This window comes from Euleptes europaea, chromosome 2, assembly GCF_029931775.1.
Source record: "Euleptes europaea isolate rEulEur1 chromosome 2, rEulEur1.hap1, whole genome shotgun sequence".
Taxonomy (NCBI): domain Eukaryota; kingdom Metazoa; phylum Chordata; class Lepidosauria; order Squamata; family Sphaerodactylidae; genus Euleptes; species Euleptes europaea.
In genome coordinates, this window is record NC_079313.1 from 30,395,219 (window position 1) to 30,467,307 (window position 72,089).

Consider the following 72,089-nt stretch of genomic DNA (forward strand, 5'->3'; position numbering starts at 1 on the left):
TTCATCGTTCCTCAAAGAAATAGCACCACTCATTTATACTCCAATAGTTTACAGTAAATAAACCTCAATGAATCCTGAGAGAATGAATAAAATTGCCCACTGGTTTAAGTTGAATACTCTTTCTCTGGCCCTTTATCATTTCCACATAGAAACAGGACTCATGAGTTATGGGCCTCTCTCACACACATGAGAGAAACATTACCCTCATCCTTCATAGGTGAGAGACTTTGTACTCCTGCATTTCTCCAGCTCTTGCTCACCATAAAAGTGAAGACTTGCCTTTCTAATAGGCAAACCTGTGAGACACTGATGAATGTTACTGATAACATGCCACATAGACTTATAAAGCACCATGGGATGAAGAATTTTAAAGTGCAATGCATTCTTTTGGATAATGTAAAGCACTGGGATTTTTTTTTTTTAAGGACTGGTAGAAGAACAAACAAAAGTCTACATTGCAGAAACTACATTAGTTGTATTTTTGGATGTCAGCCACAGCGCAATCCTATGCAGTGTCACACTTTTCTATGCCCATTTATTTCAGTGGGCTGAGAAGGGTGCAACTTTGCTGATATTACATTGTCCAGATCTTAAATATCACCTGATCCTAAACACATTTACTCAGAAGTTCAGTAAGATCGTGAGATCATGGAGCTGCCTTGGTCCATCAAAGTCAGTATTTACTCAGACTGGCAGCTGCTCTCCAAGATCTTAGGCAGAGGCCTTTCACATCACCTACTGCCTGGTTCCTTTAACTGGAGATGCCAGGGATTGAACCTTGGACCTTCTGCATGCCAAGCAGAGGCTCTTCCTCTGAGCTATGGCCCCCTCCCTTTGACTTCAGTGAAACTTACTTCCTCATAAATATCCTCAAATTCTCACCAAATCTGAACAAAAATGAAATTGATTTATTTTTACCTACTTATTTAATTCCTTTATACGCCGCCTTTCTCCCTCATGGGGACCCAAAGTAGCTTACACCGTTCTCCTCTCCTCCTTTTCCCTGCTTAGGCAAAATGCCTGAGAAATTTCAAGAGAAGCAATGTTTTCATAAGACCACCAAATGCGGGGGGGGGGGGAGATGAGGATTCTACACATTTCTAGCTTTGCTGCTTTGTGATGAGTTTCTCCATTAGATCTAGACTCCCGAAATGACATCCAAAGGAAGGCAGCAGCAATGGAGCACATTGACTAATAAGCTGCATTGATATTTTCTTTGGGCCCTGGCTAGGGATATGTGGAACCAAATTTTCCTAGCCTCAACAATATTCTTCTGGCATCCAATGACAATCTTCAGTTAATTTGCAGGAGCCTCAGCATTTGCTTCAAAACTTTAAATAACGTGAAATTTGGTGCCTCTTGTAATGTTTATGTTTCCCTGAAGCAGGCCTGGGTCTTCTTTTTCAAATGTTGTTTTTAATATTTCTTAGTGGTTTCTGTGGGGTTTAACACATGGCCAATTTGTCTCGCCTTTGTGCCTTAAAAATAGTGAATTCCCGTGGTCTAAACGCATGACCGTCCAAGGGCTGCGCATAGGACCCACCTTAGGCGCGAATTAAGCACAAAAAAACCAGGTTAAGCAATCCCTGTTTTCTAGCAATCTTTTCAGTGCTAAACCGCTACTTTTTAAAAATTTCGCTACATTACCGGAATGCCGGCGTGCGTGTAATCACATGACTAGCCCACAACTAACCTCCTTTCATTCAAGCTCCCAGCCCCGACAAACAGCTGAGCTGCGGGTGAGCAAGGGCGGGGCAGGTGCAAGCTGCGCTGCTGGCTAGGAAGGGAAGTGACGTGTCAGGGAAGGAGAGCTCCTTTTATCGACTTCCGGGGGGAGGGCAGAGGGTGAAGGGGCAGAGCTTCTCTGGCCTGAAGAGTATAAAAGGCCAGAGGAGAGCTGTAGCCAGGTAGGAAGTAGGCTGTGACCCAGGCTGGCTAAGCATAGAGCCACCCAGGTAGCCTTTGAGGGAGAGGAAAGCTCAGACTCTCCCTCGGACTGGTCTGAGGCTGAAGAAGCACCTCAAGCCCCAACCCTCTCCAGGCCAGACAGACACACCCCCTGACCAGCCCTGTAGGGGGGGTACTTAACACCATCACGATAGTATACCGGAACGCTGGTGTCCCAAGAAAAAAAAGGGGGAGAATAGGCTTTTGATTGGATAACCCCTCAGCCAATCCTTGGGCAATGACACGGCGGTCACTCCCCTACTATCCCACATTATATGGGTGGCTCAAACGCAGCTACTTGCTTCAGACTTATAGTGGGATGGACTAGCGTCATGCATTTGAGTATCCAGTCTTGGATTAAAATATTGTGAGATAAGGGAGGAGCGAACCAAGAACATTCTGCCCATGCGATTGTTGACAAGATATGAGTGGGAGAGGGGAGAGAATACAGTAAAATAGTTAATACATTTCTATATATCCAAATAACACTTGCAAACATCTTATAAAAGATTAACAGAAAGTAGTGGTTTTGCAATTGTAATGATTTTGCAAAGCATTGTATTCTTGAAGCTGAATGGCTGACAACATGTCAAAGCCCAGTGATATTAAATTGCAAGAGGAAACCATTTGGGTGGAGCCAACATCATCATGATTCATTCCAAAGTGAACCATCAAATGGCCAGGAAGGTGTTAAATATTTGCGTGGGAAGAAACCACTTCATCAGTTCTACCAACATGGTTCCTTGATGCATGGATTTCTGGCTCAACATGAGAAGCCACAGCCAGTGTGAACCGGCTCAGAGAGTATGCTTTAAATGAGTAAATCTATAATTCCTCACTATTATTATCATCAGCCAACACCAATTAATTCTGACTGCCTAGTGTGTTTACTAATAAACTAATCTTCCTCACAATCAACATAAAAGTATCATGCTGAGCAAAATTATTAAAAAACCAACGTGTCATTTCATTAAACAGTGTCATGACGCTTATTTGCCCATGATGATTTGGGGCTTACTTGGAACTTGGAAACCAGACAGAGGCCTTCAGCCTCAGAAACAGATAGAATTTGTATTCTAAGGATATAGTTTAATTTTTAAAAAAATAAATTTTGGATTTTCATTCATTTTGTTTAAAAAAACAAATATTCTGTTCCTTTATTATAGTTCTTACATATATTCATTTTCTTTGTTTTTGTTTCATTTTTTTTGGCTATAGCTACCATTTCCATTCAATTGGAGTACAATTCTAAGGGAACATATCCTTCACCTGTGGACGGGGATGCCCTTGGCAACCAAAGACAGCATCTGGGCACAAATATAATGCCTATTTAGACAAAATAAGAGGGTCATCGTGTATGATTCTAAACAAAAATAGTGTGCAGGTGAGGTGAGTTAAACCCTGCTCTCTTCCCTGCCTTATCTCACTGTGCTTTGTTGGTGCTTGATCTTATTTTGTTCCACCCAGCTCAGATATAGGAGGGAGAAGAACAGTTGGTTTTTATACACTGATTTTCTCAACCTTTAAGGAATCTCAAACCAGTTTACATTCACCTTCCCTTCCTCTCCCCACAACAGACACCTTGTGAGGTAGGTGGGGCTGAGAGAGTTAAGAGAGAACTGTGACTAGCCCAAGGTCACCAAGCAGGATTCATGTATAGGAGTGGGGAAACAAACCCAGTTCTCCAGATTAGAGTCCTCCACTCTTAACCACTACACCACACTGACTCTCATGCTGGGAGTGAGCCAGGCTGGGAGAAAAAATGGTTTGATCTCCAGAGTAAGTTAAGGACTGCGAGGTGCTGGGTTTCAGTCCCATCATCCAGGTGCTCCATTTTGTTTTTAAATAGACCCTCTCCACATGCACTTTCTTTACATGGACCTAATAACAGTCTGGAGGGATGTCTGAATGTTTTGGTTAGTTAATGTCTCAGTTAATGTCTTGTCACTTGTTAGGCCAAGGTTTAATAATTTCTTGGCATATCTAAGGATACCATATTAGGTATGGGGAAAAGTGAATCTATATTAACCATCAAGAATTAGGGCTGTTGAAAAAAAAATCGGCAAAATTCAGATTCGGCAAAATTCGGCCCGTTTTAATTTGGGAAATGCCAAAGTCCAAACTCCCCCGATTTGGATCCGTGGAATTCGGCACCCAGTTCCGAGTTCGGGGGGAAATTTGGCCGAATAAAGACATTAAAAACACATTCGTGCCTTTCTGTAGCTCCGGGGGGCATTTTTGGGGGTAGAGGTCTGAAACTTTCAGGGTAGCTTGAGGGGACCCTTCTTGCAAGAACCCCCAGGTTTTGTTAAGATTGGATCAGAGGTCTCGAGATATGGGGCCCAGAAGGGGTCACCCCCCCAAAATCGCCCACAGGAATAAAGCCACTTAAAGCACATTGGCGGCATTCTGTGGCTCCGGGGGGGCATTTCTGGAGGTAGACATCCCAAACATTCAGGGTAGCTTGAGGGGACCCTTCTTGCAAGAACCCCTAAGTTTTGTTAAGATTGGATCTGAGGGTCCCAAGATATGAGGCCCGGAAGGAGTCGCCCCCCCCCCAATTCGCCCACAGGAATAAAGCCATTAAAAACACATTCGTGTTTTCGTGTTGGACCCTCTGATCCAATCTTAACAAAACTTCGGGGTTCTTGCAAGAAGCGTCCCCTCAAGCTACCCTGAATGTTTGGGATGTCTACCTCCAAAAATGCCCCCCTGGAGCCGCAGAAAGCCGTGAATGTGCACACCCCCACCACAACGATCTCTCTCACACAGAGACGCTCTCTCTTTCTCTCCCCGGGCCACACAGCAGCTGGGCTCACGCACTCAACCGCGACTGATTGGCCAGAAGAAGACCCAGCTTGGCCACTGATTGGCTGCTGGAGAATGCTGCTAGTTGCTTACTAACTGACGGTTATGCTGCTGATTCGGAGCCCCCGAATTTGCTGAATTTATTCAGTGATTGCCCCAAACTCACAGAATTCAGCTCTTCGTTTTTCTGCCTTTTTTGAATTCGGTTCCATCCGAACTGAAAACCCCTGAATCGGGGAAAATTCGGCTGTTTTTTCAGTTCAGATGAACTGAATCGACAGCCCTATCAAGAATGATATAAAAAACTGAGTATGCTCTACCCAATTCTTGGGTATCCTTCCATCTTTGTGAATTCCAGCTTATTTTCACACCGTAATAGTCCCCTGTTACATTAGAGCATTTAGAAGTCAAAGCCTATTGACTTCAGTGGACCTAGAAAAATATACCTCTGTTTAGGATGGCACTGTTTTCTCCTACCCATCTGGAAAAAATGCCTCATTCTCAGAAAATGTTGGTCCTTGCATTTAGACATTTAACATGAAAAGCTCTTTGTGCATTTCTCAGGTTTGCAGTGGATGTAAAGCCTACATTATTTAGAATATGCATTCACCTTTAAATAAACACAGATATTACTTGCTTTCTACCTTGCATGAATAATATTTCCACATGTGAGAGAAGGTCAAATGCAATTTTAGCACTATGGATTAAAATGTAGAAACTTGGTTGGAGACTTATTTATACTAGAATTTCCTCACAACAGCAGCAGGTCACCCACTTGTTCTTACCTGAAATACGAACATCAACAACCATGGATAAGTGAGACTTGGGCTGTATCTATGCCTCATTAGATATTTTGCTATCATTATTCTATAGCTATCATTTGCAATTGGATTTTACTATATGGACAAGATGATCTGTGAGATGAATGATATAGCACAACGGCACAATATCTGATGATATGTAAATGGAGCCTTACACTGTATATATAACGACAGCAGAATGAAGTAGTAGAGTGCACCACACTATTTCATACAATCATTGTAGAGATCATAGAATCATAGAGTTGGAAGGGACCACCAGGTTCATCTAGTCCAACCCCCTGCACAATTCAGGAATATCACAACTACCTCCCCCTACACCCCCAGTGACCCCTACTCCATGACCAGAAGATGGCAAAACAACAACAACAACAATGCCCCAGGATCCCTGGCCAATCTTGCCTGGAGGAAAATTGCTTCCTGACCCCAAAGTGGTGATAGGCACTATCCTGGGCATACAAGAAAGGTCCACAAGAGCCAAACACTGATGCAAACCTCCCTGCCATCCCTTTCATGATCTTCCTAATATCATAAAATCTGCATTTCTGACAGATGGCCATAAAGCCTCGGCTTAAAAACCCCCAAGGAAGGAGAGCTCACCACCTCCTGAGGAAGCCTGTTCCACTGAGGAACCACTCTAACTGTTAGGAAGTTCTTCCTAATGTTTATCTGGAAACTCTTTTGATTTAATTTCAGCCTCTTGCTTCTGGTTTGACCTTCTGGGGCAACAGAAAACAAGTCAGCACTATCCTCTATATGACAGCCCTTCAAGATGCAAGTTTTGAATGTTCCTCTCCTATAGAATGCTCCCTAGCCCTTCAGACACAATGGGCTTAGCCCATTCTTCTGGAACATTTTACTTACAGGTTTTGTTTTATTTATGTAGGGAAGTGAACAGAAAAATGAACATTTCTTGAAAGTTTGAAAGTGTACAAATTATATACACATGAAAATAACTGTTTCAGGTTGTTATCATGAACAATAATTAAAAATCCAGGATTCTTATGTATTGCAAAGAACATACTCAAAAAAAAAATCTGTGTTGTTTTTCATGCTTGGGTGTTTATGGTCAGCAGCGGAGGAAATTTTCTTATTTTTCTTTGATTTTCTTGATTTTCCAGCAATGGCATTTCTCCCTTCCATCTGGATCTTTGAAAGGGATCAGGAGAGCACTCCCAGCCATTCACCATTGCAGATAAGCCCCAGAGAAGGAATTTTTAAGACCCTTAGCCGCTGCTGTGAGCTGGATGGCGTTTTCACAGGAATGAGAGACCTCACCCACCAGGAACTCCTTAAATAGTGGTAGTAATTAAGGTAGTACTACAGTACATGCCCGCATGGAGACTATGGCAAACCACCTCCAATAGTCTCTTGCCTTGAAATCCCTATGGAGTTGCCATAAGTTAGCTGTGTCATGACGACACACAAATACACAAACACTAGATGCCGGTTATAGCAATTGGATGGTTCAGGGGTCGGCAAACTCATTAGTCAAAAGAGCCAAATATCAACAGTACAATGATTGAGATTTCTTTTGAGAGCCAAATTTCTTAAACTTAAACTATATAGGTAGGTACACTGTTTATTAACTTAATAAACTTTAATTAAAGTTTTAAGTCTTAATTAAACTATAGGTACACTGAATAAAACTTGATATCATACTTAATAGTGATCTTATTTATTGATAAAATTAAATTTTAGGTCCCTGCCATTTCCTCCTCCCCATCTGGAGTCCTCGTCTGGAGGCCTGGTCTATCACCATAAAAGCCTATTGGTAGACCTGGCCTCCGGCTGAGTCCCATTGGGAGGCCAGGTCTACCCATTGGCTTTCTTGGCAATAGACCTGGCCTCCGGAGGCCCATAGAAGCCAATTGTTAGACCTGGCCTCTGAAGGGGGATTTTTTCCCCTCCTTGGAGTCGAGGTCTACCGCCAAGAAAGCCAGTGGGTAGACACGGCCTCCCAATGGGACTCAGACGGAGGCCAGGTCTACCAAAGGAAGCCCGCCCCACCCAACAGCTGATAGGTGGGCGGGGGGGGCAGGAACCACCGAGCCGCCCGCCCAGCAATCGAGCGGCTAGAGGGGAGGGGAGGCTTTAGCCTCCCAACCATTGAGGGCAAGGGAAAGGGGAACCTGGCCATTCTCTATGGTGGGGGGGGAGAGACAGCGCGCCCGCTCGCCCGCTCGCCTGCTCTCTCTCTCTCTCTCTCTCTCTCTCTCTCTCTCAGGCGCGCGGCTCTGCAGCCCGGCTGCTGGCGCGAGCGGGCGCGAGAGCAGGGGCTCTGAACCAAGTTCGGAGAGCCGCACTCAACGGGCCAAAGAGCCGCATACGGCTCAGGAGCCGCAGTTTGCAGACCCCTGGGATGGTTGATTCATCACATGCAATCACACACACACACATGTTCTGTTCGGCAGGGGCTGGACTTTTTTCACATATTGCAGTGTTGGGGCAGGGAAGAAGTAGTAGTAGTAGAAGAAGAAGAAGAAGAAGAAGAAGAGTTGGTTTTTAGATGCTTACTTTCTCTACCACTTTAGGAAGAATCAAACCAACTTACAAACACCTTCCCCTCCCCTCCCCACAACCAACACCCTGTAAGGTAGGTGGGGCTGAGAGAACTGTGACTAGCCCAAGGTCACCCAAGACGCTTCATGTGTAGAGTGGGAAAACAAATCCAGTGCACCAGTTTAGCCTCCGCCACTCATGTGGAAGAGTGGGGAATCAAACCCGGTTCTCCAGATAAGAGTCCACCACTCCAAACCATCACTCTTAACCTCTACACCATGCTGGCTCTCAGTCTTAACCACTATGCCATGCTGGCTCTCACCATGCTGGAAGCTTTCCTTACTTTGTGAGAGGAGACAAAAGACCACAATAAAGAAAGATGGCAAATGCTAAATTTTCAGCAGAAAAGTTTAAAAAAATGTCAGTCACTGTAACAGTACACAAATTAACCAGATGCAGTCAGGTTTTTTTTAATGATGGTGCTCTCCTGCTGGGCCGATATCCCCCAGTGGAGAGAAGTGTGCAAGGGGCATCTACTTCAGGGGTCTGTAAAATTGAACCCATTTCTCCATTCTGCTTGAAACCTTGGGTTTTTTTAGATTAGAGGTAGGACAATGTTATGTGCAAAATCAGTACTATTATCTTTAAAAACAACTACACCAGACCCTTGAATTGGTTCCCTCGCTGAAAATAATGGCCCTGAAATTCAGAAAGTTAAAAAACCTACAGATTTAAATCCAGAACCAGTACTGTCCTGCCAAAAAATCAGAAATAGACAGTAAAGCTTTTCTCCCCAAATTCTGCATCTGAAATTATAAATATTTCTTTTCAGAGTGCACCCCTAACAGCTGCTTTATTATGCTGCATGTGTACATCTAGCCTAAATTCTTAGACCTTGATGCAGCAAAGTTTAATCCTAAATCTCGTTGAAAGCAAAGCTAACAGGGCGTCCTAAACAGAGTTACATCTTTCTAAACCTAGTTATATTAAAAAAGGGAGATTACTTCATAGGTGTCAATCCAGCCTGAACAAGTCTTTCAAATGTTCCTTCTTGATTTTGTTAAACAATTGGGATTGAGAATGAAAATTCTTCAAACCTCACACACAATAGCGGGGGCTTCCATGAAGCAAAATGCCTGTAAATGACCACTGGCTCATTTTGTTTTTATTACTTACTGTAGCAGGGATAAACTCTGATCGAGTGCTATATAACCCATTATTACAGGTGAGAAATTTTGAGTCATGACTGTTGAATTTACCATGGCAAAGCTGCGGAGCGGAAAATATTTGGCAATAAAAAATGTGATTTCTTTAAAGATGAAAAGTGAGAATCGTATATTGGGAAGCTCGGATGAAGTAGAGCAAATTTATGAGAAACCTTTAAAAATGACGTGAGTTTAAGAACTTCTTGGAAGCCTTAAATGAAGGGCAGGAGAGCCATCCACATTTAGCTTTGCTTGAGACAAGAATAGAAAAGACAGAAGATGCCTATAAACGATGTGAATAGTTTTCTGTTCTTTGGCTTTGTAGCTATGGAGAAGTTAGCACTGTCATAAACCTCCCTCTCTGGCTTCACTGGCTTCCCCAGTTGGGATTGACCGAGAGAGTCTGGTTTATGCTGGTTTGAAGAAACCCCTTAAACCTAAAAAAAAAACCTTTTCTCCAGCCCTTCTGGTCTTGGATGTTAATCTTTTGGTAGAAGCTGCCACCACAAAAAGAAAGCATCCTGCCTTTCTGTTCATCTCCTGGCACTCTTGAGCCTCACAAGGATGGTGTGTGTGTGTGTGTGTGTGTGTGTGTGTGTGTGTGTGTGTGTGTGTGTGTGTGTGTGTGAGAGAGAGAGAGAGAGAGAGAGAGAGAGAGAGAGAGAGAGAGAGAGAGAGAGAGAGAGAGAGAGAGAAACGCCCAATTAATATCCTGCTTTCCTTTGTTGCTTAGTAGGCACTGTCCCTTCAGTACCTGGCTGAATCCTATTTGTGTGGGAAAATAGCAGGGCTGCATGTGCGAGCTTATAAGCAGTCAATTCATTTTCAAGATCATTTAGAGAACAGATCTTTAATCACCTCTGTATTACTCCTCTTGGAATGGGTGCAGGATGAAGCAATCTGATACTGCTTGCCTTGGATATCAGCATCCAGACCCAGGACTCCAGCCCAGGCTGCCAGTTTTATCACTTCTCCTGAAGCCTAGTGGCATTTTTCATAGCCTAAATCAAATCTGGAATGGGCAGGGTCAAAGTTACCCTTCAATCCTGCTCTTGGCCTATCACCTCAAAAATTGGGATGAAGATTTTTAGGGCACCAGGATAGGAAATGAAAACACATCCATCTTGGGTGACAGCAAAAATATGAGCCTATGAGTCTATTCTGTTCCATGCCCATTTGTCACTCTGTATACGTCCCCCCAAAAAAGGAAGGACTTAACCCTAAAAAACAGAATTAAGTACCCAAAAGGTCAAGAAAGAAGCAAGAAACATACAAGGCCAAAAGTTATACAATTAAAAGTTGAACAATTAAAAGGTTATTTAAGTGCACAACATCTGTATACATTTATTACAGGTTAAAATCTAATCACACATAACTCATATACAAAAAGCCTGAAAAAACCTAACAAATAAATATACTCATATAACACAATTAGACAATCTGACAATCAAATTCAGCCCATATGCATTTCGGCCATGCTGCCTTCTTCAGTGATCTTAACAATCACCACTCCAGACTACAAAATATACATCAAATTACTAAAACTCTTAGTGACTATATGTGCATTGTGTTTGCAGGATCACAATTAATATTTTAAACTGCAAAACATCTTCCTTTGTTTAAGGCTTCCTTACAAATTTTACAGCCCGAAATAAAATGTCACTATTACAGCCCTAAATAAAGTGTCACTACTGAGTACTGGATAACTACTCCAGACTTTAAGACTACTTTGCGACTGTGAGATAATGACATTTTATTTATGGCTGTAATTTTCATTTGTAAGGAAGCCTTAAATAGAGGAAGTAGTTTGCAGTTTAAAAAGTTAAGTGTGATCCTGCAAACACAATGAACATATAGTCACTAAGATTTTTAGTAATTTGACGTATATTTTGTAGTCTGGAATGGTGATTGTTAAGACCACTAAAGAAGGCAGTATGGCTGAAATGCATATGGACTGAATTTGATTGTATGGTTCTATGTCTGTGTTATATGAGTATATTTATTTGCTAGACCTTTGCAGGAGCAGGCTGCCCATGCTATTGCCCTTTGGGGAAAGCTTAGTCCATCATGGCTTGTGCCCATGTGAAGAACTGCCCAAAATGAAAGACAGTGTCCAGAGTTTATATAACACCCCACACACACTTGGGATTGCCTTCCTGTCCCAAAGGAAGAGTTTTCCTTTTATCACTTTGCCCGGCTTTATGGCTCTAGATGTGACTTATTAGCAGGGGGAGGGATAGTATTAGCATAACTAAGCTTAATTGCTCTGTACTGTGAGCTTAAGAGATAACAATTCCACATCCTTTCGCTGAGCTGTCATTTGGCAGCAGGGTGCCTGTCCATGGTCATAATAACTGAAACATTGGGGTGAATTCTTGGGTGGAGAGTGTCCTCCAAAATATCCTTTGTGCAGATTTTTGTGAGTTTTTTTTTCATTCTGCTTTATTATCAGGTGTTCCTGATTCATTTGTTTCAGCCCCCCCCCCATGCTATTGTTATATGATATTGTTATATCATATGGCCATTTACATTCAATTTACATGCAATTGATACAGACATAATGTCAAAACGGGATCCACTTTTGTGAAGAAAGGTAGTGGGTCAATATTTTAACACAATGGGATTAATAAATTGTGTCAATGGCAAACATTTGGCATAAGTATACAGGGAAAGGCACACAAAAAGATTCTTAGGTTCAATTTGCACTAGGGGAGAAGCAAAACTGAAATGTGGGTGTTTGATGTTATCAAGCAGGGATGACAAATTTGATGGTATCCACATTGTGGGGGCCTCTGGCATGTAATGTGGCTTGGTGACATTCTTGTGTATTACCACATGACACACAGAAGGCATTGGTTAATATAAATTTCAGTTTCCTTCTCAACTATTGCAGCTTCCTCTGCTGAATATGCAGCATTGAAGTGCTGCAGTGCAGTTTATTAATTCAGACACACCATCTCAACAAAATCTCCGACTGCTACAAATCCTCAATAAACACGAGGACACAAATGTAGAAAGCCTGCCGCACAAAGGAGCTGATTGCTTTCTGCAGCACTTCCTCCTAAGGAGCTGTGGCCTTCTGAAGATGCTCAACATTCGTAAACAGCTTACATCACATCTCGTCTAATGAATTTATTTCGACATGAATAAACATGGAAATACTTGGCTGCTGTCAAGAAAACCTCTGGAAATAGTTCTGGTCCCTGAGGCATTCCCCACACAAATAGCAGGAAACGGTATTTCTGCTAGGGTCAATAGAAATTTCAGCATGAAGTCCCCTTGAAATATTAAACCTTCTATCAAATCACTAAAGTTCAAAACACTTTCCACAGCTCTCCACCTGCTGAAGCAGCATAGGTGTTTTTTTTTTAACTTACCGGTACTTTCTGATGACCCAAATTATGCCACTACGTGTTGAGGGACAAAAACATTCAGTTTGAAGACAAAGTTCCTTTTCCTGTAAGGAGAAGGTAAAAATCTGTGTAAGGAGAGAAGATAAACTAATGATGAACGTAGTTGTATTTAAAGGAATCTGAAGCTGACATTCACCACTAACTCTATGCTATTGGTTGTGGTTTACAACATCTGTATATTCTGGAGCTATGCCATGAGTCAGGTTGTGGTCTGGGAGCTAGATACGTATTTTGCACCATAAGTGTACACTCTCATAGTTGTGTGGTCTGGCTTCAGAATAAGCAAACAGCCTTCTCCTTTTGGTACCCATCCTTAGGAGTCTCCATATGGCAACAGTTAGGTCATGGGCTTTTTCTGTGGGGGACCAACTAGAGTTAGGGTGGCCAACTACCTGGAGAAAAATGTCATTTTAATAGAAGCTTAATGGAATGTTATCTAACAGGTGATATTATTTACCTCTTACGCTATGAAAAGCTTCAGCTGGTCATTTCCATATGCTGAGTATCTATGAAAGGGACAGAACATTTTTCTCCAGATCTGTTGGCCACCCTAAGCAGAGTGCGTGTGGAGGGTGCCTTCACACATGTGTAAGGGCCAAATGACAGGTTGCAAATTACCCAACTTCAACTCAGGGACTTGCAGCCATACCGCAGATGCATATTTCTGGTAGCAATTCCATTTAGAAGCACCACAGGGGCCCAGTTCTGATTGGGACTCTGGTGTGGGGGAAAGAGGGGCTCCTATCTCCCCCAAACATGATGTTTTCCCAAACTGAAACAGTGCCAGGGAGGGCATTATTTGCCCCTTTGATGGGATACACATGCACACTTTCAACCATAACCCCCTAAGTTTGCCAATAGCTAGAATTCTACAGTTCAACCGGACTGTATATGAATCTCCTCTAAAACCTTCATAGGGTATTCAGATTAAGAGCTCAGTTAGACAAGCACCTACACTTGCTACTAGTTTAACAAATAACATTAAATTATCATTATCGGTTTGCAATTGCCAGTATCTGTATTTTACCTTGGCCTGTATCCAACTGCACACCTTGAAAATTTAGGGGAACTTAAGCTTTCTTTAGAGGGGGTGACATTTTCTGCCAATTCCTCCCTCTTGTTGAAGACCCCTCATTTTGCCCCCCATTTTGTTACTGAAGGTCCACTGACCCCTAGGAACAAAATTATGGACTGCTGCAGGGGAAGAAATTAGTGGATATCACTATCGCCCCCCCCCCCCTAAAATTTAAGTCTTCAGAGCTGGATACAGGCCATTTTCTGAATACCACAGTCTAATGCAGTAGCTAAAAAGGCAAATGCAATCTTGGGCTCCATCAACAGAAGTATAGTGTCCAGATCATGAGAAGTGATGGTATCGCTTTACTCTGCTCTGGTTAGACCCCTCACCTAAGAGTACTGTGTTCAGTTTTGGGAACCACAATTTAAGAAAGATGTAGACAAGCTGGAACATGTCCAGAGGAGGGCAACAAAGATGGTGAGGGGTCTGGAGACCAAGTCCTATGAGGAAAGGTTGAAGGAGCTGGGTATGTTTAGCCTGAAGAGGAGAAGACTGAGAGGGGATATGATAACCATCTTCAAGTACTTGAAGGGCTGTCATATAGAGGATGGTGCCAAGTTGTTTTCTGTTGCCCCAGAAGGTCGGACCAGAACCAACGGGTTGAAATTAAATCAAAAGAGTTTCCATCTAGTCATTAGGAAGAATTTTCAAACAGTTAGAGGGGTTCCTCAGTGGAACTGGCTTCCTCGGGAGGTGGTAAGTGCTCCTTCCCTTGAGGTTTTAAAGCAGAGGCTAGATGGCCATCTGTCAGCAATGCTGATTCTATGACCTTAGCAGTTCATGAGAGGGTGGGCATCTTGGCCATCTTCTGGGCATGGAGTAGGGGTCGCTGGGTGTGTGTGTGGGGGGGAGGTAGTTGTGAAATTCCTGCATTGTGCAGGAGGTTGGACTAGATGTCCCTGGTGGTCCCTTCCAACTCTATGATTAGTCACCATGTGAACTAATCAACCTTTGATTGTAAATATCTAGATTTATACTGTCTTTCAAGCAACTATATCTTCTTCCAGAAGTTGGAGTCAGCAGATTCCCTATGAGGAAACCTGAAGAAATTAGACCTTGTTCTGCTCACAACCCAGATTTAATTCACCAATTTTTAACAAAAGTGGAAAGTGGGTGACTCAGTCCACAAAGCTATCAATTACTCAAAATTCACCTCACATTTTAGTGTACATAGGCCTGAAACCTATTTTATTTTATATTCTTATTATGAAGTAACTGTGATCACACCTTGATCAATGAAGATGAATCACCTAGCCTTATCTTAAATAATTTATAAATTTGTAAAATTTATTGTAACATTTTCTCTGAATTAATCCATTTTGACATGCTTGTACAATTCCCAAGGGGCATCTTCCTGGTCACACTTGGAGAACAAGCACTCGACTGGATGGATTTGTGGTCTGATACAGCAAGTCAATTTATACATTCTTTGAAAATGCCCTGGGATTGTACTATACTTCAGCACTGTACTACCATTACAGGGAGAACACCAATTTAAATATAAACAGCATATTCCAAACAAATATAAATTACTTGGTATATTTCATTTAATGTTTAACCTATATTTTACACAACCAGGGTGGCATCAAACAAGTTAAGCTGCAATTACCTGTGGTGTATATAGAAACCATTCCTCAAAATTTACTTAAAAAAAAACACTTTTGTTGTATGCTTGCTTAGTGCCTCTGATGCCCTAAATGATTGTTATGATAATTCCATTTGTTCCTGCGTAGGTCTTCTTTCTCTTCCCTGCATTTCTCACACAGGTGTCCATAGCTAATCAGCGATGGAAAAATAATGGGATATTGGCACAGTACTGCATAGCCAATCAGATCTGGCTACATACTAACATTGCTGGTGACAAATTCAGTTAAGAGTGAAGGCAACAATTTAGTCGCATGGGTGATCCTAGTCGATCAGGTATCACATAATGGATGTGGTGTTACAATGCTATGTATCCAATCAAATCTGTTGATGTGTTGCCACCACTGAAGGCAACCTAAATCAATTCAGTTAGGATGACACTTCTTGAATAGGCTGATCATTCTGAATAAACTACCAATCCATTGTTAGAGGGCACTTTTCAATGTTGTCAAGAATGTTTAAAAAGTGAGTACTTTTAGTTGAGCCTTACAAATAGCTTTGAAGACTGCAAAGCAGCATGCTGGTGTACACATAATGCCCATCTGAAACTGTATAGAAGTACAAGAGAAATGTGAACTTAGCAGAGAGACAAGAAGCAGGTAAGTTTTTTGTCCTACTTTTTCTTGGGTTGAAATTTATCCTAGTAACTAACAAAAAGAAAAGTTTTTGTTAAGGAAGCAGGCTTCAGGAACAAGTTTCCCAGGGGCTCTTTGAAGGACCAGAAGGTTGAAAAATAAATGGGAGAGGGAAAAGAACTTGACAGTGCCCTCTTAAACAAGTAGCAAGTGGTGTAATTGGATGCTATTTTCCCAATCACATTATCATACTTTATCGGGAGGAGAAATTAATTTGCTGTCAGCTCTCTCTCTGTGTTATTTTTAAAGATATTGAAAAGTGCACAAAAATTCTAATAGCACAGAGATCTATAAATACTCCATTCTTTGTACCATTTGACCTTTTCAATATTCTGTGTTTAGACCAGTGGACCATCCTGTGTCTCCATTAATTACCATCTTTCTAGGTGGTGGAAAAAGAGGAAAGACTGATTAACCTTCTGAATTTCTAGTTGTGATTTTCTTTTAATGGTGGATTTAGAAGGACCATCCAAAGCTCATCTCATAATGCTCTGAAAAGGAGGAGGAAGAGGAGGAGGAGTTGGAGTTGGTTTTTATATGTCAACTTCTCTACCTTTAAGGAGTCTCAAACTGGCTTTCAATCACCATCTCCTCTCCCCACAAGAGACACCTTGTGAGGTAGGTGAGGCTGAGAGAGTTCAGAGAGAACTGTGACTAGCTCAAGGTCACCCAGCAGGCTTCATGTGTAGGAGTGGGGAATCAAACCCAGTTCTCCAGTGGGGAATCAAACCCTGTTCTCCAGTCAGCTGCCAATCATCTAGCTATTGGTGATTGTAGCACAGGAGGTACTTCTCTCCCCAAATTGCCACCACAGGGCTACTTATGAACAATTTTGCCCCTAGAGGAGAGACTACTTCACCCCTGTACCCTCTTGGGTGTGTTGAAAAGTGATAGGGTTGCTAACTCCAGGTTGGGAAATTCTTGGGATTTGAGGGGTAGAGAGGCATCTCAGTCGAGTATAATGCCAGAGAGTCCACCCTCTAAAGCTGCAATTTTCTCCAAGTGAACTGATCTCTGTTATATGGAGATCAGTTATAATATCAGGAGATCTCCATACCCCACCTGAAGTTTGGCAAACCTAATTAGGGGGAGGAGAGAGAGAGAGCAGTAATTTAGGGGATTTTGGTCAGGCTATAGGAATTTTGAGGGAAATAAAAGTGTTTTGTTAAGACTAATGCAATTCTGAAATACCATCTCACACATCAGGGCAGTTCTAATCATCAGAAACTACCATGTTTTTTCCCTCAAAAAATAAAGTAAAAATAAAATCACACTTTTACCATCCCTAACCAGGCATTCCCCCAACATTCTTTGAAACCAGGATGTGCAATTACAGAGCATTTGAGTTGAGAGATTGCCTGAACTCTGCTTATCTATCAGTCTTGTCAGCCTGAGCTAAATCTTCTCAATTTCTGACATTTCAGAAAGTGTAATATCCACAACTGGCTGTGCACATGAATCCAAAACAAAGACCCAAAAGATATAAAAATTCCGGGCTTATGGCTCTGCAGGGGATCTTTTCAGTATCTATCGCTTAGATTACTACTGCAGAAAATAGCTCTTTATCTCTCTCCTGTGCAGGTTGTGTCTGATTATTTTTTACACCTTGAAGTGTGGATGCACTTTAAATAAGTGCTTTAAGCAGCATGATGGAGAGTCATGTAGCTGTCTCCCTTTCAGAAAAACCAGCAGGAACTTGGACCAAAATACACTTGGCTTCAAATCTTCAGTCAGCCCTAAAGCATGAGTGGGCAAGTCATTCTCTCTTGGCCTGAGGATACACCATGGAGTCCACCCTCCAAAACTGCCATTCCCTTCAGTGGAATGGTAGTCTGGAGGTCAGCTGTAATTCTGGGAGGACCAGGCTCCACCTTGAGGATGATAATAGCCCTCCATATGTACTAATACCTTGAACTTACTGGATGTGTTTTAGCTGCTACATGGCTGCTTTGTGATAACTGTACAGCTCATGTTATACTGTTTCAGCAGACCGACACAGGTTGGTTTTAGTTTTATTCTAATTCAGCTAAGGCCTGGTCTACACATGCAGTAGCATGAGGCAGTCAAATAAGCGGTACCATTTCAAATTGCAGATAGGAAAGTTCATATTGCGCCCATGCAAAAAACTTTCAGCAAATAAAATCTTAACACATCTAAGAGAAAGGCTGTAGAATAGCTCTTTGTGTGCTGTGGTTCACCTTACTGCTAACTGTTTAGAACTGGGAATCCCCCCCCCCAAAAAAAAGCATTGATACATCATAATTTGATCCAAGAAGTATCAGCAATACCAGTGGAAAAGATGATAGGTCAAAAGAAATATCTTCTCAGTCTCCAGGAAGAACTGCAAAAGATTAACATATGGAGAGGTCTTTCAGAGAGAATCCTGCCCTGTCATGCAATATCTTCAGCTAGCGTGTTCATGTATCACACACCTCCAGCTGTTTCACAGATGTACGGTATAGTCTATTCTAAAATGTAAGCACATATAGGAATATATTTCTTCTTCCCACACTCACTCAGGTAGTTCCTTATCATGCCTTTCAATCATTGATCAAGAAATGTTGCTGCATGGTATCTAACTTTGGCAAGCGTTATGCATAGCTGCTTGCTTTTTTGTTAGCTGCTCAAGCAGCATGTTCCCAAAGGCAGGAGGAATGTGACCAAGCCTCTGTCAAAAGATGCTCTTTTCTCCTGAATGTAATCAGTTATCGCATGGATTTCTGGAAGAATCTTCTCAGGAGTGGCATCGCTGTGGCTCAAAAGACCTACACACTCATCTAATGAGTGCAGTAAATTGTTGGTGTCACGCATTAAAATTCATTGAAATGGCAAACATGGAACTCGCTTTCTACTTGCATTGTGTCTACAGCATGTGCAGAGTGTTGTTCTTACACATGCTGACCTCTTGATATATGCTGAGGAAGGCCTCTCCTCACCTAAATTGTTCTCAGGGTCTCCTGGTCGCTGCTAGATTAGCAGAACTGACTAGGAACTGCCAGAAACCCTATTCCTAGAGTTTTATGTGTAATCTTCACAACTCTACTCACAAGTGTTGTGGCCAGCTAGGTTTTCCAATCCCCCAGTGGAGGCAGGGAATTCCCCAACCCTAGCACTTGTTTCCCACTGCTTGAAAGAAATATATGCTTCTGTTCCTTCTGCAGGTCCCCTTTGGCTTTTGTTCCACATTGGGGAGAAAAGCAGGATATAAATATCTAAATCGATCAGTCAATCCACCCAACACCCTCCAAGGAGTAGACATTCGGAATGCAAAGGGAATCTCCAAATCCCAAAAAGGAACTGCACTCAAGATTAGGGATGGCATGAATTACTAACTACTATACTATCTGGTAGCCTAAAGTATTCAGATGCATTGGGAGGCCCTACACTCGAGTAGGGATTTGAACACAGTCTAAGATTTTAATCTTAACCATATTACTTACAACCCTGCATGTGTCCTCCCCACCCAATGAGGGCTTTGCTGGCTGATCTGTAGGCAGACCAATGGTACCAAGTAGGCTTTTCCTACCAAGTCACCTCAAATTGACTTGGTCATTGTTGAGCTATAGCTACAAATGGTTTCCTGATCACACATCATTGTAAACCAGATTTCACAGATCATTGTGCCCTTCGTGTGTTTTCCTTCCCCCACACTCCAAAACATAACAAATGAGACTTGGTGTGAGAATATGTATGTGTGTGTGTTAAGTGCTCTCAAGTCACTTCCAACTCATGGCAACCCTATGAATCAATGTCCTCCAGAACATCCTATCATAACAGTCTTTTCAGGTCTTGCAAACTGAGGGCTGTGGCTTCCTTTAGACAGTCAATCTATTTCACGTTGGGTCTTCCTCTTTTCCTTCTGCCTTCAACTTTCCTAGCATGATCATCTTTTCCGGTGAGTCTTGTCTTCTCATAATGTGACCAAAGTATGATAGCCTCAGTTTATAGTCATTTTAGCTTCTAGGGACTGTTCAGGCCTGATTTGAACCCACTTATTTGTCTTTTTGGCGGTACGCGGTATCCATAAAACTCTCCTCCAATACTGCATTTCAAAGGACTCTACTGAATATAAATAGATGCATATATTTCTGTAATCACCACAAAGGTCCACAGTTTCCTTTTTCCATGCAGATCTTCCATTAAAGTTAAGTCTTGGGTTCAAGAGAAAAATGAGGTAAAAGGAATTAAGAGAATTTCTCCTAATTGTACTTCAGAAAGAATAAAAGGAAAAAACATTTTGCCTTGTAGACTTTCCTTAATAGCCTTCTAAACTCTATATTTGAGTGACAAGAATCCTTCTTGAGAACTCTTATTTCAGCTTTGTCTATAGTCCACACATTCAGCAAATTATATAATATTTCAGACTTCTGTGTATACTCCAGTACATTAGTCACAGAACAAGTTGAGTACCCAGAAATAGAATTCACAACACATAATCATGGGCTACTTTTGAAGTTTTTTTTTTTTTTAAGTTATGGCTGACAGATTTTGGTGTCTTAGGGGGAAATGTCACATTTCCAGGCATTAAAAGGAAAAGATTAAATCGTTATCTAGAAGCGACATTTTTAAATAAGTTTTTATTATTAGAAGCGACATATTTTAGATATGAGAAAATATAATGATTGTGATTTATAGTACTGAAAATTATTTCCTAAGTCACCCTCTTTATAGTGAAGAATTTGGCACAAGTAGGACCACTTCTTTAAAATCAGAGTGCCTGCAAGCAGTGTTATGAATATCCTAAGATTACTGGAGGCTTTTCTACCGTCTGAAGTATGTCAACATTGTCTTGGATGCAGTGATTTACAAACTTGCTTCCTACAAGCAACCCTTTCCACACTGTCAAGTTGGCAGAGGAACGCCGCATGTCTGCATGGGGATGCTTGAACACCCACCAGTGCAGCACATGTCCCATTTGCTGGTTGCAAAGAGATCTGATTTTTCTATGATCTGTTTGATAATTCATTGATCTCTGTGTGTTCATCAGGTTGTTCTACTGTATTCTTTACTAACCATGCAGTACAGTGCAACGGGGTTCAAGGGCACGCACATTATCACACTACCTGATTGAATTCTACCTCCGCCATCCTCATTGCATAACTGCTCTGCTCAGCAGGCAATTGTTTAAACAGACAGATCGTGCCCAAATCATTTAAATCAATCATCAATAAATGCTGTGTTTTAACAAAATCATACTCTGCTGTGTTTGTCTAAGTCACCCGTAGTGATGCAAACGGCCACTATTCAGTTTGAATCAGTGACATCTTTACACATGGGCAGTTTTGGGAAAGCAGAATGCAAACCAGTCTGGCAGGCTTTTGTGGATGCTTGGCATTGGCTCACATTTGATTATCGCCTTTGAATATGGTAAGTTGAACAGTTGAACATGTTTGTGATGTAATGTGCAGCATCCGTAGTCTGCCAGGGAATGTCAGCACGTTGTTAGGGGAGGGGCTGTGGCTCAGTGGTAGAGCATCTGCTTGGCATGCAGGAGGTCCCAGGTTCAATCCCCTGCATCTCCAGTTAAAGGGACTAGGCAAGTAAGTGATGTGAAACACCTGCCTGAGACCCTGGAGAGCCACTGCCGGTCTGAGTAGACAATACTGACTTTGATGGACCAAGGGTCTGATTCAGTATAAGGCAGCTTCTTGCATTCATGAGGAAGCATATTTGTGGTTGCTGACTGTGTTCGCCTTTTATTCTTGCCAATGATGTTATATGGTTGTTTTATTATTGTTTTATGGATTTTGAAATGTCTGGTATATTTCTTGTTGAATATTTATGCTTTTTTATCTTGCTTAACTTTTAATTTTTTACCGGTTTGCAAACCACCTTGAGATCCTAGGCTGCACATCCCTAGTAAAACTTTGCTAGGTTGCAAATGCCTAGTAAAATATTTTAAATAATTGGTTAATAAATGCTTTAAATGATAAATATTGTAGGATCCCACTTTACAGTTCATGCTTCAAAAAAAAACACAACCTACAGGAAGGTGATCTCAGCTGTAGACACATATGCTCTGAACTAATTGAAACATGTTAGTAGCGTTGTAGATGTCTGATGCATTTTTGTACGCCTTTGCTGATCTGAGCCATTTTGAAGTCAACCAAAAGGCAAAGGATTCAATCTAAAGGTGCTGTTCTGCTGAAAGAACCTCAGTTACACTGGTGGAACAACACTTTTGTCAGTAAAGGAGAGGAGGGTGAGTTCTGCTAACATCTCCATCCCCTATTTAGGGTTGCCAACCTCGAGGTAGTTAAGGGAACAAACAGCACCACAGCTCAGTTCATAAGAAGCTATTATGTAATAATCATAACATGGGAAAAGAACTCAAAGCATACACGCAGGTATGAAGACAGTCCGGAACCCCAAATATAATAGAACAGGGGTGTGTCCACAGGTAAGTTCCGTTTGGAAACACAGTAGGTGAGAAGACCAGCTGTCTCACTGTCGGGTATCCTCCCGAAACTCCAAAGTAAATAAACACAGGTTACTTCACCGTATTCCAAATAATGACAAATTATGGATAATGTTTCCAAGATATTCAAAATAAATGTTCAAATTGAAATGAAACGATCTTTCCGGATAATGGAATCGTTTCGCAGTCAGTCGCTTCTTCAGTCAAAGTCTTTGTATTTTTTCGGGTACAGAGTCCTCTGCAATGAATAATACAACCCCACAATAATCTCTAATAATACAAAAAATTCAAAAAATATTCAAATATCTACCAATATGCGTATATATCTTACCCAGAGGTGACCAGCGACCCATAGGGCTTCTTATTATCTCTGATGGCTGGTACCAAGTCACGCCTGAATCCTCATTATAACCAAAATAGTCTACCTGCACAGCTGAAACGGATTGAAGCCTTAAAGGAAGCTTGTCAAGTCGAACTCACTATTGAGTCCTAAAGGTGCTAAAGATTTAAATAAGTGGATGTACCTCATCTCCTGTTGGTGTAAAATCTTCATAACGTCTTGATGTTGATATGGGCGAGGTCTATACTGCCAAAGGGCAAAAAACAGGATTCTTTTCCCATGTTATGATTATTACATAATAGCTTCTTATGAACTGAGCTGTGGTGCTGTTTGTTCCCTTAACCTCCAGGTAGTAGCTGGAGATCTCCTGCTATTACAACTGATCTCCAACCGATAGAGATCCGTTCACCTGGAGAAAATGGCCGCTTTGGCAATTGGACTCTATGGCATAGAAGTCACTCCCCTCCCCAAACCACGCTCTCCTCAGACTCCGCCCCAAAAACCTCCCACTGGTGGCAACCTTAATCCTATTGCAGACCCCCGCTTTGCCCCACATTGTTGCTGAAGGTCCCTTGGATTCCCCCACCCCCAGGTCAGAGTGCTCAGTGGCTCACAGTAGAAGTGAGGAAGCAGGGAAGTCCTGTTCAGCCAGCTTCACTCTGCAGGCAGTAGTTTGGATTTAGTCAAAGATAATCAGAATATAGATGCCCTACCCTATCCATTCACCCTTATCTAGCAGCCATTATTAGCACCACTGCGTGTGCCTGTAGATCAAAATCATGTCAGCTTGAGTGGTAACCTCAGCCAGAAATGAAATGTTAATTGAGGTTAATACATCAGTAAAACCCATCTTCTTTTATTATGTCTTGTTTTTTCTGTCCTGACTGACAGACTGGTTAGAGCACAAAATCATTGCTTGTTAAAGGCTGCAATTTTTTCTCCCTTTTATTCAGGATGAATCATTCATATTAAAGGCACAGAAGATTTGTCAACATTTCTACACAGTTACTTTAATATAGCACAGCAATAACCCATGCATGCAGTGCATTAGTGCTTAAAGGACATGTGCAAACCCTCTGTAGGAAAACCAAATATCTTCTCTCTGGGAAATTTCCACTGCCAGCTGTACAAATTCCACCCATTGATGGAACTCTCCAGGACAGAAATTTCTGGTGTTCATTCTACACTGTTTCCATGATTACACCTAACCAGATCAAGGGATATTGGAAGGGTGGGGGCAGACTGTCAGTTGTACCGGATGTAGTTTGGGTTTATTTCATTGCGCTCAACATCAGATAACACAGACCTTTATAAAGAGTAGAATTAGAATTGAATGTGAATAGGACCCCCAACTGGGATGGTGGGCATGCAAGCCCAATCATCCTCCAAATGGATCCAGTCCAATGCCAAAAATGCCTCCAAGTTGTGACAATAGATCAAAGAACTAAACATAAACAAGTCCATATGCATAAACAAGGAAAAATATGTACAAAGCAAAATGAGAGAGGGTTGGGTGGGAAAGGCAGCTGAAGGCAAATGTGGCCAGGCACACTTGAGCTGGATATATGCCAGTCAGGCAGACCAGAATGAAGACTGGCTCTCTAAGGTCCATCTGCCTGGCCCACTCTTGAGCAATCTTGGCCAGCCCTCTGATTAACTGAATGGCAAGGAGAGCTATGGGGCCCATACAAGCCACATGGAACCCTGAGAAGACATCGGTGCAACAGAAGAAGGTTGCATCCAGCCCAGCATACTGCCCACCTCACAGGGTACAAATGCCCCCCCCCCAGTAAGTCAGAGACCCGTGCTTATGGTGAGAATAGGAACACATGTGAATGTCCCTATGTTTATCTGTTAAATGTTGGAAATTAGAATTAATTAATAGATTTTTCAGGAGAGTTTTGACTTTTTGTTCTAGTGCTATTTGTAATAAGACTGGAAAGCAGGGTAGTGTGACTCAGTCTCTGCCCTCATAGAATGAACATAAAGGAGCTGTAAAACCAACGACTGCCACTAGGCAGAGTTACATCCTTTTAATTTTATTGACTTTGGTGGATTTAGAAGGGTATGTCTCTGATTAGGATTGCACTGTTGGGCTGTAAAGACATCTGCTCTTAGCTTCACAGGACTCCAATCAGCCAACTGAGTAGAATCTTCCGCACACACTTAAATAGGCCCTTTTTAAAGCATTTTGACAACCCCTGGAATAATGTTTAAAGCAGGAGTGGTTTGCTTCCATGACCATTCAAGGTACTGGTTTTGACCAGCAGAATGCTAAAGTGCCTGGGAACGTAGCATGTTGAATACTGCCTATTCTATAAACCTGCTAGTGCTTCTTCTTCTTCTTCTTCTTCTTCTTCTTCTTCTTCTTCTTCTTCTTCTTCTTCTTCTTCTTCCTCCTCCTCCTCCTCCTCCTCCTTTGGAATCTGTCTTTTCTTTGAGTTTTGATATAATTGTAATTCTTGTTTTGATATGGTTTTTAATCTTTCTTTTTTCTATTTTTTATAGCTTTAAAAATGAAATCTTTTAAAAAATGAATCTGTCTCAAGTAGAAAATGGCATATAAATATTTTGAATAAATAATATTAGCAAGACTAAGAATAAATAATATTAGCAAGACAATTCAATGGCAGAAGATGCGCTTGTATATGTAAAATCCCAAGATTTATCCCTCTCTCTCATTGTGAACCAGATATCTGGGCTGGGAGAAAGTTCTGCTTATGACCTTGGAGAACTAGTGCCAGTCACAGTTAGGGTTGCAAGCCATAACTGGAAACCTGGTGGGAGCAGTTTGAGGGTGGGGACAATTTTATCAGCATTGCCTTATGTGTGATGTTACTTCCATCACAAAACCAGAAGTGACATCACTTCCACACAACCATCACAACCAGAAGTTGCATCAGGGCAACGTGACACTGTTTCTTTCATTTTTATTTTTAGAAGGGACATTGCACATCAGCACGAGGCTGAAGAGCCACCCCGCATTTTCCCCCAGCAACCAGTGAAGTGGTTGAGGTGGGGAACAGGGAGTCTGGGTCAGGAGGTCTCTCTCACTATAGACATTAGTGGGCTATCAGGCCTGATTCAGTAGAAGGCTGCTTTTAGTATTCACTGCAACATTCTCCAAAGAATAATTAATGGAATTATGGAAGCACATAGAATATTTACCCCTCAAAAAAGATGACATGTGAATAAACACGGACAATATCGCAGAGAAGTTTATGGGGAAAGTATGGGGAATTTATTAGAAAACAAATTTAGGAGGAGTTCATTAACTTCTCAGAAAACAGATGTTTGGACATATGTCCAAGAGTGTGTGATATGCTGGTAATGAGACTCTCCATCTGGGTAAACTGCTTTATTAGCATATAGTGCACATTCTTTAGAAGGTTACGTTATGGGTTTGATGTAAGAATGGGAAATGTTATGATTTGGGTAGTTATAACTAATTTGTTCATATACCCTAAAGACCTCTATACTGACACATGGATGGCTGATATTTGGCACAAAAGTACATCTGTTACACAAACACAGTAGGATTTCTCTATCTTTTGCATTCTGTGTGGTATTCCTGCCAAATATTGTGTGCATTGGTCCTTTATCATGTCGAAAGACCCTTCTGCCTCCTGTGCTATCACTAGTTAACAGTAGTTTATTTCCACTGCTGAGTAATTTACCATCAAAACCCCCACGTTTATAAGAAGTCCTACATTTAAATAATTTAAATAATCCCATTTTGCTTCTTTCCACTACTGTAAAAATTGAAACTATCAGTCAATTGATGTGAACAGTAAAGCCCCTTGATTTATAGATTTTCACTAGGGCTATCGATTAGGTTCTCCCCGAACCGAAAAACAGCCAAATTTTGCCCGATTCGGCGGTTTTCAGTTTGGATGGAACAGAATTAAAAAAAAAAAGGCGGGAAAACGATGAGCCGAATTCAGCAAGTTCAGGGCGATTGCCAAATAAATTCAGCAAATTCGGGGGCTCCGAATCAGCAGCATAACCGTCAGTTAGTAAGCAGCATTCTCCTGCAGCCAATCGGTGGCCAAGCTGGGTCTTCTTCTGGCCAATCAGTCGCGGTTGAGTGCATGAGCCCAGCTGCTGTGCGGCCCGGGGAGAGAAAGAGAGAGTGTCTGTTTGTATGAGAGAGAGATCCCCGTGTGTGTGTGTGTGTGTGTGCACATTCGTGGCTTTCCATGGCTCCCGGGGGGCATTTTGGGAGGTAGAGGTCCCAAAATTTCAGTGTAGCTTCAGGGGACCCTTCTTGCAAGAACCCCCAGGTTTTGTGAAGATTGGGTAAGGGGGTCCAATGTTATGGGGCCTGGAAGGGGTCCCCCCCCAAAAAAAATTGCCCATTGGAATAAAGCGAATAAGAACACATTCGCCCCTTTCTGCGGCTCCGGGGGGGGGGGTAAAAAGTTTAAATACTTAGGTATAGTATTACAAAAGAATATTAATAGAATATCAGAGGTCAATTATAATAACGTATGGAGAAAGATAGAGAAGGATATGAAAAGATGGAGAAATAAAACTTTAGGAATCTCCTCTAGAATCAGAAGTACTAAAATGTTCTGGGTGCCTAAGTTAACGTATTTATTTCAGACAATACCATTAGGAATTAGTACATAAAAAATAGAACACTGGAATAGAATGATAAGAGGGTGGATATTCGATAGCAAAAAACGTAGAATTCAAAAAAGGTTGGTATATAGCCTCAGATCAGAATTGGGTTGGGGTGTCCCGGATTTGAATAGCTATTACGCCACATTTCAATTAAAGTCATTATTAGAGATAGGAGAAGAAAGTGACCAGAAATGGGTTAGATTTGAAAATAAGATTAACAGTGACATAGGAAGATTTGGCATTTTCTCAAAGGTCATAAGTAAACATTTAAAATTAACCATAGGGCCCAGACGCACAGCACTAGAGGTATGGAATAAATGACAACCTTTATGGTTAGGAAGGACCTCAAGATGGGCACCGCTAGAGACTATGAACACCGAAATGAAGGAGTGTAAATGGTGGGAAACCCTAAGGTCAAAAGGATGCTATAGACTGGGTGATATGTACAGAGGAGGAACCCTAAAACCTCTACAGGAGATAGTAGAAGAGATAGGCAAGCAACATTGGTTAAAAACAATAGGCCTTTACAGAAGGGTTAAAATGATTAATGAAAAAGGGGAAATATGGTCAGAGGAACCAATGGAAGAAATATATAAAGAAATGCAAAAATCAAAACAAGAATTGGCAGGAAAAATCTACAGGAAAATGATATCAAATAAAGATAAGTCAATCTCATATTTACAAAAAACTTGGAGTAAGGAAGGTCAGATATCAGAAAACACAGCAGATAAAATTATGAAAGGATTACAGGAAATTAAAGTGATTAAATTTAATGAATTAGAACACAAATTTTTCACAAAATGGTACAAAACACCAGCTCAATTAGCGAATATATTTCCAGGACTAAGCCCCATGTGCTGGCATGATACAATACAGGCATGATACACTGCCACTTCTTAACCCAAGGACTGTCCTATCATCTCTTGGAAGGAAGGATTGGCCTTGGAGTTTGCCCACTCTGCAATATTCACCCCTATAGTTCAATTGCCCACACAGCCCTTTAGCCCAAAAGGTAACTTTCTGCCACCTCAAATTATACATGGATATGTACCTAAAGTTTCATAAATGTATTTATTTATTATTTCTATTTGTTACCCTGCTCTTCCTGGCCAAAGCCAGGCTCAGAGCGGCTTTGAATTGAAGAACTGTAGTGAGAAACTCGGGTCTTCTTCAGTGAACTGGTATAAGTCAAGAATGGTACAAGAAGATTGTATCACGTAAGTCAAAACAGAAACTATACTTTTATATAGGACAACGAAAGATAGATCATTATCTAATTCAATCAATTATGTCTTGTATTAAAAGAAAAGCAATTAGACACTGCAGGGGTGCAGTTACCAAGATGTAATCAAGCCCCAGGGGTTTTGCTAGGCATCTGATATAGTCAAATCCTTTTAATTCCTAGAGTGATTATCTCATGATAGCCAAATCCCTGGAGTTTCCTTACTGCATTTGCAGGATGCCATAAAAGGGAAGTCAGCATGTTTCACATTCAGAGGAAATATAAATTAATGTTTTGAAGAATGATTTGTTTGTATAATTCATGTTTTGAATCTGATATATGCAGTGCCCCAACAGAACATTAAATACCTACCATCATAGCTGGATTTGCCAGATGGAACTGATGAGCATAATCTCACAGGTTATTTATCAAAGCCTATCATCATTGCTCAGTTTTTGATGGCACGCTGTGTCGTCAGTCAGTTTTATGTTTCAGGCACTATGGAGGACACTGCTTCTCCAAATGTAAGACAGTTGCCATCTGCTACAACAGTTACCTGGTGAGGCTGATGTCAAATTTATATAGTCTACTTAAGTAAAAAAGAAACACTAGAATTCCTGTGACCCATCACTGTTTTAAATTATAAAGTAGGTATGCATACTCTGACTGTCTTAACAGATAAGGCATAGGCAGTCTGACCCTGAATATGCTTAAGATCAGGCGAGACTAAGGTCTATCTAGTTCAAAATTCTTTGCAAGAATCCCTGTAACCAGCAGATACTAGGGAGTCCACTGGAAACTAGCCAGAGGTCCACCAAAGGACCAGGGCCTATTTTTTTTCCTAACCCTGATCTTTGATATAGATGTCCAGCTTGCAGCATGGGGTTATAAGTGCTACAGGTAGCGGGAGTCAGAATAAGGGCAGGGGGGCTATGAAATTTGTTCTAGCCAAGTTTACTCTGTGCATCCCATGTCAGGCAAATTCCTGCCCTGACCTCAATTACTAAGGTTGTCAACCTCCAGGTACTAGCTGGAGATCTTTTGCTATTACAACTGATCACCTGGAGAAAATGGTTGCTTTGGCAATTGGACTCTTTGGCATCGAAGTCCCACCCCTCCCAAAACCCTGCCCTCCTCAGGCTCTGCCCCCAAAGCCTCCTGCCCCTGGCAAAGAGGGACCTGACAACCCTATCAGTTACCCATGCTCTTTCAGTTGAACAGCAGATGAAAAATTGGGGCAGATGATAGCGAGGATATTTTGACATCACTTTCAGGGATGCCACAGTGTCTGTGGCACTCTGGGAATTTCCTCTAATCTCTGTGGTCTTTATCATAGAGAATGGGGGAATTCCAAATGCATGACAGGGATTCTGATGTCAGTGTCTACAACACTTCCTCCCTACCCAGGCTCTGTCCGACCAAAGTTCCCAGAATTTGCAGGCATGGGACTGGCAACCCTAGCTATACTATAGAGTCAGGCCTTGACTCAAGTCTACCTCCAGTGTTGTGCTACTTCCTTGTTCCTGATTCAATACAATAGAGGCAAAGCCACCTCAAAGCATGGGGCAGAGATGGCCTTCACATACAATCCAGGAACACACTCTTAATGGCACAGGCTCCTAAATTGTCCTTACATTTGTCAAAAAGTTGCCAACTATTGGACAGTATGCATGCAAATAGAGATGCTACTGAATTTCTCCAGAAGTGACTATCAAGTGCAAATATGCAGGATTCTGTGCAGGTAAAAGACTGGTAGAGATTCTGAGGGAAGCTGAAAGAGTTTCAAGCCAAGTAGGCAGATTTCTCAGCAGGAGGTTCAAACAATTCTGCAAATAACATTTGGTGTCTGTATGTAAAGCACTGGATGAACATGTCTTTCCAGAGCAAATTCAGATCTGAGGAACTTTAGCCTGGGATCTTCATGTAGGTCTATGCCAAGCATCATCCTGTAAAAATATAAATGTATGGCAGAGAACAAGCCATCGGTCCCCATGTGTTCTCTTCCCTGCAGGGAACTTATTATTTCCTCCAGCTATCACCCCCAAACACCTTGTGTTCATGGAGAACATGGCAACTAGCATGCCAGGCAGAAGGCTGGCACATCCCAGTTCAAGACGGGACTTTGGCAGCAAGTGTGTAGCATTCCAAGCAAGATAATTCTCACTTGGCCATTCAGAAATTGGTTAAGACATTCATATTCTATAGGGCCTTTGTGCAGCAGAGTCTGTTGGCTTGATGATATTTTATCTTTGTTGCTGCCATGTGTCTTTTTCCTGTTGCTTTCTTTTCAGATCTGTTTGGCTTTTAACTGTGTTTTTTTAAAAACTGGATCTTTTGAATTATGTTTGTAAATGACAACTGTGGCAGGTCCTTTGATGTTAAAAAGTTAGCATAGAAAATGTTCTAATCGTGCCAGAAATGAGAAGGGTTCTGTTCTTTCTCAGGTGCCCAGGAAAGGCACATCTTTCAGTACGTGCCACAAAGTGGTCCAACTTCTAGGCATTTTGTTGGCCACTGGGGGGAGATAAAATGCTGGATTACATGGCCCATCAGCATCACCCAGCAAGGCCTTAACCTAGGGTTGCCAACCTCCAGGTACTAGCTGGAGATCTCCTGCTATTACAACTGATCTCCAGCCAATAGAGATAAGTTCCCCTGGAGAAAATGGCCACTTTGGCAATTGGACACTATGGCATTGAAGTCCCTCCCCTCCCCAAACCCTCCCCTCCTCAGGCTACACCCCAAAAACCTCCCACTGGTGGCCAAGATGGACCTGGTAACCCTACTTTAACCATTACAGGAGAAGAACAAGAAGAAGAAAAGTTGGTTTTTATATGCCGACTTTCTCTACCACTTAAGGCAGAATCAAACCGACTCACAATCACCTTCCCTTCCTCTCCCACAACAGACACTCTGTGAGATAGGTGGGGTTGGGAGAGCTCTAAGAGAGCTGTGACTAGCCCAAGGTCACCCAGCTGGCTTCATGTGCAGGAGTGGGGAAACCAACCCACTTCACCAGGTTAGCATCTGCCACATGTGGAGGAGTGGGGAATAGAACCCGGTTCTCCAGATCAGAGTCCACCACTCCAAACCACTGCTCTTAACCACTACACCACAATGGTACAACATACAAGCAGAGATTGTTCAAGAGAAATTCTTGTAGGTATGAATGGAAATTCAGGTAAGGCATCCTACATACCCCAACCGTTGAGGGAGCACCTTCTGTCACAACCTTTTTTTCTACTCACTGAGATCTGCAGGTCATAATTAGTTGACCTATTAACATCAAGCTGGTACCCATTTCTGAGAAAGTATTTCCTGATGAGGGCCCTACTTTGGAGAACAAGCCAGCTACTGAGGTTCTTAGTAGCTTTGAGTCTCGTCAGAGGGTTTTGACTCTCAAAAGCTTATTCCTCACGATCTTGTTTGTCTCTAAGGTGCTCCTGGACTTGAAACTAGCTCTTCTACTGCAGACCAATATGGCTACCCTCTGAAACTATCTAAATGCTCTTTTATTAAAACCTTTGATTTTGGATATGTGTGATTCAGTGATTAAGGTTTGCTTTGCATAGATTTTATTCTTACTTGACTGATTTTATTGCTCTGTTTTATCATGTTTCACAACTTGCTTTGGAAATGTTTGTTGAAAAGAGAGACATACATTTACAAGATAAATATTAATCAATGAAATGAACAAATTCATGCTTGAGAATGGTGCTGTTCTATATGACAATATTTTAATTATGTGCTATTTTATCTAATGAGAAGCTTATTAATTCTATTTAATTACATGCTTCTTAAATCCTTGACTTTACCCCCAGCCTACAATTAAGGAGGTATAATTATATTAGTTGTGCTTGGTAGCTCCAAAAAATTAAATAATGATAATCTTTTATACATTGTTTATGTTATGAGCTCATGGCTGAGATGAAATTTGTACTACACTTATCCTTGCTCATAGCTTATTCTCTAGTCTACATCATTATATAAATGCTAAATAGTATCCTCTCTAAGTACTGTACATTGATCAACTGCAAGTTGTAATCAGGTCTTTGAGAGTGAAACGTTTCTTGAAATTCCCAAGTAAACAATCCAGATAACTATAGTAATATAAAAGTGAAAACGTTAAATTGAAAGCCTTCCATTTCAGGCTGGAGCAAGACTCCACCCATGGATTTTTCTTTCTTGTGCCATTGTTTTCTATACTTACGCCCTGTAATAAAGGTAATATTATGCCCTGTAATAAAGCATTTCTAGTAATAAATTATTATAGTTGAAGTGCTCTTGAATCTAGGCGGCCTATGCAAAATTAACTAAATTAGATTTGGTCTAGTTTTGAAATTATGAATGGATTGTTGTAATATCTGGACCCCTCTGAATGATTATTTGACCACTGAGGAAATCCATTGGGCCGAAACACATCTAGTCAGGGTCAATAATGGTCCTTTATTTATGTTCATTTGTGAGGCTATTACTTGGGCCAAGATATGTGTTTTAAGGAATATATATATATATATATATATATATATATATATATATATATTCCTATATTTGTTTACATGTATGCTTTTATTTTTTTTTATTTTTTTTAAAATAAAATTTATCGGAGAACAACAATAACAAAAGCAATAAACAATCACAGCAACTAAAAAAGCAGAACAAATGACAACCTTCATGATTTAAAATACAATATATCTATATACATAAGATAACAACAGGATTCCTATGTTACAGCTTATTTCTTTGTCTTCATATTCATTCTCCCATCCTGACTGAGCACTACGCATTCCCCTTTCTCGCCCTTATTTATAAAATTCTCTATTTTATTTATAGTTTGTGACCATAACTCATCTAAACTTATCGGATCTCTATTTTTCTGATATGCTGTTAGCTTAATAAAAACATATATTTCTTTAACTTTTACCAGCCATTCCTCTATCTTTAGAATCGATTTTTGTTTCCAATGTCTGGCAAAGGTCGTTCTAGCAGCAGTTATCATTTGTAACCCCATACAAAGTTGGTCTTTAGTTAGATTAGGTACCAGGTTTAACAGTACAAGTATGCTTTTATGCTTATAGATATTGTCTTAACCCTTTTGGTTCTTAATTCAGTTTATTTTGGGTTTAAGTTGTTTCCCTTTCTTATTGCTTTTGTTATGCACATTTCTGCACCAGGTCACATTTGGGAACATGAAAAAAATCAATCAGTGTGCCTCTATTTACATAATCATTACAGACTAATATAGGCAAAAATGACAGAGTTCTTATAGACTATATATATCAGCACTTGGAAGAAAAGAGATGGAGGGGAGGAGGAATGGGGGAGATGCAACATTGGCAACATGCAAAAATGCAGCTTCATGTGCTTAGTTCACTTCAGGGTAAGAACTAAGGGGTTAAAATGCTTTGTGAAGGCTTTATGAACAGGTAAGTTCTGAAGAGTTATTTGAAAGAAGAGAGACAGTTTTGTGGAAAGGTGTTCCAACTAAAGATATAGCAAGGGAGGAAAAGCATGGCTCTTTAAAGCATCTGGAGACTTTTCCAATACTCTTTAAGAAGTGCATTGTGGTTGACTTCAATGATGGCTAACAATGACTAAGACCAGTTGGGTTGAGCCATTCAACCCAAATAAACATACCATTAGTTTAGCTTACAACTCTATACTATTTAGGTTGTTAGAGTGAGCAGATTCTGATGAGTCCCAATCCTTCAATGTTCTTGTTAAGAGGAATTGGTAGGAGCCCAGATTTGGAATATCTATAAAGATTATATAAAGTGTGCTTGAAATTCTGTGATTCCAAGCTCAGCTGGAGGCCACTAATATGAGGCAGATGTCATATTCAGGACTGACAAAGGTTAAATACTTATGGAATTCACTACTCTCATATGTGGTGAAGGCCATGGATTTAGATGGCCTTCTTAACAGGCTAATTCATGGGGTTGATTGCTCTGACCTGGATGGCCCAGGCTAGCCTGATCTCATCAGATCTCAGAAGCTAAGCAGGGTCAGTCCAGACTAGTGCTTGGATGGGAGACAACCAAGTTCAATATGCAGAGGAAGGCAATGGCAGACTACTTCTGTTAGTCGCTTGCCTTGAAAAACCTACTGGGTTGCTGTAAGTCAGATGCAACTTGACAGCACTTTACAGAGAGTCTGTGAGAGGTTGTTAGCCATGTCAGCTAAAAGGAACCTGCAGCATACCTGATTATTGGAGGCAATATATCTCTGAGTACTAAATGCTGTGGATAAACAATAGAGGAAGTAGACTTTCAAGCTCTGCTTTGAGCTTCAAACAGCAGATACATCTGGCTAGCTGCAATTAGAAATAGATCAGTGGACAGAAGAATCCTTGATCTAGTCCAGCAAGGTGATTCTAGTTCATGGGAGCAAAACACAAATGTATTAAATATATACAAATATGTGAAATCAAGGAATCTGGAGTGTAGGGTGTACTGTTTGTGGCAGATCTCCAAGTGGTGTTTGAATGAAGAACTCATTTGAACATTTGGGTGTGTTGAAGGAGACCTAATGGAAGTTGCTTTAACGTAAGTAAGTTAAGATTTTTGTGATGTTGGGTCATGTTAGGTCTTAATTATAAGCTGTGACTAACAGGCTTGAAATACTGCAAAGAAATTATCTTATAAGTTCTTTGGCCCACCTGTCAAGATGTGTATGTACATATTTAACATTCTCTGGTATGAAATTAATGTGATGAATGATTATACCAAATGAGCAGTGGAATATTCAGGAATATACAGAATGGGAGGGAGCAGGTATAAGAGTCATTGCTATTGCTGGATACATTTCCAGAGGCAAAGGAGAGCAGAGGTTGAACAGTATGTGACCCTGCCCAATTAAAATAGCTTGGGATGTCAAGAAGTATCTCTCAGTCCCAGTGCTGTCTCAGCTATCACCTGGACTGACATTGAGCTAGAATTAGCTGGTCTCAGCAAATGACCCTTTATGAAAATGTTGAGGCCAAAAATATACCAGCAGTAAGCAAAGTTTCAGATGTTTTAGAAAGTTTTTAAAGGACACATGGACAACAAGAAAAAATAAGAACATTTTTGAAATGATTTAGTGAAAGCTCCAAACATCTTCAACTAAAGTTCTTATTTTATCTTGACATGTGATCCCTTTAAAATATCATCTAAAACTTTGCTGACTGGTGGTATATTTTTGATAAAGTCTTATCAAAACTCTTTTTGTCTTCCCACAAATTTCTGTTGGGTTGGATCTTGCCAACTTTTCCATTGGTGAAAAAAGGAGGTGGACTGCCCTTTGATAGCCTAAAAATATGGTATATTGTAGATCATGGGATGTTTTTCCTCCTCCCCCCCCCTTGATTTGCTTTTGTTCTTGTACCTCAGGGTAGTTTAAAGGACTGCTTCTGTCAGTTTCAGAAAAGAACTGGTTGATGAGGTGAAAATAGTGGGTACCCTGGGTAGTAGTGACCATGTAAATTTGGAATTTACAATATTGGGCTAGGGAAAAGCTGTACATAGTCAGACATATAGGACAAATTTTAACAAACTTACAGCAGGATCCAGCAACTCCACCAATGCCAGAATGCTGCCCTTTCCTTGCAAGCCCCGTGGAACCACTCCATAGTGTTCCACAGGGCTATGCCATCTAAAATGGTGTAACTCACAGTAAGGGCAAAGGGGGCATTCCTGGCCTGAAATGGGTTAGGAAGCTGCCTAACAGCAGCTTCACCCCCAGAACTGCCATACACTGAACATGAGTCAGCACTGTGTTACAGTAGCTAAAAAGGCAAATGCGATTTTTGGGCTGTATCAACAGAAGTATAGTGTCCAGATCACATGAAGTCACTTTACTCTGCTTCAGTTAGATCTCACCTAGAGTATCGTGGTCAGTATTGGGCACCACAGTTTAAAAAGGAGATAAACAAGCTGGAACCTGTCAAGAGGAGGACAATGAAGATGGCGAGGGGTCTGTAGGCCAAGTCCTATGAGGAAAGGTTGAAGGAGCTGGGTATGTTTAGCCTGGAGAGGAAACAACTGAGAGGTGATATGATAACCATCTTCAAGTACTTGAAGGGATGTTATATAGAGGATGGTGTGGAGTTACTGTCTGTTGCCTCAGAATATCGGACCAGAACCAACGGGTTAAAATTAAATCAAAATAGCTTCTGGCTAAACATTAGGAATAACTTTCTGACAGAATGGTTCCTTAGTGGAACAGGCTTCTTCGGAAGGTGGTGGACTCTCTTTTGAGATTTTTAAGCACCGGCTAGATGGCCACATGTCAGCAATGCTGATTCTGTGAACTTGGGCAGATCATGAGAGGGAGGGCTGGAAGGGTTGCATCGGTGTTTGGCTCTTGTGGCCCTCTCTTCCATGCCCAGGGTAATGCCAATCACCACTTTGGGGTCAGGAAGCAATTTTCCTCCAGGCCAGATTGGGCAGGGATTCTGAAGGATTTTTTTTTTTTTTTGCCATCTTCTGGACATGTAGGGATCACTAGAGGTGGGGGAGGAGGTAGTTGTGAATTTCCTGCATTGTGCAGGGAACTGGACTACATGGCCCTGGTGGTCCCTTCCAACTCCAGGGTTCTATGATTCCATTCCTTGTCAGTTTCAAGAGGGTTTTTTTTCTTTGTGGGTGTTGCACTGCTTTGTGTTCCCTTCACTGTTACACTGTTGCTCATTCAGTACTTGGATTTCTTCTTCTCTGTATGGATGCACATTAGTCCTGTTGGGTTTGCACAGACAAACTGGCACTGGGTTCTCCTGGGCAGTCTGTACATTGCCATTCCTTCTTCTGGGCTTGCAAAACCCTCCCCCCCACCTTGCTTGGGTGTGTTCTGCTGTCAGCAATTCTCTGAATGCACATTAGTCCTTTTGACCTCGTACTGACAGACTGGCATGGGGTTCACCTGGGCATTCTGTGCATTGTCATTTGTTCTAATGAGCTTGCAACCCCCCCTTCAGTTTCCACTTTAGAGATTATCTGGTTTGACATTACTTTTGTTGAGTTTGAACTGACAGAGTGGTGTTGGGTTCTTCTGGGCATTCTGTACATTGCTATTCAATCTTCTGGGCTTGCAAAATACCCCCCCCCCCACACACACACACCCCTTGAGTTTCCACCACAGAGATTCTCTGGTTTGGCATTGGTTCTCTTGGGCTTGCACTGCCACAGCAGCACTGGGGTTCTGTTGGGCATCTGTACATTGTTGTTGGTACTTGCAAAAATGATTCCCCAACCTTGAGTTTTCACTGCAGAGATTCTCTGATTTATTGTGGTTCTGTTTGGCTTGGCACATTGGCTTGTGTTTCTACTTGTGGTTTAAATACAGGCACCAGCAGCTCCTCTGCAATTTTGGTACCTGTATCTTTAAAACAAACCCACTCAGCCACCAAGAAATTTTCCCCATAGGTAATAATGGACCCCATAAATCCCAATCCCAACACCATACCAATATTTAGTATCTGGGAATATCAGGACTACTGATGTGTTAGAGATTCAATATACCCAAATCTGGAAAATAGCAGTATTGCTTATTTTCCAGAAAGCAGTTCTCTCAGGTCTTAGGGCAGAGGTCTTCCTTAAACTCTTGCTACCAAAGATCTTTTCAGTGAGGGGTGCAGAAAATGAGTCTGAGTACAGTTATCAAATGCCAGATAATATGTGAAGATAGGCTACATGTATGGGTTCAACCTATGGTGTACTTCAGTGCTACTACACATTGGGCAAACTGCAAAAATCTGGTTGATTGAAATCATGGAAGCACTTAAATCAGTACAACTGGAAAATATTACAATCACAGAGGGAGGTCACAACTTTACTTGGTCCTATATTTCTCTTCTCATGGCAAAGAAATGAATGTCTATGTCTCCTTCTACCACTGAAATGACATGGTGAGGGATATGGGATCTCCGCATGGAGGCACATATGCATACAGGATTGATTTTAGCATGAGGCAGAAGATAGTCTGAACCAGCTCTCCATATCGGCATCCTATGTTATATATCATGTAATATGCATGTTGGTGGTTTGGCACACTGCCTAATAATTCAACATGGGAAAAGGATTCCTGGACCAAATAAGCATCTTAACCTGTCCCAGATTCATTGAATTCTTGGATTCCTGCCATTTGAGTAACAGCAAAGTCAACATGCTATGGAGGAAAACTGCTCCCTTTTTTCAACTGCTCTTAGCCCACTCTTCTCTTCCGTCATCCTGATTCTTGAATGTAGTTCTTGAATTTAGCCCTCCAAATAAAAGCTCAGATTTCCACCATGGATTGGATTGATTGCTGCCATCACTTCTAAGATTGCCGTGTAAAGATATGTGTGCTGTGTTGTTGATGACTCGAGTGTGCATTTTAAAGCCTTGCAAAGAGATTTAAATTGGCTCCTTTCCTTAAAACTTTTGAAAACAGTCTTGTTGAGATGGGGTTCTTGCTGTAATTTTTGAAACCTACATACCCTTAAATTTAACAATTAAATTTAGAAGAAGCCTGTGCTTTGCGAGAGACAGGCTGGCCTGAGGTTGTTTTGTTCTGTCTCTCTTTTAAAAACCAGACTCTAATTTTAAAATGGCAATTGACAGAAATTACTGTTGGCAAGGACAACATCTTGGTGTGTCTGATTGTGCCTGCAGATCACAGATAGACATTCCATAAAAGGCCCATGTGTTTACAATTATAGCCATTGAAGCTTAAAAACAGATCCAAGGCAGCGTGTTCTTGAAATATATATTTATAGAAAACATGGACATTTTAATCATTTCTTCTCCCCATTTTATAAACTGCAAAATTATACTATTTTGAACTAAAGACCTAAGGTACACAGACAGACAGAGAAAAAGGAAAGGAACTAGAAAAAACAGATTCATGTAAACTTTTGCTTTTACATAAAGAGAAAATAGCATATCCAAGAGATTACAAATGTACACAAGCTGTCTATTTCCATTATACTTTACCTTCTTGTCCTCTCACATTATATGTTTAGGACACTTGTCAAGAACAAGTATGGTTTTTGTGGTGTGGATCTAAAACATTGCTGCTCATGGTATGTGCATTATTTGCAGCTGGCTTAACTGAACATCACATTCCCTATTCAAAAACATTTCTCCAAACACTGTAATGCAGATCTGAATCATTATTTCATATTGAATGCAAACTTGTCTTACAGTGCCTTTCTAAACAAAGTTACACCTTACTTAGATCTCAATGGACTCAGAAAAGTATCAACTCCGCTTAAAATGTAGGGGTGTGCAATTTGAATTCGGAGATATTCAGAGTCATTGAACAAAACTGTATTAGAAACAGTTACGAATCTGAATTTTACAGTTCTGGATATTTGGAGTGATTCCTAATATTCGGAGTCCTGCTGATGAGAATAGAAAGCAGGCTAGGCTGCTTGCAAAAGGAGGAAAGTGAAACCAGTTCCTCGGACAACCTGGCCTGGAGTCTCCAGCAGCTGCCATTTTGCAAGGGATGACTGGACACGCAGGCAGCCCACCCTACCCTCCATCTACATAATTAAGGCCCCCTCGGAAGCCATCGAGATAAAAGCGGCAGAAGATCGCACCTCCGGCATCAAATGAATGTGTCACCTGGGTGTAGCCCTATAATTCTTTGTCTTAGACCGGATAGTCCCATCTACCAACGTCTCCCGATGCTCCTGGAATGTGCTTAGTCAATGGTTTAGGTTTAGCCTGTCTAAATTGCCCCCTGCCCCACCTCTCAGCCAACCATCAAGGTCTTTGTTCATGCAGGGAACCACGAGGGGGTAATCTAATTAACCCCCCACCCCAGAAAAAGTATTTCTGAGGATGCCAACTCACGCTCGGGGGCTTCTTCTTCATGCTCCTTTTACTGTTACTCTGTCAGTTTGGGTAGCGATGCCCAACCACGCACCCCTCCTGCCTTGCATGTCAAGTCACGGGAACCCCCTGACCCCTTTTCACAATTCTCTGCCGCACAGAGCCCAGGATGTCATCTTCAGGATCAGGTGACTATCACCCTATCTTCACAGGGACCCTGCCAAATTGGCAAACGTTCTGCTTTTACTACCTTTATTCTCTAGACTCTGTATGTATGTCGTGAACATCTGTTTTACTTTTGTGTGTACATATAATTGAGTAAAATGCTTTTAAAACAAAACCCATCGCCTCCACCTTATTTTGGGGTCACAGAACAGACTGGCATACATAGGTTAGATCCCATTTAGTTACGCCTTTGCCAGTTATTAATTGCTATTCCCCATATAATCATTCATAACTGACCAATTTGGCTAACACTGCACTGATGCTATTTTCACTGTTCAGGATTCATGCCCAGATTGAAGTCATCTCCTAATGCTGCCTGGTACTGCTGCCTGACAATGGTGGCTGTTGGTATGTGTACTTCCACATCTTCTCAACTCTTTGGGGTGGTTTTGGTATTGGGAAAGGGCCAGAGGGTGGAGGCAAGCCTTTCAAAAGTTTCCTTTTTTGTATTTTTATTTTTTAGTGGAAAATGGCAATTCCTATACATTTTAATAGAATTCCAGATATTCAGAAATTCCAGTTTTTCAACATTCCAAAACTGTAGGATCCTAATTCTAAATTCGGACTTTGGAGCTAGTGCACATCCGTGTCAGAATGGTACTATAAATCTTGTAAAGACTTTGGAGCACTATGTTTAATAAAATGTAAAAGAGAAAAAATAGGATCGAAGGAAAGCTGAATTCTAAATGTTTCTAAGGAAAAGACGACTGACACCTTAAAGATGAACAAAGTTTATTCCAGCATAAGGTTTTGTGAGTCAGACCATATGTCTTCACACATCTGAAGTAGTGAGGTCTGACTCATGAAAACATATGTGGGAATAAAATTCATTTGTCTTTAAAGTGCCAATTGACTTTTTAAATTTTGCTGCAACAGACTAATGTAGCTACCCCTCTGAAACTGTTTTTAGGATACGACATCTTACCATATTTCAGACGAGAACAGCTTTACTGCAGGACCACCACATATGGTCTAAATCAGCTTTATTTTGATGACAAAGCTAGCAAATACTGGCTTCAGTGTTGCAGATCTTGAATATTTTCCAAGATATTAACTGTCACTGTGTTGCCATTTTCCAGTCATTTTTACTCAAGTCGTACGGAGCCCTTCTTAAATTTAAAAGATTAATAAATGGAGTATGGGGCAAACCCAAAGTACTGACATTATTCCTGATCCTGGTGTTGCATTTTCACTGGCAAGGCATAGTGGTAATGCTGCAGTCTACGCAGGTATTCCATGGCCGACCTGCAAGTCCATCATTCTTTAGCAAAGAAAATTCGATGGGAGACATCAACAAGCAATTGCTGAGTTGGAGTGTATTGACTGGTTTGTGTTAGTGAGAGCTTAAACAAATCTGACACATTTCTTAGTATCTATAGGTGTTAAATTACTTAACATAACCATATAGTTTGTGGGCCAAAATAACATTATGTGTGACATGGGTGCCCAACCTGACTCTCAGTCATATAGGGACTAGCCTTTATAAACCTTTGTTGCTCTGTGTGGCTCCAAACAGTGAGGGGAAAGGAAGGGTTTCGGGATTCCACCCCACACCATTTTTGCCAGTGGAAACAGCCGCAGGGGGCCTGTTTGACCCTTCCATTGACTCAACACTTCCATCCCAGGGCACTTGGACCCTGAGTAAAGGCAACCCGTTCTCCCTTGGCTGTTTCTGCTGATGAAAATGGCATGGGAGTGAAGCATAAAGCCCTTTGTGATGGCCAAGAGGCTGTCCTGCCCTTGAAAGGAAAAACAGCCACACAGAGGAGCCCATAGTATTGTTGTTCCAAAATCCAATCACCTGGAATGCTGGAGGGAAGCACAGGAGAAGAAGTTCTGCCTGAGATGGAGAACTTAGTGACAGCTCAGGTCTGGCTCAGGAAAAAAGGAGCAGACAGAGTGAGGGGTAGCTCTGCTTGGTAGAGGGGCAAAGTGGTTTAGCTCTATCGCTGGGACAGAATATAAGGCCTATCTCTCAGAATGAGCAGACCTGGTACTATTTAGTCTGACTCTTGAGAAAGGGCAGGGTGGTGTGGGTGGAATCCTGAGTGTGTATGAGAGGATCCAACCTAGTGGCTAATCAGTAATAGCCTGTTTGTGTCTGAAAGCATTAAAGAAAATTCTGTCTACCCTCTAAAGCACTGGTTCCCAACCGGGGGTCCGTGGACCCCCAGGGGTCAGCGAGAACTAAATTAAGGTCCGCCAAACAAAGTTATAAACCCATAATAAATTAATATTTTCAATTAAAAGTTCTCTATTATAAAAATATATATTCAAATATTATTCTAAGTTTAATGTTTAACTAACAGTTATGATTAAAGTTTATTTTCAAATTCTCTGAATTTTTATTTTGAACCTTGGGGTCCCTGCACCGAACAAAAAAGTCCTAGTGGTCCCTGGTCAAAAAAAGGTTGGGAACCACTGCTCTAAAGCCATAACTGATTTAATGTTATGTGCCTCAGCTAGCTTTCTCCTTTGTCTGCCTGGATACTTGTGTTGCTGCCTCAGTGACCTCCATAAACTACTTGTGCACTATATATACTTACCTCACAGCAGTGAACCAAATGCCTATACACTCACTACCTTTAGAACATCTGGTAACAGAGAGGAAAGTTTATAGGTTAAAACAGCCCTAGGTTCCAGACCATCTTAGAAGGCTCTGTGCTTACCCTCAGTGGGGGAAACAGGCTTGTCAAACCCTTCCTTTCCCCTTGGGATTTGGAACTGTGTAAGGCAACACAGAGGTTTTTAAAGGTGAACGTGGGACTTACTGTGCATTCCTGAAGGGTGTGTGTGAAGCTCCTCAAAATCTGGCGTGACCCACCACCATCATAGGTGCCACATTATCATGGAATAAAGTGGCACCTTCACCATCCCGGGGGCAAAAATGCCAGCGTCGGGGAGGGAATTACTGGAAGGGAAAGCCTGCACTGGTGTGTGTGTGTGGGGGGGGCGTTCCCGAGGCGTTCCAAGGAGTGGAGCTGATATCAGTCAGCTTCCAAACCCTTTTTGCCCCGGGAATGCCCCCTTGAGCTGTGGCTTTGCTAAGCCACCTTTTTTGGGTGGTCTAGCCTCGCTAAACTCTATGGGGGCGTTTCCCCAATTTCCTTTTCAAAAAGCCTGTTATTTTCTTTGCAGCGGCCAGGAAGTTTCTGTGGAGGCGGCACGGCTGTGCTGCTCCTGGCCACGGCCTAACTGCCCCCCCCCTTCAGAAATGGGTTGTAAGAGTCAGGTCCAGCACCCATGACCTGACTTGTGTCACATAGAACATGTATTTTGCCTCCAAAATACATGGTGGTGTTGTCACCAATTACAGCTTCTGTGATTGTCATGCAATTGGTGCCAAGCGGTGTGCTTTTGGCTTCAGTTAAACTTGAACTCTCTTGGATTAGTTCCTTTAATTCTCTTAGATACGTTTTGTTTAGGCTGGGTGGAAGCCATTGAGAAGAAATTACAATCTTATGGGTTCACTGTACCAGATGGATGGCATATTGGTTCCTTGGCAGCTAGAGCAACAGTCAAACAAAGAATCTGGGATATAGCCCTTCAAGTAGTTGGAGCCTGGGTCCACTCTTATCAGGCAGTATAGTGAATCATGTTCCAAAATTCTGCGGAGCATTTACTTTCACCTGTTTCAGTGTTTTACTTTCAGCTCTGCTGCAAGGCAAATATTAAGGTATCCCTTATTCCCACCATTTGTTTTTCTGCCAACTGAACACTGTTGAAACAGCTGAACACGTGAGTTACTTCACTGTTAATTTTATGAGGATACTTGTTCCCCGCATATTATTCATTTTTTTTTTAACCTAAGTTTCCAGGCAGATCTGATGAAATGTATACATCCATTCTCCTTGCAGATTGCCTTAATGAAACCACTCTTAATGTGGCCAAATTTTGCACTTTGGCTCAGTCAATAAGGAAACTTCACTTCCAGGGATGCTGAGAAACTCAGCTGATTCCACATAGGGATGAGTCCTATTCAAGGCTCATTGCTGCTGCAAATGCAAAGTCATTTACACTGGGAAGGGAGACTTCACATGAGGCAATTGGCTGATATTTCTGCCCTATCCCCTCCTGCCTGTTGTCCCTCTAACCCACCTGGATTTCTTTTTGACAGCTTTAAAAAAATGGTGTAAGGCACTTCAGCCAGCGGAAGTGGATGGATTTTCTTTTTTAGCCCTTATTGACCCCTTCTCAGAACCCCACTTCACTACCACAGTGTTTCTGGGAGTCCCTTGTCCTCCTGGATGAATATTTAAGGGAGCTGTTTGGGATACAGGGAGAGGTGTGGGGTGGGAAAGTTCTGATCCATTAGTAGAACTCTGCCAGCACTAGTTTTGGATCCAACCAAAGAAGAAGGAGGAGGAGGAGGAGGAGAAGAGTTGATTTTTATATGCCAACTTTCTTTACCACTTAAGAAAGAATCAAACAGGCTTACAATCACCTTCCCTTCCCCTCCAACAACAGACACCCTGTGCGATAGGTGGGGCTGAGAGAGCTGTAAGAGAGCTGTGACTAGCCCAAGGTCATCCAGCTGGCCTCTTGTGTAGGAGTGGGGAAACCAACCCAGTTCAGCATATTGGAGTCTTTTTCTACCTCTTAAGGAAGAATCAAACCGGCTTACAATCACTTTCCCTTCCCCTCCCCACAACAGACACCCTGTGAGGTAGGTGAAGCTGAGAGAGTTCTCTACTCCATAATTTAAACAAACTCCGTCATGTTCTCCAGATTAGAGTCCACCGCTCCAAACCACCGCTCTTAACCGCTATACCACGCTGGCTGGTGTAACATTCAATACGTTGTTTGTTTGTTTTTGCTTTATCTGCTCATTTAAAACCTCAGTATTTGGAAAACCATGTCGGCGTTCATGGGGCTATACATGTGAGGCCCATGGCAATTACTCCCATAGTTTACCCCTTTAAAAAGGCCCCAGAAAAGCTGGTATTGTGATGCAAGCAGTCTCCCGCTTCTGACCTGGCACCTTCTAAATGCATGTTCAGGCAAATATGTGAAGGAAAACCCATGCCATGACTAAATTGCAGCCAGACATGTAATCCAATCAGGCCTTTTTGCATGCATGACAATTTTATTCTCAAAATATCCATTCGCGTAAATAAATACATCTTAATATTTACTAATCATAAGCCTGCTAGAGCCCTTCTCTCTTTAGGTTTTGTTAACACAGCGCTTTTGTCTTTAAGCACTGAGACGCCTGGCAAACATTGGCAGTCACGATCTATTTCAGAATCGCTTGGAACAGAGCGGATGTGTGCTTGCGTCTGACATTACAAACCTCGATGTGTTTGCCTGAGTATTTGGAACAAACAATGGTTCATTTTGCAGCTGTGGCTAGCAGCTGCAAGCCTCAGGAATTTAAATTTCATACTCAATTCCAAATTTCAACTGACTGACCTGAAATTTTTCTCTCCCTCTTTGTTACTGAGCACCAAAGTTAATAAAAGGGGGGGGGGGACACTCATCCCCTGCACCCAAGCAAAACTGTAGGTTCAGTTTGCACACTCAACAGGATCCACTGGTAAAGCCCTTCTTGGACTGTATAAATGTTATGAAGATAAGGGTTCAGCCTAGCATTCTATTTGACATGCTAGTTCCTGTATCTGGGATGTTTTTCCTATAAGGAATTATTCAAATGTGCAAACTCTCATACTTTTATCACATATTTTTATTTAGATATTTACCCCTCTTTTTCCCCCAGTGGGGAGTTACAGCAGCTTATAATATTGTTCTACTCACCTCTATCTTAGACTCATAACAACAAGCCGGTGAACTGGCTAGGCTGAGAGAGACTGACCGGCCCAAGCGCATCCACTGAGCTTCCATGCCAGAATGAAGATGTGAAACTGGGTCTCCCTGATTTTCATCTAGTGCTCTGACCACTGTACCAATGGAACTGAAATGGTAGAGTCCAGGGAAGGCTTTACCTTGAGATTTTGAGCCCATTCCTGAAGATCCACGGTGGCTGGGAGTGCCACCTCCTCAGAGGCTTCCTGGTCACCAAAGAGACAAAAAAATAATAATAAAAAAGACTTAAAAAATTAAAACATAGAAAAAGGGGGAAATACCCCATTGTGCAAAGTAAGGCTACGCCACCAAAAAAGGTTGTGTAGCCATGCAGCTGCTCAAGGGGGGATTCCCAGGGTGAATGGGGTTAGGAAGCTGTCCAAAGGCAGCTCTGCCCCTGGGAATGCCCTGGGAATTCCCACACACACACTGGTGCGAACTTTCTTTTCTGGGAAATCCCTGCTGGCGTGGCTGCACTAGTGGCAGGGACCGCCAGCTCCCAGACCTGGGTGTGCTTGCCCCCATGCTGGCATTGGTGCCACCTTATTCTGTGATAAGGTGGCCCCTACACCAGTGCGGGGTCACGCCAGCTCCTAAGAAGCTTCTCCCCTTCCTTCAGGAATGGGCTGCTCATCAGTTGTGTGAAATAGGAGATAATTTGGACCCTAAGTTTAGGCTGAAAAGTGTAAGGTTGAATCACCATATATCGTCATTGTTTATAGTACAATCCTATGCAGAATTGTTCTTTCATCTAATGGGCACTGAAAACAGTGGGCTTAGGCTACAGACCCTCTGCATAGCTCTAATAAAGCAGGTCTAAATTTACACCCTTCGAATTCCATTCCCTTAAATCAATTTCGAAGGGTGTAACTCTGCTTAGGATTTATACTGTATGTATCTCATTATTCTAATAGTCTGGCTACTTGTTACACTCACATAAGGATGTGCAACTATGATTTTCCCTATTTCTTTCCACATTCATGCACAGTTTGACTTATATTCTGTAGAAAATTTCGATGTTGTTTACTTCTTTTATGCCATTTTCTGTTCCTTTACACCTTTTATATGTCATGCACACACACACACACACACACACACACACATATATTATATAATGCCGAAGCTGGTATCATTTTAATATCATTTCATTAATATAACTGGGGAATTTTCAAGTCAAACCAGAATTCATCATGACAATAAGCAATGATCCTACACTCACTATGTGATAAGCAGCACCATGTGATAAGCACCATGTGATAAGGAAGACAGTAAGGTAAGAACCTGGCTGAAATGCGAATCAAATTCCACTGGCTTGTGGACTCTTCCTTTCTGCTATCTCCAGCTATCTTTCTCAGCTAATCTTTCCTCCTGGAGTCTTCCCAACTTCTAGGGGAGATTAGCTAGGTGAGATTATTACAGTGCAATCTTCAACACAGTTACATTGCTCTTTAGCCCACTGAAGTCAATGGGCTTAGAAGGGTGTGACAGTTTAGGACTGCACTGACAGAAACAGAAAGATGGGTATCTCCTGTAATGTACACACCATTGGACTCATGCAACATTATTACTCACAGTCATAGCAATAGTCAATCATGCTCGTCGCCACTGTTGTTTTCCTCTCTGCGTGCCTTCGCCAGCTAGCAAATAGGAAATTGCCTTGAAAGGAGATGCATGGAGAATTTGCCAGGTGCTAATCCATCAACAAAATATCCCAAAACAATGACAGCAAAAGAATAACAACATCTGCTCAAACAAATGATTTATGAAGCCGGAGGTTTTCATGCCAGGGTGTGCTTGCTCTGTGTTTATATAGAACAATCTGCACCCCCAAGCCAAGCAGAAACAAATATTCAGTAAGCCCATGGACCAGCTGTTTCATGACTCTGTCTGTCTATCACAGGAATCTCTTTCATCATGTTATTTTCCTAAAGGGCTAGCCAGAAGATTGGAGGGTGTGTGTGAAATAAATGCAACTGTAGGATGCAATCCTATACAGACTTAGTTCTTGTAGTAGAACTTGCTTCTGAATGTACACATGAACACATGAATCTGCCTTGTACTGAATCAGACCCTTGGTCCATCAAAGTCAGTATTGTCTACTCAGACTGGCAGCGGTTCTCCAGGGTCTCAGTTAGAGGTCTTTCATACCACCTACTGCCTGGTAGATGCCAGGGATTGAACCTGGGACCTTCTGCATGCAAAGCAGAGGCTCTTCCACTGAGCCACAGCCCCTCCCCTAAAGTATTTTCTTGGTGGACATCCCTGTCATCTACGGCATGGTCTTTTTAACTGGAGATGCCAGGGATTGACCCTGGGAACTTCTGCATGCAAATCTCAAGTCCTCTCCCTGAGCCACAGCCCTTCCCCATGCTTATGATTGTACTAGCACAGTCCCTAAGTGAGAAAGAAGCTGTACATACTTGTACTTGCACGTACCGCTTCTTTCTCACTTAGGGACTGTGCTAGTACAGATCAGCAAAAATTGGGGGGGGGGGTATAAGCTTTCATGATTCAAAGCTCCCTGGGGAACAGGGCTCAGAAGAATCACAGGTGGCATATCAAAGAGCCACTTGTGGTTCCTGTGCCACTTAATGAGTACCACTGCACCAGGTTTTACAGTAAATAGGCTATATCTGGCTTCATACCTAGACATTTCCCCTGAAGTTACTGTTTTTGCCCCGATCAGATAACCTCCATACTGCATCTGTGATAGTTTCCTAAAAGTCTTCATTGTTTCTCGATGACCAGCCAACACTCACAAAACCATTGAAAATCTCATGCAGAGGGAATGGAACAAATTTAATACATGACAGTTACTAACAGAGACTGTGGTTATTTTATGCAGGCCTGGATAATCACAAACGCTGTCACAGCGAGGATAAAGCAGATCAGGGATTTAAAAATGTAAGGTTATTACGAAAGCAAGAATTAGGATTAGGGCTCAATCACTGCTCACATTGTCTTGTAATATTCTACGGTTGCCATGTCGATGTGGCATTAGGAGATGCCTGGAAAAAATGTATGTTTGAGAAACAAAAAATGCAACCATCACCCATTAGTAGAAAAAAACAGCTAAATCAATGTGTGTGTGTGTGTGTGTGTGTGTGTGTGTGTAAAGTGCCTCTGCACAGCAACCCTGGTATTCCTTGGTGGTCTCCCATCCAAATACTAACCAGGGCTGACCCTGCTTAGCTTCTGAGATCTGACGAGATCAGGCTAGCCTGGGCCATCCAGGTCAGGACAAAGCAATTGTAGGCGTCTATATTTGTCGGTTAATAGTTTAATTATGCCCTGACCTCGATGGCCCAGGCTAGCTGGATCTTGTCAGATCTCAGAAGCTAAGCAGAGTTGGCCCTGTTTAGTATTTGGATGGGAGACCACCAAGGAATTCCATGGTCATTATGCAAAGGAAGGCAATGGCAAACCACCTCTGTTAGTCAATTGCCTCGAAAACCCTCCTGGGTCGCCATAAGTCGGCTGTGACTTGACAGCAATTTACACACACAGTCTGATTATGCTTTTCCTTCAAAATGTCTTTCAAGGCAATCAATAGATTCAAACTAACAGCACATTCCTGGGCCTCTGGCAGCCAGGGACAGCATGGCTGCGGTCCCGCTGTGCCGCCTCCACACTGGTTTCCCAGCCGACTAGAGGCTCAGAAAAAGGTGGCTGAAAATAAAAACAGGAAACAGGGGTGCTTTTTCCCCATAGGAAAAACCTGGAACAACAAAGCTGTTCCCGGAGGGGGCGTTCCCAGCTGGAGCGGCTGTGGAAGCCGACTACAGTCAGCTCCGCCCTCCAGAAACCCCCCTCCATGTTGGCGCCACATGTCTCTGCCAGGATTTATGTGGTGGGGAGACTGCGCCGGCGGAGGAGTGGTGTGCAGATCCGCGGCGCTCAGGCGCTGACGGAACTGCCCTCAATGCCAGCGTAAGTGCCTCTAATCACGGAACAAGATACACTTATGCTGCCGGCGAGGTCACACCACCTCCTGAGCCCAATCGGCCCCCAGGCTCAGGAATGCTCTGAAGATTGTACTACATTTTGAAGAAAACCTGGGTAAGCTTTTTCAACTCTAGTGGTGTTCTACATTTTGGAGAAACGTATCTTTCCAAAATGACTCTCCATAGTGAATTCATCATCCTCTCCTCTACCAGCAGAAATGTTTCTCAATAAGCATCAATACCAAACTGAGCCCACATGCAACAAGTCTCTTCTACACCATGAAAAAATTATATAGGATTGATTTAGATGGCAATCAACATATTTACATAATGTACAACTTGGGCTTAAAGGTCCTTATTGCAAACACTCTGGCTGCTGTCTTGCACCACCAAACCCTGGTTCCTCCTCCCAAATCCCACCAGAGGCAGATGGTCTCTCCTCCAAATTTTACTTTTTATTTGCTGTTTATCCCAAACACTTTCCCAACTGTATCCTCCAGGAGCTGCCTCCTCCTGAATTTCCATCCCCTGATGTTGGTAGGCATGTTCCCATGGCATCGCCCAGATATACATCATCACATCAATGTTACCACTTTGGGGGAGGGGGATCTGATTTTTTTTTTAAAGTTTTTATTATATTTTAGGGAATACAGAAGGAAAAAGGGGGAAAGGGGGAAAGATTTGCATCCGTTTGCAATAAACGATATTATCTCAATCATTAGTATACACACATAGTATCTAAATTATACTTATTGCTGCTGATATTGGTTTCTATTCTATTTTTGCTCAATAAAACAATAATTGGGTAAGTTTTTATGCATATTAGACAATCGGTCTGAATAAGATAATATTAAAGATAAACCGTGGTCAGTTTCTCAAAGGATAGTCATCATTAAGGTATTCATACAAAAAGAGAGTTTTTGCTCACATAAAAAGAAGAAAGATTATGGTAGAGTTAAATATTTGAAGACATATAGATATACCATGGCAACCATTTCTCATTAAATTGCTTGACATTTTGCGTGTCGTCTAAGTTCATCAGATAAGTCATCTTAGCCATATTTGCATATTCCAGCATCTTTTCTTTCCATTCATCTATTTCTGGTCGAGCCATTTGTTTCCATCTCCTTGCAAGAACTACTGTCGCAGCCGTTGTGGCATATTTAAGAAAGTCATTATGTTTTGCTGGTAAATCTGATGGTACTATGCTCAATAATAATAATTAAAAAAAAAACCTTTGGATCCAGACTGAGTTTTAAATTAAGCATTGTCTGTATTTCACCACGGATCTTTTCCCAATACATTTGTAGTTCGGGACACGTCCACCATACATGAAAGAAGGAGCCATCTGTTTCTTGACATTTCCAACATGCCCCCTCTTTCTTATTAGCTGGTTGCATATGAGAGATCATGTTTTTTTAAGGGGATCTGATTTTTAAGGTAGAGACACCAAATTTTCATAATAGCTGCTGGTGACTCTCCTTACAAGAACTCCTGGGTTTGGTTAACATTGTCTCAGGGGCCTAATTTTATTGGCCCCAAAATGGAGGGAAAATAGGGGCCAATAACATTGGACCCCCGACCCAATCTTTATGAAACCCAGGGGTTTTTCTAAGGAGAGTCATCAGCAGCTAAGCTACAAATTTGGTGTTTCTACCATTAATTTTTTTGCCTCTATTGAAGCCTATGGGGAAACCCAAAAAGCCATTAAAAAAGCCAAAATCTTTCGGCTTATTCAGATTTGGCTTTTTCCGGTTCCAGTCAAATGGCATTTCCCTCCGTCCCCAGTATGACATATCCGAATGCACACCCCTAACTTGAACTGCAGACTATCCTGGATAATGGTATTTCTTTCTCTCTCAGACCTTTCCATCCTTACAGACAGCCCCCCACCACGCTAAAAATAATTTCTTGCCTACAAAAATGGACCAACTAACACACATACCAACTAAGAAAAAAGACATAAGAACATAAGAAAGGCCCTGCTGGATCAGACCAAGGCCCATCAAGTCCAGCAGTCTGTTCCCACAGTGGCCAACCAGGTGCCTCTAGGAAGCCACAAACAAGACGAGTGCAGCAGCACCTTCCTGCCTGTGTTCCACCGCACCCAAAATAATAGGCATGCTCCTCTGATACAAGAGAGAATAGGTATGCAGCATGACTAGTATCCATCCTAACTAACAGCCATGAATACCCCTCTCCTCCATGAATATGTCCACTCCCCTCTTAAAGCCCTCCAAGCTGGCAGCCATCACCACATCCTGGGGCAGGGAGTACCACAATTTAACTATGTGTTATGTGAAAAAATACTTCCATTTATCTGTTTTGAATCTCTCGCCCTCCAGCTTTAGCAGATGACCCCGTGTTCTAGTATTATGGGAGAGGGAGAAAAACTTCTCTCTGTCCACTCTCTCCAAACCATGCATAATTTTATAGACCTCTATCATGTCTCCCCTCAGCCGCCTTCTTTCCAAGCTAAACAGCCCTAAGCATCTTAACCGCTCCCCAGGCCCCACCTTTCCATCTTAACCACTCCAGGGACCCTTCAGGCCCCACCTTTCCATCAAGTCACCTTCTGTTGCCCCCCTGAATGGGACCCACAAGAAATCAACATGAAGAAAGAGTGATTATCAGCCCCTTGTTCTTATTCTGTTTTGCTATCTCTCACTCTCAGTAAAAAGATGCCACTGAGGTCCTCCTCAGACTGCATCCTGGCTCCTCTAGGAGGAGGTACAACACAATGTGCATTCCGTGTGGGCCTCCCTGGCCTCTTTCAAGGCCTCCTTTCCTCACGAGAGATTGGGGATACCATTTCAACTCCTATCCAGCAAGTCCAGGTTGCCTTTGTCACCTGCCGAAGTAGTTCCATCACCCTAGAAGGGTGTGGCCTCTCTCTGGCTGCCAGGATAAGGAGCTACATCCTATGTGGATTCCCAGAACTCTTGGGTATGCCTGGGGAGATCCCTGATGTCAGATACCAATTTTGTTCTCATGCACGCCCTGGCAACACAGTCAAAGGACGTACTAACTTCAGCTATACCATCTTGGGCTTGTTCACTTGCTCATCCTCCATTGTAATATAGGCTGCGTCAACAATATAGTTTGGTCAGTCCCTATGCAGAAAAATAAATTGACAAAAATCTGACATTAAAAACCCCAACTTTCTAGAAACCAGTGAGTAAATATTTTAATTTCCCAGGGCATGGTGTTGCTGATCTATTCACCTAAAAAAGAACTCCAAAATTACTGAATCAAGAAGTTAATCATCAAGAAGTTAACACCATCTCCCAGGTCTTTACACCATCCCCCAGGTCTCTCACTATTGGAGGTAATATCTTGCCCATCCCACACTTATGGTTGGTAATTTGTTTAACTGTTCCTATATAACTTTCTAATTGGGTATGATTTTCAGGTTTCTTTCTGCCCCTTCCTAGCTCAGATTTTATATTAACCCTATCTTGCCTATCTATCAACTGATGAAGTGAGCTCTGACTCACAAAGGTTTATGCTGGAATAAATTTTGCTAGCCACAGAAGTGTGATTGGAATCCTGTTTGATTTTGCTGCTTAAAGACAGAGTTACCCATCTGGAATTAAAAGAAAGTGCTCAAGCAGGTGGCTCCCTTAAGTTTTGCTTAGTGAGCTTTCAAATTTTTGCACTTTTGAGATGATAACCATGGGGGTACTAGTGGCCAATTAACTGGCACTGAACGGTTTTGTTTGCCTTCCCTCAGGGGTTCAGACCCTTTTGATCTTTAATAGTATTTTAACATTAAAGTGTTCTGTTCTATACCATGTGCCATGGATTGTTCCCTTATACAGACAGTTGTTTCACAAAGGTTTATTTTTTTCTTAATGATAGTGACAGCCAAGTAACTCATTTTAGTAATGGAATTATATGATGTTTTAGTGCCCATGACCAATAATATTTATTTGTATTGCAAGAAACACAACTTTTGAAACACAAAGTGTCCTGCTTTGTTTGTTAAACTATCATTATCCAGTTCAAAATTATTGGAGAATGAGAAGTAGATCCATATGACAGAAACAATATCCACTGGTGTCTAGTAGGAGTCAGTGACAATCCTTCTTCTAATGCCTTTGGTAGGGTTGCCAGGTCCCCCCTCTCCTCCGGCGGGAGGTTTTTGGGCTGGAGCTGAGGCAGGGATCGCATGCGTGCAACTGTACCAATGCGATCACATCACTTTCGGTTTACACCTGGAGGTCCAGAATTGCAATGGGCCTTTTACCACACAAACTGGGAGTTTGAGTGGTAAAAGGCCCATTGCAGTGTGGCGCTTCCAGGTGTAAAACGTAAGTGATGTGATTGTGTCGGTGTGGCCATGCATGCAAGCGATCCCCACTTACAAGCCAGGCGATGGATTGGCGGGCTATTGCCCACCAATCTAAGGGACCTGGCAACCCTAGCCATTGGCAAGGGTTATCATATTTTGTAATCCACTTGCTGATTGACAGAATAACTTTGTTTTACTAGAAGTCTTTGCTGTTTGATTCAAATAAGCAGGAGACCTGCAAAGTTGTGGAGGGCCTCTTATTTAACCCTGCCTCACTATTTCCTCTTTCCTTTCCCTGGCAGCTCCCACTGCCTTTCCCCTTTTCCTGTTTCCATCGCTCCTTCCCACCCACCAGCCAATCTACTGTTATCTGCCCCCGATCATCAGCTTTCCCTCCTTCCCTCCTCCTGGCAACATCTCCTTGGAACAATTCTCACCAACTTGCATGGGGCCAATTGCTGAGCTGGGCTGGGCTTACTTGTTGGTGCCAGCCAGGGTGGGCAAGGTCCAGTTGCACAGTGGGGACTTGCAAGGGGCCTCACTTTCCTCTGTATTCCTTCCCTATACTATTTTCTGTCTTTTTCCTCAAGACAGCCCCCATATCTTACAAATCGGGGCACCTGGTAACTGATTTTTTTTAAAGCTGGAAATGCCTGCTGTGGATTTCTGAGCATCTCATCTCGTGTGTTCACAAAATTTGGTAACACCTTGAGATCTGTAACGTACTTGAGATATGCAGCTCATTACTTCCATGAGTAGTGATATTCTTAAAAGGGTAGTTTACTTTTTGATCAAAATTGGAGGGGGGTCTATTATTTAATAGAGTTTGGGAATAATCTCAAATTTGCTTGATCACTTCTGTCTCATTTTGTTATGCCTAATTTATCTGTTTCTAAAATTACATTTTTTTTGTGCCAGGATACAAATTCCTTTTACCTGTTTTCTTTATGACTGCAAATAGTCTGTTCTCTTTTCTTTATATAAAAAATAAAATAAAATAGAACCTCCAATTGAGTCCATGTCATTAGTGATCTTTTCATAATTTTGTTCTTCTGACTAGTATGTATTTGGACATTAGGGGACCTCGTTTAGCAAAAGCAAATCAATTCAGATTCAGGAAGAAGCAATGAGAGGTGGAAGTCTTAAGTATTAAAACAGTTAATTTACTGCACCAGTGGCTTCATGGTGATGTGGGGTCTTGCTGAAAACTAATCCTATAAAATGAATCTTCCTGTATTAAAGAAGTAGTCTACCTTAATTTTGCTTAGAGGAGTAGTGTACATTTCGCAATGGAACAACAGCAGACCAAGTAGAGGGATGTATGAAGGGGGGAATCACAGTGGAACATAGCTATAGAGATTATAGTTAGTGATGGGCAAACCCACCCCATCTTCTTTGGAAATAATTCAGACAAGACTGAACTGGGTCTGGAGTAGATGGGGCCCCTAGGGCATAAGTAGGGTTGCCAACCTCCAGGTACTAGCTGGAGATCTTCTGCTATTAAAACTGATCTCCAGCCAACAGAGATCAGTTTACCTGGAGAAAACGGCCACTTTGGTAATTGGACTCTATGGCATTGAAGTCCCTCCCCTCCCAAATCTTGCCCTCCTCAGGCTCCTTTCCAAAAATCTCCAGGTATTTCCCAAACCGGAGGTGGCACCCCTAGGTATAAAGAAAATGATGGGAGTTTACATATCAAAATCAACAAATGATATTGTTCCTGGGTTTTCCCCCCCTTCCTGTTTATTTCTTTTCTTTCTCTACATCTACTTAGGCCTCTGGGGTGCTGTGCCCGATGTTTGCCCATTTCTGATCTGGGGTCAACTTACATTTTCCACCCCACCCTCCACCGGTGAATGTTCTCCTAGCACTTCTTTCCAACCATCACTTTTCCAGTCTGCAGCTATATGCCACCATTCTTTTTTCCTCTATTCGGACTTCTTTTTCCTTCATAGGGTAATCACAGCCAATCAGATATAACTTATGATGCCTTATAACCAGTTTGATTGGGCTGTGTGCTGACATCACTGAGGACAAACAAAGCTATTTTTTGAGAGAGAGGACAGAACTTCAGGGCCTCATTTCAGTTATTGTAGCCGGTCAGGAAGTAGAGCTTTTGGGAGCTTTTCTTCCAGATAATATTGTCACTCTCAGATATTACATGTGCTTTTCAGAACTTCTGACTTTTAAAATTGTATATATTCTTTTTAATTTTATTGTTATTATTAAAGATGAACAGTTAAAAAACACCAACTACTAGACATCTTATTTTTGCAGGAAACTTGGGTCCAGGAGCCAACTTCCCTAATCTTTCAAGGTAGGGTTGACAGGTCCCTCTTCGCCACCGGTGGGAGGTTTTTGGGGGGCAGAGCCTGAGGAGGGCAGGGTTTGGGGAGGGACTTCAATGCCATAGAGTCCAATTGCCAAAGTGGCCATTTTCTCCAGGTGAACTGATCTCGGTGGCTGGAGATCAGTTGTAATAGCAGGAGAGCTCCATCTAGTATCTGGAGGTTGGCAACCCTACTTCAAGGCTATAAAGCATTTGTTACCCCAGTGATTAAGATTCATTCAAAAGGCTGGGGCAGTGGCGGCTTGGCAGTGCTTATCATGATTGATTAAAGGGTAGAAATGCAAGTTTTAGAAAGTTTTTGTCCCAATTATATCCAGGTATTATTAGTTAAGGGACAACACATAGGTATTCTTCTCTGTGTTAATGTGTATTTACCCCCAAAATATTCTGCAGCTTAGGATGGTTTCACTTCTAATTTGTGGTTACATGTTCCCGGCTTGTTTTCCTCATGTTACTATTTTCAAATGCCTTCCAAATGACATATTATAGTAGTAAATTATCTGTTTCATTGTAAGGTGTTAGGATGGGGGACCACCAAAAAAGACTCTGCAGAAGAAGGCAATGGCAAAATACCTCTGCTTCTTTCTTGCCTTGACAGCCCTTTGCTCGTGTCACCATAAGTTGATTGTGACTTGATGGCATTTATGTATTCACTCCATATCACTACTTTGCCCCCATGTTGGTCTTATATTCCCCCACCCAAAGAGCAGCATTTTGGAGGGCTCAGTGGGCTGCAGCATAATTGTCCCTATCTTCTGCTGGCGGAAAAGACATACTGGTAGAAATGAACCATTGTATCTTTATTTTCTAGCTTTGAAGAATCCCTTGCATAAAAATAAACATTTCATGCAAACAACTAACAGCAGAGAGAAGGAGTTTTAGATGGTTTTCAATTGCAAGGAGTTTTTAAACTTAGAGGAAGTTTCCAAACTGTGATCCTCCACCTGCAGTCTGAATTCTGCTGTTTCCTTCCTATGACACTCACCTTGCACATGGGAACTAGGCCTTGAAGAGGCCAAAATTCAAAAATGTTGCTAAGTGTGGGTAAATTTATATTGGCAAATGCACACATGCATGCATGCACACACACATTTTCATTGGGGAGCTAAAATTGGCCATGACCCCAAGTGTATTTTTGCATGTTGTGTAAAAAGAAAGTTATTGGGAGTCATTTTCTACTTTTTGGTTGTCTTTTTTATCAAGCTTGTTTCATTAGCAAGCTGCATAGATGATTATCAGGGAGGGCTGTTTTCTAACAATCATTGGACTCATTAAGGCAAAGAGGGAAATGTCTGTGTGTCAGTAAAGAATTCAATTAAGCGCAGATAAAAGTGAGTTTTCTCCAGATAATGCAAAGCATTAACTGGAAGCTTTTGGCACATCCAAACAGTATCACTTTTCAATATTAACATCAAATATAGATGATAAATTGCTAGTATTTAATGTCAGTTATCAAATATGGATATATAAAATATCCAATATAAATGTCAAGGAGCAGGCTTTGTATATTATATATAGAATCTCATACTACAGATGATAAAATATAGGTTAGCAAATACTAAAAGTCAAAATTAAATGCCAGGTACCAAATACGTCAGATATTAAACATTAGAAGTAAAAAATCCAATGCTAAAAGTCAAATATAAAAAACCATAGCCTGTCAGTTGCCAAATATATTGATCACTTTGTTGTTATGCTGTTGTTTAACTGCTGCGAGTGAAAAATGGTTTCCAAAGCACCTTACAGCAATTAAAAACTAACCCATCAAAATATGGTATTAGTGAGGTTTCAGTTCACATGTAATGGAAAGGATGGGCAAAAAAAACCATGGTCGCTTTTGCCTCCTTTATTCCCTGTTTCAGCCAGGATTCAGCCAGGATCGCATGGGTTTCGCCGAACGGGCGTTTGATCCTGGCTGAATCCTGGCTGAAACAGGGAATAAAGGAGGCTAAAGCGACCATGCGTTTTCTCCCGATGTTTCCTCTCGCTCCAGCTTTGCTGATAGAAGCCAGAATCTGGGAGGATGGGGCTCCCAGTGGAAGACCCAGGCATGATGGAGGGTTGCCAGGCTACTGCCTCTAACCTCAGTGATGACAGTTATTAACTAGGAAGGGGGGAGCTCTGCCATATAGGAGGTCATTATCAATCCAATGAGAAGTCAACTACTGGCATTGAATATTGGATATTAGCTTGGCCTGTGGGATACTTACTCTCAAGATACTGTGTGTAAGACATCAGAAAAGCCATGTATACGTGAACCATCTGTGTACCTTAATTCACAGGGGAACTAATCTCTGTAGTCTGGAGATCAGTTGTAATTTCAGGGCATCTCTAGGCCCCAACTGGAGACCCAGAGTAGGCACCAGTATAGGGGCTGATGAAGTGCATTTGACATAAGTTGTATAGGCCTACCATAACTTGTGCTGCTGTACAAAGAAGAAACTATACTTCAATGCGAATAGCTTGAACATATAAACGGAGTCTACATTTGCTGGATTTGGGAGTTATTTTTGTTATGGGGTTGGAACAGTGGTGCTATCAAAAGATTGTCTTTGCTTATTTGTAGAGGCAGCAAACCTCCAAATGCTAGGAGGAAAAATCAGGTGAAGGCCTTGACTAGGGTTGCCATGTCATGCCTGGCAAGCAGTGGGAGGGTTTGTGGGTAGGAATGTGGGGAGGTGTGAGCTCTAGCCCTGCGGCAAACCATAAACAGATTCCAGCAGATGGCAAATCCACGAAAGCAGTTTTATTGGTTATCATTGACAGGTTTCAGAAGCCATATTCAGAAGGACACTAGTAAGGGGCAAAGGCAAGGTGCAGAGCATATATGGAAAAGCAACAGGAGATAACTGGTAACCTAGGCAACCCCCCTCCCAGAGGCAGGAAGGAACACTTGACAACAGTATGGGCATTTAGGAAGACTAAACACGAGGCACAGATTGACCTTGGACAGAACAGCACAACAGCACCTGGGAGCAGCACAATCGCACTACCACATACCATTCTCATGGCTTGCTCCTGACAGGAGGTGACATCAGCTGTGTTACTATGTCATTTCAAGGGAAACCCAGAAGTGGCATATAGTAGCTCTAGGAATCGCTGGAAACTCTATGGTAAAACCACAGTTTCTGGTAATATCTAGAGATACCCTATGTCACTTCTGAGTTTTCCTGCTTGGAGTGGCAACAGGAAACTAGGGCTGCTGATGGGAACCACAGTGGGATGCTTGGCAGCCCTAGCCTTGCCCTCCATTCTGTTGGTTGGCCCTCTAGGGCAACCGGTTGACCACTGTATGAAACAGGATGCTATACTAGACAGACCACTGGTCTGATTCAGCAGGGCTATTCTTATCTTATTATGTGTTTTGATGTGCTTTTAAAATCAAAAGTCATTAAAATATTTTTTGAATACTGTACATAATATATCTGGGCATTGGGGTATATGTATGTGCATTGACTGTGTGGCCATATGAGTCAGTTAGCTTACTCATTTGCCACAATATCCAGTTAGGGATTATGGACAGATGAGGACACCCCATCAAGCCTACCACAGTAGGCTTTCCTGCTCTCCGCCCCTCTCCTCCTGCTCCTTACTTCAGTTCAAGGGATGGCAGTTTGTTAGCCTTTGCCTTAGTCAGTAGGGCTGTCACAATTTTTTTCTGGTATTTTTCGGGTTTATTAAACCTGGAAATTTTCAAAATGCTGAATATATAGCAGTCGGCTATTCTCAATAATTGAAATTTTTTGGGGTTTAATAAACCCACAGCCAAAAATTACAAAGTGCTTTAGATTCATGTCCCCTGCAGCCCCCACCCCAAGATTGGGGGCTTCAGGGGAGGCAATCTAAGTGCTGGGCTCGGCATTCCAATCCATGTCGCTTACCAACTCAGACCTCCATATGGAGGTCCATGTATGCAGGCAGCAGGGATTGGAATGCAGGGACATTCAGATTCATGCCACTTCCACATGGAGGTCTGAGCCAGCATGCAGCATGAATCTGACTCAGGTAAGTAGGGGAAGAGAAGAGGAGTGGGGAGAGAGAAAATGGTGGCAGTGCCAAAGCAGTCCAAATAATGCTGAAAAAAATCAGCATTATTCAGGATCTGTTTTTTCAGCTCCCTTTATTGCCACCATTTTTTTTAACCAGTAACCCCCCCAAACACCAAAAAGATATTTTTTGGGAAGGGGAGTTTCATTTGGCTTTAGCCAAATGCACGCCCCTATTAGTCAGTCTCAGTCTCGTTTTGTCTTTGCCAAACTTTGCAGGCAAGAATGGACTTATCATATGCACAGCTTTTTACCTCCTCAGAAATCAGTTGTTCCTCATGCCAGAAACAGAAGCAGCAGTCCAGTTTGCCTCGGCCAAACCACACCCAGCCAGCCAGCTCAGGCACCATCAAGTTAACTCATTGACATCTGTCACCCTTCCTAGATCCTGACCAATATGCACCCATTGACCACACCAATCAATACTTCTTCAGGTCTGCCCAGGGTCTCTCCCTGCCCCATTTTTTTCAGGGGTGAAGATTACCTCTGCTAATGAAAAGCTTTTCATATGATAAGTCCATTCTTCCCTGCAAAGTTTGGCAAAGACAAAACGAGACTGAGACTGACCAATAGGGGCAGGCTGCAGACACTGGGAGCCATCTTCTGACTTTGCCTGTTTCTCTGTGACTTCTGCCTGTGGCAGTCCCTCTGTTCTGGCTCCTGTTTTCTCTTCATCAGAGGAGGTCTCCGCAGGCTGACTCATGACACTTCTGCTACAACTACAGTCAGGTGAGGAAGGGAGAAAAAGGGTGAGCCTCATTTTGTTGTTCTGTGGAACTGGGTGCTTTCATGGCTGCTGGTGTTATTTCGCCCGCTGAGCCTGTGTGTCAATTTGGCATTGGTTTGTTAAGGTTCGATCAGCCAGTGCATTAACTGCATAGTCACAGTTAATTTTATTTGTTTTGCCGATTAGTAATACAAGACCTGTAGTGATTGTTGTAATCCCTTATACGGAAACTAGAGGGTGGAGGTTTACAGAGGATCCCTGCTGGCTAGAAGGGGAGGAGATGTATAGATGTGTTAGCTCAAAGGTTTCTTGAATAGCTGGGAAATAATTTTTCTTCCTGCCTTATTTCTTTGGCAAAATTCTTTCCCATTTAGCTGGTTTCTTTTGCCACTGTTTTTTGATGTTTACTTTAACTGAGATTGTTGACATGCAGAGCATAAGCTCTGACTCTGTGCATTCCTATATTTGTTCCCTCATGGAGGTGTTCTTTCATAGGTGATGTGCCCTACCATGGAGCAGCATTGGCTGATAGATTAGGGCAACTGAATATTCAGCAGATATTGTACATCAGAGTCTAGAGATGAGAATTTTGTGGAAGATTTATGAGGACAAATTTATTCCAGATGCAGCACAGTCATTGTCTCTGACATTTTGTGTCTGTTCACCAGCTGCCTTTTTGATTCAGTGTCAGTTTTTGTTTGGCATTACAGGTTAAAGCTAGTTTTTCTGGTGTTTTTTTTTTTAAATGGGACTTTATTCAGTGCAGTGCCAAATCATGGGAATAGTGACCTTTTATGACAATTCTGAGTTATTGCTATATTCACTTCTCAGTATAACATTAAGATTTATTAGAGACTGCTTTTGAGAATTTTTTTTTTTTTTTTTTTTTTTTTTGGCCCATGATAATATAATAGTAAAACACCTGAATTTCATCTGGTGGCTGTAACAATAAATTAAGTTTGAAGTTCTAAGTGACTTAAAAAAAAAAAACTTTCACAAGAGGCATCAGTTTTATTCTGAGCCTTGAAGTCTTACAGTCTTAAAATGTATTCCATGCTGGTTCCAAAATAATAATAATAATAATAATTGCAGAAAGCCCAAGCTTTCTGGCTAGGGTTGCCAGGTCCCTCTTTGCCATCAGCAGGTGGTTTTTGGGGTGGAGCCTGAGGAAGGCAGGGTTTGGGGAGGGGAGGGACTTCAATGCCATAGAGTCCAATAGCCAAAGCGGCCCTTTTCTCCAGGTGAACTGATCTCTATCTGCTGGAGATTAGTTGTAATAGCAGGAGATCTCCAGCTAGTACCTGGAGGTTGGCAACCCTATATCTGGCAAAGAATCAAGCCAGCCTTGCCAAATAACTGGTACAGTCAGCAGTCTGAAATAAGGGAATTCCAGGAGTTCTCTTCTCCTTCCCAGGTGTTTGGGACGGGGGGCAACTATGTCACCTCAGACTGGTTTTTCTGACTATAACTAGGCTTGCCAGGCTTCCCGCTATAGTGGAAGACTTCTCACTGGCAAGCTCAGTGGCCCGCCACCACTCAGAGTGGTAGCAGGATAAAAAAACTTTTAAAAAAGCAACGTAAGGGATGGAGCAAAATGAGTATTCATCCAAGGCAACAAAATAGCTTGTTCTGACTCTGATGGAGGATACCTCTAAAGGGCACCTTATACCTTCAATAGAATCAAAAGGTAAAGCTTTTGTTGTACAATACCAGCTGCTACTTATCCATGAGAAGATCTTCCCAGAGCTAATGAGAGAAGGTAAGACAGGCTTAAAAAAATAGAAATCAATGAGCAATGTATTATGGGGGCTACTAAGGGGTTTTGAGCAGAAATGCCAAGTCGTCATGGCCCCTCAGGAAAAGATTTTCTCTGGGCCAAACTCATGCCACCCAGATCCACTACTTATTTATTTGCGTTATTTATAGTCCACCTCTCTCACTGAGATTCAAGGCAGATTATACAATGTAAATCAATAGGACAAATAAATCTGATAAGCAGTGTAATAGGAATAGGGATAGCAGAAAATCTGAAATGGAGGAGTCATTTGAACAAAGCAAAGTATTAAACATGACATTAAACAATGCAGAAACATGAATTACATCAGTAGAAACACAGGGCATTTTCCCATACTAGTCTGTTATTATATGAAGTGTATGTATCACCACATACACATGACTTATCCAGGTGACCAGAGTTTAGGGTTGTCAGGTCCCTCTTTGCCACCTGCAGGAGGTTTTGGGGTGGAGCCTGAGGAGGGCAGAGTTTGGGGAGGGGAGGGACTTCAATGCCATAGAGTCCAATGGCCAAATCAGATTTCTGATTTCTTCCTGCAAGTTAAAGGGGTAGCTATAGGTGCGTCTTGCGCCCCTTCTGTAGCAAACCTTTACATGAACAACTTTGAGAAGCTCCACATATATCAAAACAATCCTTTTGCCTCCAATATTCTTTTTTTACAAATGTTTTGTTGATGATTTATTTCTTTTGTTTGACACAGCAGATTCTTTTGACAAGTTTACTCAGTGGATTAATACTCTCAATAGCAACCTCCAATTTACTGGCAATTGTGATCCCAGTCATATTTCTTTCTTAGATCTTGACATTTTTGTCCAGCAGGATCACACTCGGGCTGTCTATGCAATACAACAATGCCTAAGAAAACATTGGCATATTCTTCGCAACATCCCAGGCTGTACTGAACTACCTTTATTCTGCTTATGTCGCACTAGCTCCTTTAGAGACACGCTTGTGCATTCTGATCTTAGAAAACCACCTCTGAGGAATCCCGCTATCGGCCATTTCAGATGCAGTGGCTGTTCCGTTTGTGCTTTAAGTCTTCCAGTTAAAGAATTTAGATCCACTTCTTCTGACTTCCGATTTAAACTGTTACATTTTTCTAATTGTTACACCTGTAAAGTTGTTTATGCCGTCACCTGTAGCTGTTCTTTACATTGGTAGCACCGTTAGACAAGTACAGCTTCGCTTAGGTGAACATCGTTTGCACATACGCACTCGTAATCTTGAGGCACCCTTAGCCAGCTATTTTTTGGAGAAAAAACATAGCGAGAATGATCTCAGATTTTTTGTTTTGTGGGTATATAAGGATCACCCACACAATTATAACGATGTGCAAAAAGTGCTCTTGCAACACAAAATGTGCTTCATTTTTCTGTTTAACACGCTTACCCCTCACGGTCTCAATACAGAATTTGATTTGTCTTGTTTTTTTGTGAATGGTCCCTTTAAGATGCTACAGCTACTTCACAGCTGTAACTATTTGAATGTGTTCCTCTATTGCATACTTTTACCGAAAGACTCCATGAGAGAAGCAGCCTGTCCGGGGAGCATATTAGCTATTGCTGATTATATATTGAAAATTCAAGCTTGTTTGAAGCTTATTTATATTTGTATCATTGTTTAACTTATGTACCCTATATGCTTGTAGTCTACTTTGAGATAGTTTTGACATTCCATTGATGTATTTATGATCAGGCTGAAGAAACCACTTTTCACATGGCGAAAGCGCAGTGAATATCTGGGAAGGCATTTCCTTGATCACCTATGGCACCAAGTAATCTGCGACAAGCCAAGCCGTGAGAAATTCCGCTCCTTAACAACTGTGTTGAGCTTTTGTTGGCTGTCAGCTGTTTTTGACGCTTGTTCGCCTTTTGTACTTATTGTAATGTTGTATCCTCCTTGCTTAGCGATATTGGCTCCTTAGGAGCGTTGTTTGAAAATATTGTGTTTATTCAGATATTTACCTGAATTGTGTTCTATTTTGCTTCATGAACGCTGAGCCTACTGCTGTTCTTTATTGCCAGCCAACTTTACAGTTCCTTGTGAGTCTTTCTTACCCTAGTACCTGGAGATTGGCAGCCCTACCAGTCATTTGAAAGTTGTCTCCTGTGGCTGTGGCCGTATTTTGCAATTCAAATTGTGGTGTTCATAGGAATCAACTTCAACAGTGGCCACTATAATAGATTATTTTAGCATTTAACTACTGTTTCCAAAGTACATGATGAATAATCCCAGAGGAACACAATATGGTAATTCCTGAGCAACATAACATTATGCAAATACACAAGCAAATGCCTCTTTCAAGGTTGTTGATATTTTTCTTGGTCAGCAAAGTTCCAACAATGATTTTGACTAATCAAACAGGACGGTCATTTCAAGTGGATACATGGAATGATGTCAATTTGCTACATTAACTTTTATTCTTTTTGCTCACCTTTGTCTTTTGCCATCAGAAAACAACTGATAAAATGATTCCATTTTCTCTCAGAGTCCTGGGACAGCAAGAAGTGTACCAGGTTCTTTGAATTCCCAGCTTGCATTTTTTAAAACAAGTCTCCAAAAATGTCCATTGTGAAAATATAAAGGAAAAAAGGCAAAGGAAGGAGCTAGAGACTGGAAAGGAAGGAAGGAAGGAAGGAAGGAAGGAAGGAAGGAAGGAAGGAAGGAAGGAAGGAAGGAAGGAAGGAAGGAAGGAAGGAAGGAAGGAACTTCAGATAGCTTGGTTACATATATTGTTATACTGTTATGCCGTAACACTATTAAATTGCAAAATTTTAAAAAATCCTCTCCCTGAGGTGGGGGAGGAAATGGCCACTGCAACAGCCAGGGCTTACTGGAGTCCAGGAGCCTGCCAGCCTGGTGGACTCTACTGCCTCCAGTGCTGGAATCAGGGAGAAGCCTCCAGTAGAGACAATGCTGGCATGGTAAGTCTGGGATCAGCATGGTCCTTTCCTTTTTATTCCCAGGGAAGAGAGAGTCTGACAGCTATTTCCCAAGCTGTCTCCATCTTTTCCCCTTCCCACTCTTTTGCCTTTCCAAAAGGATGAAACACTCCCAAAATTCCATGAAATAAATTTTTGGTACTCCTCAGATTTGGGGAGTTGTCACCCGCTGGTAGAAGACAGTGAAAGAAGGAGACAGATGCCAACATGGTGTAGTGGTTAAGAGTGGTGGTTTGGAGCGGTGGACTCTGATCTGGAGAAATGGGTTTGATTCCCCAGTCCTCCACATGAGCGGCGGAGGCTAATCTGGTGAACTGGATTGGTTTCCCCACTCCTACACATGAAGCCAGCTGGGTGACCTTGGGCTAGTCACACTTTCTCAGCCCAGCCTACCTCACAGGGTGTCTGTTGTGGGGAGGGGAAGCGAATGTGATTGTAAGCAGGTTTGATTCTCCCTTAAGTGATAGAGAAAGTTGGTATATAAAAACCAACTACTCTTCTTCTTCTTTTGGGGAAGGAGTTCTGTAGTTTTGCTGCCACAAATAAGAAGCCTCTCTCTTGGGTTGCCACCCATCAAACTTCAGAAGGTGAATCCACCAGAAGGAGGGCTGCAGAAGATTACCATACTGGTTAGGTAGGTTCATATGGCGGTAGGTGGTCCTTAGGCCGGGTATGCTGGTCCTAAACCATATCGGGTTTTAAAAGTCAGTACCAAGGTCTGAAAACAAATCGGGAGTCAGTGTAGATGGACCAAAACTTGGGTGATATGGTCCCTATGACCCACTCCAGTCATCATCTGGATTGCAGCATTCTGTACCAGTTGAAGTTTCCAAAAACTTTTCAAGGGCAGCACCATGTAGAGTGCATGGCAGTTATCTAATCTAGATGTTACCAGGCCATGATGCAACCCAGTGGCTAGATGTTCTCTGGCCAGGAAGGTTCATAGCTGGTTCACTAGCTGAAGCTGGTGAAAAGGCCATAGCCACCCCCTGCATGTCACTATCCTGATGTCACGATGCACTGCATTTCCCTACCCTCTACCAGAATCAGTCTATGTAATATAATATGAGAGTGAGAAATACCATAATATCAGAACAGATTCTATGGAAAAACTAGATATATGGCAATCATTTTGGGGTGGAAACCACAGATTTACAAAATATTTAGTTTCCCCCTCAGTTATATAACTCTTGTTGATATTAATAAAACACATAATTCTCGAACACATTTGACTGTATATGCATTCTGATTACAGGCCTTTAGCAGGAAGAGGCCATGAGAATGTGAGTGTTCTTCCTTTCTGAGCATTTGGTATCAAAAAATAAACTTCTGTACCACTGCAAACTTTGTGTTACATATTTGTCAAGCCCGTGATAGTACTGCAGTGGGAAATTTGATGCCAGATGGTGTGTGGAGACAAGGCACCATCAGATAAACTATTTCTGTTTGGGCGAAGGTATCAGTCAATGGTGATAACAATGAATTACCATATGGTGTAAGACAAAATGACCTTTTCAATGGACCAAAATAATGTGTTAACAGCCCATTTTATTAAATATCCAATTGTTATTTAATCTTAACGGTTCAATTACAATTTTACGAACATTAATGAATGCAAAATCTTCTCAGTTCTAGATTTTAGAGCTTTTTTTCCTCTCCTTGTTTCATTACAATTCCACATATTTCAACATTTCATGATCATATTTTCTAAGATTATACATACTGGTTAGAAAATGTGTATAGTTTGGAGAATGCCCACTTTCTTCTTCTCCCGCCCCCCAGGGATGATGATGGCCAAGCTCATGATATTGCCAATTCACGTTTGTGAACCTCAACACGAGGCAAAGCCCAGATTCCTTTAAATTCAAATATGGGCTGCAAATGGGCTTGCAATGGGGAAAGCCACCACATTCCTTCCACTCCTAGTCCCTTCCCCCAGTCTCCTCCATTCGTACAAATTACCTAGTGGTAGGGTGGCAGCACTGAGGACCCTCTCATCGATTTTCTCTCTCATTCCCTCAGCCTTCAAAATCAACGTTCCTGGTGCAAGGAGCCCTGGGAAACATAGTTGCAGGAAGGCTTCTAACGCTAATGAAATAGGTGGGATTTACTAGTAGAGGTGTACATTCAGTAAACCCAATCAAAAATAAACCAGAAAAAGCCATTTTGGCTTTCGGGGGGGGGGGATTTTTGGCCAAATGTCGAACCTGGGAATCCAGCCTAAGCCGGATAGCAAATATCCAAAAAGCTGGAAAACTATTTGCTTTTTTTTGGCTTTTGGCTTTTCCCATGGCCCAGGCCTATGCAAACAAATGGATAGACCTGGCCTCTGGCAGAGACCAAGTCTACCTCCCAATGAAGTTTGGATCAGGGATTCCAATTCTATGGGCACCCAGTTTTCCTTCATTTGGGTGCCCATAGAATTGAACCCCTTGACCCAAACTTCACCAAACTTGAGGGTTCTTTTGAGGAGAGTCACCAGCAGCTGTGCTGTAAATTTGGTGCCTCTATCTAAAATAACTGCCCCCCAGAGCCCTGTAAATATCTCCCACTAAATGCAGTTGGAACAGAACAGTAACTGAGCATACCCCAAAATAAATTATGGGAACATTAGTTTCCACCGATACTCAGGTGTGACATTGGCCATTATAGCGCAAGGGAATTTTTTGCGGGGCTCTGAGGGGGGTGTTTTTGAAGGCAGAGTCACCAAATTTGCAGCATAGCTGCAGGTGATTCTCCTTAGAAGAACCCCCAGGTTTGGTGAAGTTTGGTTCAGGGAGCCCAATTTTATGCCCCCCCCCCAATGGAGTTCCCCATCTTCCATTGAAAACACCAATGGAAGATGGTGGCACTTCCTTTGGGGGCCAATAAAATTGGATCAGCAAAATCAGAAAAATAACTCACCCCTGTGCGCTTTTTGCATGCACTCTTTGGGTCTGAACCTACTGTTTCTTCCTCTCTCTTAGCACTTTAGAGACCAATAAGATTTCTGGGGTATAAGCTCTCCAAAACTTATACCCCAAAACCTTATTGTTCTGTAAGCTGCTTCTGGACTCAAATCTAACATACACTGAAGTTATTGCATGACCAGGCCCAATTGTTTTATCTTATAAATCAACCCTTTGTCAATACAATTGAAACAAAGGTAATGTACTCTTTGGGTCTGAACCCAAAGTTAATGTACTCAGTGGGAGATCTTTTCAGGGCTATAGGGGTAATGTACACAAAGGTAATGTACTCTTTGGGTCTGAACCGACTGCTTCTTCGTCTCTCTGGGATGAGTTTGTGATTGTGATGAAAGAGAACAGACTTGTATGAAACAGAACTGAAACTTGTCACTGTATCAAATATCTCTGATTTCCACCTGAGGCTAATGTGATTCCATAGACTTCACCCTCCGAAGCTGCTATTTCCTCCAAGGGAACTGATCTCTGTAGTCTGGAGGTGAGTTGTAATTCCTGGAGAACTTCAAGCCCTACCTGGAGATTGGCAATCATAATTGTGGCTATATTTTTAAGAACATGCAATAAGATATAGTCATATATGTCTTTTTCTTTTGTTGTCACCTGATCACAACAGGTGTCACTAATGCTTCCCCCCTCAAAATGCTCCTAATTTGGCTGGTTCTGCTTTACCCAGATCATCAGGGCTACAGATGCTTATGAAGTGCTCCTCTACCAAATTTTTCCTTCAATTGGGGAAAATCCATATTACCAAAATTAATAATAGAAATCAACTAACAACAGTGGAATCTAGGGTTCTTCAATGGTTGGATTTTGAACTATGAATATAAAAAGAAATGGATACAAACCTATTTTTCCCCAGCCAAAGTTTTTACTTTTCAAGAGTATGTTATTGCTGTTGTTTATATAGGGTGCAGTACATATTACCAAAATTAATAATAGAATGCAGCTAACAGTGGAATCTAGGGTTCTTCGATGGTTGGATTTCTGAACTATGAATATAAAAATAAATGGATGCAAACCCAACAAGAGATGGAGTGACTCAATAAAGTAAGCCACAGCCTTCAATTTGCAAGATCTGAGCAAGGCTGTCAAAGATAGGACATTTTGGAGGACTTTCATTCATAGGGTCGCCATGAGTCAGAAGCGACTTGACGGCACTTAACACACACACACACAAACCTATTTTTCCCAGCCAAAGTAGTTACTTTTCAAGAGTATGTTATTGCTGTTGTTTATATGGGGTGCAGTACAGCTCATGTGCAACATAAAACCATTCATGATTACAAACATAAAACCCTGAGAGCCAGCATGGCCTAGTGGTTAAGAGCATTGGTTTGGAGTGGTGGACTCTAATCTGGAGAACCGGGTTTGATTCCCCACTCCTCCACATGAGCGGCGGAGGCTAATCTGGTGAACTGGATTTGTTTCCGGCTCCTCCACATGAAGCCAGCTGAGTGACCTTGGGCCAGTCGCAGCTCTTTCAGCCCCACCTACCTCACAGGGTGTCTGTTGTGGGGAGGAGAAGGGGATTGTAAGCTGGTTTGATTCTTCCTTAAGTGATAAAGAAAGTTGGCATATAAACACCAACTCTTCTTCTTCAAAAATCATCTCTTTATTCTGAAAACCATTTTTTACATAATTGTTGTAGTTTAATTTAATTTTCCTCTTTGCAGGAGCACATTTTGTGCAGCCAAAAAGCAGCAAAAATCACAGGATATATCTATTAAGAACTTAGAACATTTCTGTAAACATCTACCCTAACACTGCTAACTGCAAGGAAAAGGTTTAAACCCAACTGAGAAAGGATCATGGGACTTTCATGTTAAATGTTAAATGAACAATTAGCATTTCAGTGCTGGCATAATCCTTCTTGTAGTTTTGGGGGACTTGATTCTAATTTGCCCTCGACTTTTTTTCTTTTCTTTTTTACAAAAACACATATTATATAAATAGCCTTGTACCTTAAATGATTGATAACTTTAACTGTGTAGAACAGTCAGGGAATTCATTTTGCCGCACTGAGAGGTAATTTATCATAGCCCAAGTTGTCACTGCAATTTGCCTCATCTAACTGAAGCTTCATTTCCCCAGCTTTCTTCTACTGCCTTTGGGGCTGTGTTGAGCCCCAACGTGAGTTCTAATTTGACTTTGTCTTCATGGAAAGTTTTTCATTGGACTAAACATCTATGGTTACTTTTTGGTATATCTGCACTGAAGCCCTCTGGTGACACAGCAGTGGGGAATAGGGGCATGCATTTGGGTATACCTAAGATGAACTTATATGTAAAATAGCTATTTCAGGTCTGTTGAAGGATATCCAAAATGACCCCAAACACTTCTGTAATTCCAGGAGGAACAAAAATTTATTTCCTGGAATTTCAAGAGTATTTTGGAAAGACAATGGAGCGAGGAGGGAAAGAAACATCCAGCCAGGAAGCAGCTATTAGTTGGTGTATCCCTTCTCTTTGAAACTTTTAAGGTCCATTATGTTCTATTGGGGATAGACCTGGCCTCCTGAGTTGGGAGTTCAGGTCTACCCTTGTAGAA